Source organism: Ambystoma mexicanum, chromosome 9 (genome assembly GCF_040938575.1).
Source record: "Ambystoma mexicanum isolate Mex_15411 chromosome 9, UKY_AmexF1_1, whole genome shotgun sequence".
Classification (NCBI taxonomy): domain Eukaryota; kingdom Metazoa; phylum Chordata; class Amphibia; order Caudata; family Ambystomatidae; genus Ambystoma; species Ambystoma mexicanum.
Window position 1 is genome coordinate 28,666,894 of NC_090931.1, and position 72,089 is coordinate 28,738,982.

The window sequence follows — 72,089 nt, forward strand, 5'->3', positions numbered from 1 at the left end:
GGTCGGATTTAAAAGACCCAAAATAAAAAACACAAGAACCTATACCATATTCTGAACTACCACAAGCATGGTCACATAGCACAGGGGTTTTATACCCTCCTTATGTTAGTAGATTAAGGTCACTGCAGGGACAAAACTAAACCCACCTGGAAAATATGATATGATAGGTTATTTATAACATTTCTAAGTGCGGACCTGGGGATCGAACCTGTGTTGCTCCATGTCGTCTTCCAAGATGAGCAAGTTGCCACTGAGCTATCCTCCCGAGACAGGAACACAAGAAAAGTAGATGGAAATGATTGTAGACTAGTATTTATACAATTACCATTATTAGCGAAATGGGAGGACAACCACAATATATACCGTGCCACAAATGGATAAAGATAATTTAAAATGTAAATTATGTAGTTTGACTGCAGTTGCGGGATAATGGATTTATGGGTTGGAAAGAGTGACACCAGGGATGACTTTAGCAGTGGGCGACGTAAAAAGCCTACTAGCAGTTATTCGAGGGGAGAGAGTTGATGATGTTTGGAGACGAGCAGGATATGCAAGTGTGACAGCGCAAAAGACGACACATGACGCAGCACCATTTAATAATTGTAGAGCAGACATATGGATGGCGCTTAGAGTACAATATCCTCACACATCAGACATGGGTGCGTTTATGACAAGGAAAATGGGTGAGGGCAAAGATCCTGTTGTTTTCATTCAGGCGATTCAAGAATGTTAGTGTCTTGAGACAAGGAAACCGTGGGATAAAACAGTACCATTATTTTATCATATTTTATGTCAGAGAATGCCCTAGCCACTGCAATGGCAGATGAAAAAATAGGTAGGGATGAAAGCAGGAGGAAGCAAAGTTAATTCAGAAAAAGATGTCAATATTTGCCCAAGAAGGAGCAGTATTGTTGAGTGGTGAAGGTGTGGCCACACAAGAGTTATAGCCTGCACAGCCAAGCAATGTAGGGTACCCAATCGATCAAGGTGGGTAAAATGTTTGGCCATGAGGTAGAGTAAGTGGACCTAGAGGATGAGGAGGTGGATTTCAAAACCCTCAAGGGGAGGAGGATTTAATGTAGGACAGCCGCAACAGTGCTGGAATTGTGGGAGGACAGGACATATGGCCCGAACATAGAGAAATAGAGGGGGCATGCAGAAGAACTGGCAAGCTCCAAGAGGGGGGACGGGCTATTCCCCACAGTATGGTACCAAACCACCAGAGTATTATGCCCTAGATCACACACAGTATCAGACACGCACGTGGCAAATACATCAAACGTAGCAGATCCCGCTGCTGCCACAATTGCCACAAGGGCAACCACAGCAAGCACTTAGGCAAACACAGAAAGTACAGCCACAACAACAAGAGTACACTCTGATGCAGCAAGGAATGGTGCCACAATGGAAGGTGACTACATGAACTCCACAAACACCCACACCCAGGATAGGGAGTGTGACAGTAGTGGGAGGGATTCCTTTTACAGGTGCAGGGATAAATTCATACTCACAATAGGAGAACACATAGACTGACTTATATGTTCAGTACTATCTGTGACACCAGACTCACAAGAGGAACCGAGGATCAGGGTAATGATAGGAAGAAAGATATTTTCGTTCCTTGTAGATACACGAGCAACCCGCTCCTGTGTTTGAGAGGGAAAGTACCCAATGTCTGGGATCACCTTGAATGCACAGGGCTTCTCTGGGGATACAAGTTTGGTTCCTTTTACTGATGAATTACCAATTTCAATAGGAGAACACCACGTGTTAATGCCCCTATTGTATTCTCGGCAGACACCAGTTAACATATTGGGATGTGACTTGATAATAAAGATTAATATGACGATATTTTTACTGACAAAGGGATAGTGTGTTCCTCTCAGGTATACACTATATAAATGTAACAGAATTCATTGCAGGGTTCCTCTAAACCCAGAAGTATTTTTGTATGGAGTAAATATTTTGTTGGCATGGCTTCCTGGTTTAATAGTGAATTGTTTGGAATACCTGACAAATGTTTGTTTAGGCCAGAAATACCTATGGATGACAGGTTATTCCCATAGAACTAGAGGCAGTAGTGGCAAAAGAGGAAAGGGTGGTTTTCATGGGACGAATAATGAGGGAAGAGCATGGAGAACAGTAATAGCCCTTGATCGAGGATATAGACTAACAGACTTATCAGATGAGGAGCTGTTCAGAAATGAGAATTCAGACAGTGAATTAATATTTTTCATAAGTCTTACTTATTGGATTAAAGTTGAGAATGGGGAAATAACACAGAGAATGGCATTGGTAAAAAGAAACCACCATTCTTCCAGGATGATTTAGGAAAGGTGCCAAGCATCTTATGGACCAGCAATCCCTATGATGAAGGGTCTATTGAGCAGAGCAGGAACTGTTCAAATAAAGCTTAAGCCAGGAGCAATTTTGCCACAAAATAAGAGAACCCCATGTCCAGAGAAGCAGATGAAGATATATTTGAAACCATTTCTGCTTTAATGCAGCAAGGCATATTGATACCATCAGGTTCTCCATGTAACCTGGCTGTGTACCCTGTTAAAAAATGAACAGGTGGGTTGTGGAGATTTATTCAGGATCCACATCCCCTAAATGGTATTGTCGAAGCAGACTTTACACTGGTTCTGAATCCAGCTATGATATTATGAAATATCCCAGCTAAAGCCAAATAGTTTACAGTAATAGATTTAAAGAATGCTTTCTTTTCAATTCCCCTTCATGACGACTCACACGATTTGACTTCATTTTTGTATAGAAACCAGTGCTGGAAACATACAAGATTACCTCAGGGGTACTGTGAGTGCCCATTTATCTTTGAGAGGGTTCTTCAGATGGATCTAGGTAACATACAACTTGAGAGCACAATAATACACTATGTAGATGTGTGGAGTATTTTCATCCACGCCAATGCACCACACTGCACCCCTTTGCCAATCGGGAAGAAAACTGCCAAAAATGGAGGCAATATCCCCTGCGCGCGCCAAATATGCAAAATTGTGCAGGGTTTACAAACCACCAAAAGAGCTGCACGCCCTGCCACATACACAGGCAAAGTGGTGTAAAAGCAGGAATCACTGCTGTCATCTGTCATCTGTCACCTGAAACAAGGCCACAGAAGGGCCTAATCTGAAAATGCCCTTAAAAATTCAGTCATTTTCCCTGAGAATTATGGAAAGGAAAGTGTGCTGAAATCATGGATTCTCCAGGCAGCCAGAGGAATCCAGGTCTCCCTGCCTGGCAGCTGCTTAAGGAAATTAGCTGTCAACCCCATTTAAATGTATTTTCTTTTTCCTGAAAAATTGCAAAATCCACTATTTAAAGCATGTTTGTGAAGGAATAATTATTTTAAAATGTTTAAATCTTTTATAAACTGTGCTTATATTTTATATTTGAAATGAAAAGACTTTAATGTCAAGAAGCCCAGTCTGGGACCAATCCACTATTTAATTCTGATCTGACAGCCTGGAGTGGGAAATCAGACATCTCCATTTGACACTTCCTTGAGAACAGGAAGGCTAATGGCTGTTATTGGTTCCCGCATAATGCCAGGAAACAACACAATGGGGCCGCATTAGACATTCGTCTGCTGGCTGACTGTTAGGGAGAATTCTCATAAATGGTTTATTTCCTTTACCTACTGAGTCCCTCAGCAGCTTTGCTGGTTTTCTAGGATTTATTTATTTCACCTGGTAAGAATGTGAGCCTTTTTACCCACTCTTACATGTGTTTTGCTATGTGTGTTTTTAGTTTTTGTGTGATCTTGGGCACTGCAGCCTATCCTACTCCAGGGCACCATAATTTTCATGTGTGTTATACAGCACCTTCAGTGCAGGGTCACAGGGTTGTCTTTTAGACTTCTCACCGACTCCATTTTCTGGGGCTGACTACAGTCTCCCAGAAAAGGGTAAAGTTGCCATTAACTTTACCTTAGTCACTTTAAACCACAGAACCATTACACCCCATTTCCATGGAGTATTGGAAAGGGTTAATTCTTATCCCTTTTTGTTTGTACATCTTGGGGCATTGTTTCACTCCCTTTACATTAAGACTTGGCTGGTGGCAGTGGTATCTACCCTAACTTTTCTACCGGGATTAGCTTACATAAACGTGATAATGTTTTAGGCTATTATATTAGCCTCAAACATAAACCTGCTTGACCAAATACATTTAATTTGGCTCCGGCCGGGTTTATTCACCATTTCTTTTTGTTAAAGTCTTTCTTGTGTTTTACTCTGTGCGCCAAATCAGGTTTGGTCCCTTTGTTCATCGCTTTTTTGTGGGCTTCCACACGGAAGCCCTGCTTTAGACACCTGAGAGTCTGGGTAGGCAGGATGTGCGAGAGGGGTTTTAGGACCCCTGCCATGCGTTCCCTTGGTAACGCAAGTCGCACTCCTGTCTGATTGGTTAAGTGGACTGGCCTTCCCAGGCCAGCCATCCTGCTGTGTTATTGACAACCAGGCTGAATGAATGTGGTAAAACTGCATAACAAGCAGGTCTCTGGGACTGGAAGAGCAGAGTCACCACTGGAACGAAAGAACCAACAAGGAACTAGAAGAGGAGGAGCCCTACAACGAATGAACCGCCCGGTGAAGCCCTGCTGCAGGTCTGAATCTCCAGAATCCGACGACAGAGAAGATCCTCCAGGAAACTTCTTCCCTTGAGCTGGTGGGACCAACCAGTTCACCCAAACTACAAGCCAGGACCCCTCCTCTGGTTGAGTTCGCTGTACAGAGCTACAGTGGGCCGGATAGCCAGGAAGGTAGGACCCTGCTTGGGTTTTAAGGAGCGCACCTTTTATTCGTTGCTTTGCTCTGCTGCTGTTTTCTTCCCTGGGTAGTGCAGGACCCTCCAGTCCAGGAACCGTGAGCCTGCAGGAACTACCAGGAACTCCGTTTTGAGGTACTGTGCAAATCCGGTTGTGCGTTTCGTTCAGCCTCGGTGAAAGTGTTTGAAATCTTTCTCCAATCCAAGGGCTTGTCCTTCTCTTCTCTTTGAACTAACTTTTCTAGCAACCAACCTCGTCCGGAAACCATGCCACGAACCTTACCGCGAACTACCCTGAACTGTATTATCTTGAGCAAAAGATTGTTGAACCATTGACTTTGGCCGTAAGCCTTTTCTATCTGATTTTATAATTGTAGTCTCTCTTGTTCGCTTGCCCTGAGTACTTACCTGTTGGTGTGGATCCATTTCTGTTAACCTTTGTCTTTCCCTCCCTTTTAAATTGCTGGAGTGCCATTTTGCTCCCACTTCATTTTGTGAGCTTAACCTGTCTGGAATTTAAGGGAAGTGGTGTCGTGTATTAAGAGAGTGATTTTTAGACTGCTTATAATAGTGTGATGTTATACAACTGAAGAGTGAAATAAATGTATATTCTTTTACTTGAAAACCTTGAGTCAGTGTTTGCCTGAATCATAGTAATTGCTGTCCTTTGTGTAACTTATTTGATACTGCTCACTTACTCTTGAGATAAGTCTGGCTGCTCCGCTACTGCTGCCACTTTAACTGTGGAGTATAGGCTTGTACCAAAGGTGAAATTGTACTGTCACTTGTAGTCTTAATTGTGTGTTTTGTGTTCCCAAAGGGTACTGCATATAATTCTGCGTAACACTGGTATACAGCGGTGAGGATCAAATTACACTTAGAGTGCTGCTATTACCTTGGATTGCTCATTTGTATTTAAACAACACTTTGCAGGGGGAATCTTAAACTAAACGCTATCTGTATGCAAAACAAACTGCTCTTTTTCCCCTGTGTTTTCTATTTTGCCTCCTTATAAGTGAATTCAATTGCTTTGCTTATCTTTCTGAATTGTATTGTCACCCTTTGGGTGATTGCTGCCCCATATATATATCTATAGTAAACCTATGTGTGACTTGAATATTAAATAAATAAATACATCTTTACCTTTACAAACTAGCCTGATTCCTGGTTCAGTGTGACGTGGGGGGTAGGTTGAGAAGGGTGTGATATGAGTGGTATATCATTCAGAATACTGAACCTATAGACACAAATAAAATAAGGGTTTCATTTGCGCACTACATGCTGAGCGAGACCTGGGTGTGTGCCTGATTGAAATCCCTTACAGATGACATATTAGTGCAAAATGAGACAGAAGATAGGTGCAGAGAAGATTCAGTTTGACTAATGACAATACTAGCAGTATACAAGGTAGACAAAGAGAAACTACAATACTGCCAGAAAGAGGTCCTGTACATAAGACCGCTAAGCTCTCAAGGAGGGAGGAAAGTGACACCTGAGAGAGCAGAAGCAGTCATGAAGACTCCAAAACTTAAGACAGTGAGGGAACTGCAACACATGTTAGGCCTATGTAATTATTGTAGGTTCTGGGTTTTTGATTAAAGTACATATATCCAACTAATTTTAAAAGGACTCAAGGAGGCACAGATAGGTAAAAGTGAGATAACATGGACAGATGAGATGACTGAAGGATTTGAAGAATTAAAAAGGGCGATTTGTACAGCCCCTGTGTTAAGGATTCTGGACTATAATGAGGAGTTTTAGTTATTCTCACATTTAAATGGAGAAGTGATGAGAGCAGTCCTCACGCAGAAGACATCATTAGGACATGAACATAAAACATTGGCTTATTATAGTGGGATTTTGGACCCAGTGATGAGAGGGCATTACCATTGCGAACAAGTGTTAGCTGCTGCTGCTGCTTTCACGATCGAAAAAGCTTCGGGTATTACAATGGGGTGCTCAATGACGTTTTTCGTTGAGCATTCCCCATTCACCATTTTGGAGAAACCCAAAAGCACATTGACTACACAAAGAGCGTCAGGGTATGAAGTGATTATTTCAAACCCAGCGATCAAAACCATTAGATGTAGAGTAGTGAATCCAGTGGTTTACAAAGGTGGGCACCCAACATTTGTTGACATATTCTAAACTAGTAAAATATGTCGACAGAAAAAAGACATTTACACATGTATGTGAAGAACCTTGGATCATTGGGGAGGAAGTGCCTGGAACTGACATTCCCTCCTATGCACGCTGTACCTGAGGTGATGTATAACCTTCTGCACTGGAGTATGTATCAAAACATACAAATACATTTATTCATTGTATTTTACACATTGGTGCATAGCAAAAATCATAACACAATAACGACAAATATAGTGTTGAACAAAGGCATACAAGAGTAAATCAAAAGCATTGTAGTAGGCACACTGTATATTAAGTATATTAAGTGCTAGTGTGGTTTTTCAAAAGGTTGAGACGATGCAGGAAGTGGCTCCATCTGTGGGCCACTGCCTGTCTAGCCTAACTGCAGATTCAGTCCCAGTGCAGGTCTGCATCAAGAAAAAAGAGAGTTGAATAAATTCAATTGTTTGGGGTGCAGTAATGTTTAATGCACACCACTGGCACTGTGCAACGGTGAGTCTGCCAGTCCATCAATCCGGTTTGACGTTATGACAATTGTCTCTTGCGAGACTGTGACCTTCTTCAGGACCCAAGTCAATTTCTTTGAGGGGGACTCTGCATGCAAACATAAACTAGAATGGTCATGTTGGCAAAGGTAAGGGGAAAGCAATATAAAGCCAAGAGCGGGGAGGTCGAGAGGATCATGGTGGGTCAGTCAGGATGGAGAGTTTACTAACCTCTACAGTTGTTGCAGAAGGGGCAGTTGGCTGGGCCTCTGGGGGTAGATGGTGCACTGTACTATGGAGGCTCCTGTATGTCTTCAGAAAGGAAAAAGAGAGGAGGGCGTTAATCTATGAGTGTATCAAATGAGACTGATTTTGGGCACTGCCACTGTTCTCTGATGCCAGATATCCTATATGCAGAGCAGCGATATCTAATTTATAATGGTCATGCTTACCCATGCTAGGTAAATGATTGAGGTGCTCTTGCTTGTTTCCTGAAGATAGTGGTCTCTTCCTTTATGTTCTTTCCAGGCTGTTAGCTGGTACTGTTGGGTGGCTGCCCGGTAAGAATGGTTTTGAGAGCTAATCCCGAAGTCAAGAGCACTGGAGGCAGATAAGATGCAGGTCTCACATAGAGTCAGTCAACGATATTTATGGAGTATGCAGTGACGGTATCTGTGGGGAAACGAGAGACACAAGGAAAGGAATATGTGGTGAGTGACCTCCTGTAGCAGCACGCACTCCGGTAGGTATGGCTGGAGGAGGACAGATTTCCACTGTCTGGGTGGTGAAAGCAGTCTTACCGTGAGTAGCTGGCTGTTGGAGAAAGCAGCGTCTCGGTCCGCATCTCGTGGCTTGTGCAGGCACCGATGGGAGAGGAGCTGTCAGACGGCTCTAATCACACAGATAAATCTTGTGTGTCAGCCGTTGCTGAGTTAACGTGGGCTTGTGGGGTAGGTTGGGCATATAGGCAGCGTGCTTACCTCATGGCGCTGTGGCTGTGGAAGTGGTTGTAGCTGCGGGTGTTGCTAGGCAACCCATGGGAGCCTCTGGGTGTGCTCAATGTTGTGAGGGACGAGACGAACAAAGAGAGAGGAAAAGTCGTGGCATAGTAAATGGATCCAGGCTAAAGGGAAAAAAAGGAATGACATTTTAAAAAGGTTCATGGATTGTATTTTCCTCGAGGTCCATAGAGCCTCTGGTACAGCGTGGGTGAGGTGATGGCCTGCTGCACAGAAAGGTATGCTGCTAGGGCCTGATTGATCTGCATCTGCATGGGGAATGTGTAGTCTATATTATTGGGACCTCCTGTGAGCAGGGGGAGACTGACATGTATTCAGTGCCAGCCTGGAGGAGGGTCGAAGGCATGGATAGCTGATGGATGGCACTGGGTGACCGTTTAGGTAGAAATCCAACCTCTAAGGAGATATTAGTGTTGCCCCGGCATGTGTAGCAGCAATACTGTATGTGCCATGTTGGTGCCTACCCGATAGTGTTCTATGAATGGATGTAAAGTCTCTCCTCTTACTACCTGTACCTGAAGTAGTGAATCCACCGACATCCATAGTCGAACCAGTAGGGAAGGAGGACAATGTACATTACTTCACAACGTGAATTTTATGACGATATTCCCCATGTTTGAGAAAATGCTATGGGATGGGGGGAAATTCTATTTATTGATGGTTCTTCAAAATTCGATCAAACAACAGGAGAAAGACATATAGGATCATCAGTAGTGAAGTTAAAACAGAATGGTGACTTTGAAGAAGTGACAAGTGCAGGATTTCCTTCACATTGTTCAGCACAGGATGCAGAATTAATGGCGCTTAATGCGGCACGTCAGAGATATGAGGGTGAGGAAGTGACAGTGTGCTCTGACTCCGCCTATGTGACATCAACCGTACACACAGGATTATCACATTGGAAAAGGCGGGGTTTCCTCCATGCAGATGGCACTCTAGTGCATCATGTGTCCCAATTGAGCAAAATCATTAAAGTACTAAACCTCTCATAGGCTATCGCCATGGTGAGGTGCGCAGCCCATACTAAGAGGGCTGACATGATTTCTTGTGGTAACAAAGCCTCAGACGTTGAAGCCAAAAGAGCAGTGTATTTTCCCAATGTTTCAGATTGTGAAGTAGAAAGTGTTAAGCAAATGTCAGCGCGATGTATGGTGGTGAAGGAAGGTTTTAATATGTTATCCATTGTGCAGGTAATTCAGTTGCAAGGTCGAGCTCCACAGGAAGAGCAGGATTTATGGAGGAAATAGGGGTGTTCTTTATCCCCCACAGAGGCTCCGTGGAGATGGGGCAGCACTGGAGAGCCAGTTATGCCTTGAGCATCATTGAGAAATGTGGTGGATGCATCAGGTAATATTATCCCCATAAGTAATGTCACCATACATATAGTCACCGGGACACAGCATAGGCGACATTATTTATGGGGAGAATATATATGGGTAAATGGGAGCAGGGGTTGCAGGGGTGTCCCCCGCTCCATTTAAAAAAAATGTGGGGTTTGCAGAGGTGTCCCCCACAGGCTCCATGTAGCAATATTGCCACAAAAAAAGGCGCCATTCTGTATGGCAACATTTTTGCAGGGATATTATCACATAGAATCATGCTGGATGAGCTTCACTAACATGCCATGATAGCAGAAGACTAGTTTTCACCAAACTTGTTAGAGCACATTGCATGGTTTATTGTGAACTGGATTGTCTGCCAAAAGTTCACATCAGGGCAGAACTTGCAAACAGTGCAAGGAGCAATACCAAGACCCAATGGTCCTTTTCAGCATCTGCATATAGATTATGTGGATATGTTGAAAACACACAATGGCTAGAGATACATGTTAGTGGTAGTATGTCCCTTTTCCAGATGGATTGAGGCAGATTCATGCACTCACCTTGATGCCGCATGTGCTGGCAAGTTTCTCATATGTGAGGTGTTTTCTAGATGGGGTGTGTGCAAAGTCCTGCGGCCTGATAATGGGCCGTGTAACAAAAACACATTAGGGGATTATTATTTGACAAATGTGACCGCTGTTTTTTTAAAATTTCCTAATGGATCAAAAATCCGAGGAACGGGTCAGAGAAGATTGACAAAGAGAGCAGCCAAATAGTTGATCATGTAGACTTGCGGAACCCACCTATTTTGTACCTTGGTGACTAAGTGCTTGTAAAGAATTTTGTTTGCACTTGGAACAAGCCCCACTTTGGAGGACCGTACCTAGTAGAGGGGGTAACTCCCACAGCTGTGAAGATCAAAGGAAGAAGGGCTTGGCTGCACCTGAATGATATAAAGCTTTACAAAGGAAAGACCCAGACTCCTCCTGCACTGATTGAAAGTGAAGCAAGAGAAGACGTTCTGTGCATACAGACTAGATCGGCTACCAAGAGCAAATAAAGAATAGATGAAGTAATCACAGTTTGAGCTGTTGATTATTCCCAAGTTTAAAGGGAAACAAACTCACTTTGCAGTGTTCTCAGAACTATTCCTGTTAGGCTAAAGGGACAATGTTTTGAATATAGAACACAAAGACCGCACATGACACTTTATGTTGCCTAAGGTTGCACATATTTCTGCATGCTGTTTTTGTATGCATAATTCCATCTTATCCCACTCTAGTGAAGCGACACGTTGATTTTGTCCCATTTTTGGGAAATCATAAAAACAGTCCTATTATTTGCAGGATCATCATTGCAATAATATTAAAGTTCTTGTTATAAAAAGTGTAGTTTATGAAAGTGACAGAAGCTGAACGATTGAATTAAAGAAAATGGGAATCTTCCACTATGTGTGATACTCATTGCTAGCAAGAAGGCTGCTTACTGTGCAAAACACTATTCGGCACATGAATACGTCTGCAACACTTCTTGTAGTCACATTGTGTACAATGTGTGGTCTTTATTTCTGTATGCTCACAGCATTTTGTGAGATAATTTGCTGTAATATAAGAGGAGTACCCAACAATGAGACACCTCTTCCTATTCCTAACAAAAGAACGAGTGACGCTTTCCCTCATATGTCCAGGCAACTTAATTGAATTAAGAGGGAGTCTGGAGGCAACTATCAGGATATAAATACATACGTTGATAATTCAGCCTATATGAAAAATAACATGTTGTATCAACACCGGAGTGAGGTGGGGAGGAAAATGTCAACCAGAACATTTATTGCAAGAGAAATACCTATCCATGATGCAAAGTGCCCCGGTCATCTAGTGTCACGGTTCGCTCTCTTCGCTCCCGTTCTCGCTCCCTTCGTTCCCGTCCCCACCACTTGGGGGCATGTTCTGGGGTTTATTCCTTACTGGACATTTCCTTCGAACCCTATGCTACAGTGTTCTGATGAATTGGGAGCGTTAAAACCTTATTTTCCCAGTTACTTCCCTTCCGGATCCATTCCTGGTTTTTGGCAGCCAGCATGCTATTTAAATCAAATGACTATGTTTCCCAGAATGCCTTGGCTCACTGTTTCACCTCCTGCTTCCCAGAATGCCTGGCTCACTGCTTCATCTCCTCCCTGGCATCCGGCATGCTACTTAAATCAAATGACTATGCTTCCCAGAATGCCTTGGCTCACTGCTTCACCTCCTGCTTCCCAGAATGCCTGGCTCACTGCATCATCTCCTCCCTTGCAGCACAACGCTGGGAGGAGGATAGGCAACACCTGTGGCTGCAGGTGCAGCAGGCGGCACGCCTGAGGGGTGTGCTCGTTAAGCAGCTTTAAAAGCCTCAGTTTGCTTTAGTCCGGCGCTGGTCATTATAGCAGTGTTCCTGTTGTGACTAGTCCCTGTTTCCTGTACTTAGTTTCTGTGCCTTGTACCTAGTTCCAGTTCCCTGTTCATAGATATTGAGCCAAGTATCTATTTCCAGTTCCTTGTTCCTAGTTTCTGTGCCTTGTACCTAGTTCCAGTTCCTTGTTCATAGATATTGTGCCTAGTATCTAGTTCCAGTTCCTTGTTCCTAGTTCCATGCCTTGTACCTAGTTCCTGTTCCTTGTTCATAGATATTGTGCCTAGTATCTAGTTCCAGTTCCTTGTTCCTAGTTCCATGCCTTGTACCTAGTTCCAGTTCCTTGTTCATAGATATTGAGCCAAGTATCTATTTCCAGTTCCTTGTTCCTAGTTTCTGTGCCTTGTACCTAGTTCCAGTTCCTTGTTCATAGATATTGTGCCAAGTATCTAGTTCCAGTTCCTTGTTCCTAGTTCCATGCCTTGTACCTAGTTCCTGTTCCTAGCTTTGTGCCCAGTTACTAGTTCCTGTATCTTGTTCCTCTGTCCTGGATTTCGGATTTATGCGCTTATTTGATTTATGCTTTCTGAATTTCCCTTTCTGTCTTTCTCTGTCTGCAGACAGCCTTTCTCTGTACTCTACTATTTGATGCAGCCCAGTGTGCCGGTGTTTTCTGTCCCTTTATGCTGCCCTGGTTACTGAAAAGCATGATGTATTAATATTTACTTTTGTAGAATTAGTTACTGCCTTTTCTCCTTGGATTGGGTGGGAAAGGTTTCCTTTTGTGATATCATTTTCCCTGCTCCTGATCCTACTTTATTGAGATTCCACTCCATGTTTTCCTTTGCACTTCTGCATTCATTTTCCATTGATTATTAGGTGTGGGTTTGTTGTTACAAGTTCCAGAGTGTTCCCCTTTTAGTTTTCCTTACAATTTATTATCACAATTCAGACTTGCCTTTTACTAGGGTTTATGTATTTTGTTATCTTTAACCCTTTGCTTTTACAGCCTTCTGGGTCCCTGTTTGATCTACAGGGTTCGTGAAATTACTGACATTCAAGTGGTCTTTCCGGTCCTCGTGAGTACTGTTTATAATTTCCTTATTCAGTATTCTACAGATTGTCAGTTCACAGAATCTGTCCTTGCTTGCCCGCTATGTGGGTTTAGCGCTGTCAGTATCTGTAAGAGCATAGTGGGTAAAGAGTTTGCCGACTTTCCTTTCAGTCATAAGGAGGTCCTAAGTGTTTACCCCACATCCCTTTTCCTATATTGGTAATACTGTTTTACCTTATTGACGTTCCTGGGTTTTACATATATACACAAGACTTGGGTATTATATACACGTTGTTAGATTCAGAGTTGTTCACAGTGCAACTGTGTGCATTTTCCCTTTTGCCATAGTATGCCTTCTTCCTTTCTTAACATCTAGCAGCATGCATGACAAAAGGACAATATGAAGGGAAATGGGCAACCCTACAATGGATGTGGAAGATAATGTTCCCATATGAAGATGCTTACATGAAAACACAGAAGATGATAAAAGACCCCGATAGGAAGAGCAGAAAGATCTGGTACTCATTGAGTGGTCCGAGTGGAGGAGAGATGAGGATTGGAGAACAAAGAGACTGAATTGTGCAGACACATGGGAAAAAACAGGATTTCCAGGATGCTGGGAGAGACCTCGGCTACACCAGTACAGGATGTTGGGATGCAGTGCACACTTAGGGATGACAGCACCAGTGAAGATAGTGCAAGTAGTAAATGATGAGTGCCACAAGGAATGGGCCAAATATGCAAAGTTACTAACATGGGCTGAGGATGAAGCAGGACTTGTATCCATATTACTGATGAAGAATGCAACACTGTTTCAGAAACAAGGGTCAGAAAACGTTGGAGAAAGTAAAGGATGCAAACAAATAATTGATGCACCAGGAATGGCAGGAGGAAGTGCTCTGTTCTGCATTGGTGATCCCCCAAAGTGATCTCCACATTGCCGACTTTCCAAGAATGTATGCACACCAAAGGAAGAAGAGGTTGCTTAACCTCACCCGACAGAAGAGAGAGAACTATTTTTCTGCAAAACCAATAGAAGCTTAGCACGACATCCCAGATTAATACACATTATTCTATAGGACAGCAGTGATATTTACAGCCGTATTCCTGCCAGGACCTCAAGCTGCAGCAAATGTAAGTGGTTGCAAATCACAAGGTAGGAGCTCTTACAAACGATTAACACAACAATGAAAGGATTTAATGCGATTAGAGAAAAATTGAGGGCCATCAGACACATGACCCTCTAGAACAGGTATGTACTGGACTTATTTACAGCAATGGAAAGAGGCATGTGCACCAAGATTGGGCCTTCTTGCGGCACCTACACACCTGCTCATGATGGAGAGAATGGAACCTTGACAGAGGAAATAACTATACTGTCGACTCTGCATACGAAGATGGTGGAAGAAGTAGATGAGACCGAAGATGATGATTGGTTTTCATCCTGGTCTTGTGGGTTCCAACTTGTATATGTCTTCAAATTTTTGGGAGCAATACTAGTGTTAGTGTTGCTGGCATTATGTCTTATAAGAATAATCATAGGGCAATGCAACAAGACAGTGAAGAAAGCCTCTGAAATGAAGACAATGATTGATATGAATGCTGTAACTGACTCTCACACACAGACTGAAAACACAACCTGTGAGCACCTGAAATGAAGTACTCTGAAACCCCAGGAATGAAGTTTCAGTATCCTATGGCACTGATGTACACCTTTTATGCACCTGATGTATTTATTGACCAACAATAATAGACAACAGAATAATATGACTTTGCTGCTGTCGAGTCTAGCCAGGCTCTACTGATTTATATGAACTCTGATTAATAACATCAGTCTGTGAGCTACAGACTATGGACATGTCTAATTCTTTCAATTCACACTGGGAATACATATGAAGTCAGCGGAGTGAAATAGTTTATTGCATATCTATATAGCGTACAATTGTATTCTTTGTGGAAGTGTATATATCCAAATACATATGACTATGTTAAATAGCGATGTTATGTTTAACACTTTATTCATCCTGTTGATCACGATTTCCTTTATCAATTGAAATGTTAGGTGGTTGGTACAAATTTGACACAAACTTATGCAAAGTTATAGAGGGGGTCCCAAAATATATTTCTTTCCTGTAGATTGAATGGAGAAAAAACATTGCGCACGCCCACAGCCCAAACCGCTGGACGGATATGCACCAAATTTGCGGCAGGAGTGGCGGCTTGGTTCCGAAAGCACGCTTTTGTAAATTTGGTGGAAATCGTCCAGTAGCTTTTTTTAAATGACCAAAAAGTAGGTCCCAAAAAATGTGTGATATCTATGTCCGCTCCGCGGACACTCTTCCCTGTGTGCTACGCGGACAGGAATCCGATTGGCTTAGGAGGCAATGTGGTGTCCGCGGACATCGGACGCAACCACTGATTGGGTGGTAAAAAGCGTGAAGTTCGTCAAATTTTTGGAAATGCCTGCCATCTTGGATTCGCGGACAGCAACCAGTGATGAAGATGCGATGGGATATGGCTGCTTAAAGCAAAAAACAAGTGTGTTTCACAGCGAAAGACCGGGAGAAGTTTGCGGACACCTCAGCATTAGAGGGTTGGTGAAAATCAGTTGGAAATTCTAATTGAAAATGGCGCTCATTGATGCACTACTGCTCCAACGTTCACTCATGGACAGAAAACCAACATTTTCACAAATGTGAACATGGACTTTTAACGGAGGAGCAGGATTGCAAGAAGAAGTGGTGGGTTCCATCTTCACCTGCACACAAAGCTCTTGAGAAGATCGTGTTTGATAAAACTCTATCAAGAGATCTGAAGGGACTCACAGAATTCTGTCACACAGGAGATTTGGAAGTGTTCCACAATATGTGCCTAAAGTACTGGCCCAAGGGATTGTATTTCGGTATAGAGGGTATGGAATCTCGCACACTACTTGCGTTATTAGTGTATAACGAGAACGTAGGCAGACAACAATCTAGAACTGCTGGCAAATTTGGGATGCATTGATATGAAATGGCCTTTGGAAAAAGAACCAAAAAGTGGGTGGTCAAGCCAATATATCAGGGAATGGATTTCGATTTCATGAAAGATCTGATGTTGAGTGTGTTGGACATGCATAATCATGGAATCGTTTGTGGTTTGGTTCTTAGGACACATACATTGCCACACAACATTGCAAATGTGCTCTGTCCACCGAAAGCAGAACTCGTGGAACAGTTAGCATCCCGATATAAATGATTATAAGCTATTTGTATGTTCAACAATTTTGATACATTGTACATGACCAATGGAAAACATATGTAACTTGAATTTCAAAGCTATCAAAAGTATAAATTGTGGAAGCAAAACCAACACACTGTTTGAAATAGGTGGATAAATGAAGGAGGGCGAGGCACGCACTCCAGGTCCTGGTCAATTAAACCTGTTGCAAAAAATATATATCTGGGTTAAATCCCAAAATGGACAACTATTCACCAGGGTTAAATCCCATCTGCTGCAAATCCCAAAGATGAACAAATATTAACAGGGTTAGATCCCTTCTGCTGCAATTCAGTTGCTCAGTATTAACAGGGTTAGATCCCATCAGCTGCAGTTCTGTTGCCTGTAGTTGTTCTCCTCCAAGCAATTCTAGGCTAATGTTACGTTAAAATGATGTCTATGTGTTATTCGATTTCTTTAGTCAACTTCTGTATCGGCCTCCCATTGCGAGCTAAACACACTGCATAGCACTAACCTCTCAATCACATAGTTGACTCCAACATTGCATGTTGTTTTCCTTGTGTTTACATTGTTTCTAGTTTGTGTTCACCCTTAGTTTTCACACGATGCATAAGTAATGGATCGATTAGGATAGAATTAAGAACGGCTACTGAGACACATTTCTGTTATGTTTTCTACGCAGCCACATACTTCCCTACTGCGAACGTCATAATTTCCAGATACCAATTGATGGCTTCTTCGGCCGGCAGTTGATAACACACCTCAATGGTTGGATGAGCATAACGCTGTTTTGGGATATTCGCGCCGGGCCCATATGCCCTTTCGCGGTACCGGCAATAAGGAGTACCTTGACATCGTTTACAGTGGTGTAGCAACAAGCTGATGCTGAAGCCTTGTGAATCACAGTGCCTCCATCCATTGAGCTTATACCCAAAGGAACACTGTGTGACTCACGATAAACATTTCTGTATCGAGAACAAAGAAAGCAAAAAATAATTTGGTTGAATATGGAAATCGGCGGATGTTCTCGGAGCGTTTATTGTGAAATAAAAGCACATTCTAAATTGCAGAGTATTGCTGTTTCCTTTAAAGATAGTGTTTTGTATTCAGAATTGGGATGTACTGTGAAAGGATGTGTGTTGATATTCTGGGTTTTGCGTCAACTGACGTCTGGACGTAGGTGATGATTGGCAGAGTTTGGCTACAATGCACAGTAGCGTCATTGATATGGGCGAAGAATATCGCTAGAAATGGTGAGGTCAGCTTCAGGGGTGGGGACTATGATTTAGTGCAGAAAGGACACTTGAGCTTAGGGTGATTCGGCAACAAATAAGATTAGCGCAAAATGGCTGTGCCTTGCTACCTGATTTTGCATATGTAAAGTGAGGAAAACCACAGTAAGGTGCATAGGAAAATAGGAAAGGTTTTTACTATCGATCAACATATGCTTAAATACACGTGCCCGAACGCTTGGGACAATAATATTTTTGAGCGCACTACTCCTTAAATGAAACTGCATGAAATTTTGCAATTTTATTCTCGACCTAATTCTGAAAGAGTTTGCAAAGTTTGGTGGGATTCTGTCAAGAGGGGGCAAAATTAGAGGGGGGGGTCCAAAAATAATATAAAGGCTTATAAATGTTGTGCCATTTGAGAAATCTACCCAAACATTTGTAAAAAGATCAAAGAACTAGATATAAATGTTTTCGGAAAGTCAGAATGGATTTTGTCATGTGGGGGCTAGGTTATATGACTATTGTATGTGCATAAATTTGACACTTTTGAAAAAATAAAACATGGGCGGATTTCAAGTAAACTCGTGTGAGGAGCATTGGCAAGGACCTGAAAGTATGGTTTTGCAAATTTGCCCGGTTTTATTTTTTGACAAGTGTCATAATGTCGGTACAAAAATAGTGATATACCTTTGGTGACTGAGGTGTAGCCTATGGCCATGGGCAGTGGCCAGATTGTCCTGGTCATGGAATAAGGTCATGATCCAGACAATCTGGCTACTGGCCATAACCACGAGGGACAACACATGGGGTTAAAGTGGCCATGTCCACCTGGGACTGACTTTGCGGTAAAGTTTTCGAAATTGGGATAGGTTTGAAAGGGAAGAAAAATGTGCTTGTGGTAATATGGTCATAGGGTTCTCTTTTCGCCTTCTGCAGGCTGCCATGGAAAGCGAAAAGGGGCCCTGCACGGAACCTCGCCTTCCCTGTCCATGGTGGCCATCTTGCAAAAGGATTTTCCTTACTATATCGGGGTGCCATTATTTTTAGAACGCCGGTGTTAATGGCCTTCATCCCCCATTGCAGGGGCTGGAATGGGGGGGATAATGGCCCAGAGACTTCATTATCCACCTTTGCTTCGCTTGTGCTGATAACTTGGGCTGCCAGCCTGGGAGTTACCATTCCTGTCCCTGAAATGGGGGCTAAACGCCACAATATTGCCATTAGCTTAACACAAAATGCAAATGGAAATGTTGGAAATCTTATTGAGTCTATGTACTTTACTGAGAAATATAAAGTAGATGGAGTCTATACATTTTTTTTTTAGCTCTATTTATTAACTGTGAAAGGTGGGTCATATGGGAACATTTCTTTTATTGTTTTTGGATGTATTTTTTTTTTGGCAGGAGAGCTTAGAACGAAAGGTGGGCAGGGAAATGAGGGAAGAGGTACCAAACACTAATATAGAGGGGCAGGTGGACGGGAAAATGTTGCGCATGTGTTATTTCTAAGGTAGGAGGCAGTGTTTATCATACTCCTTGATTACAACATCGGTGGTGTCTCTTGGGGAGCAGCTGATTCCATTTTAAGATAAATAGCAGTTTTGCTAAAAGCATGTACTTTGTACTAGATTGTTAATGGATGAGTAGGAATAGGTATTGGAGCTGTGCAAGTGACATTTTTAAGTTGAAAGTTCCTAGATCAGAAGCAAATGCAGTTCCGAACTGTCCGCGAAGTATGGGTTTTATCCTGAAGTGCGGACGGGTTCTCGGACACGTCATCATTCCGCGCACCAGCATATGGTCATGTGGCACTGTCTGGAAGTTTCGCAATGAAGTCAGATGTTCGTAGATGTCTATGGATGCAAAACTAGTTGAAATTGCTGCAAAAAGTGTATAGCAGTGTTAAGAATTATTCTAGAAGGTGTGAAATGGAAAGGTTTTAAGGTGACATTATGTACAATGGATAAAAAATAGTGCTATATTGGGTAAGTGTGATATTAGTAAGTTGTAGGAAAATAGCAGGCACTGGTAAAAACCTATGAAATTCAATGAAAAATCTTTTTTAAGGGGACGTTATGGTTAAGTTGCACTAATAATAACCTATGAAATTCAATGAAAAAAATGTGTTAAAGGGACTTTATGGTTAAGTTGTGCTACTAAAAACCTATCACATTCAGCGAATAAACGTTGTTAAAGTGACATTATGGTTACAAGTAAAACCGAAAACCCCCTGAAATTCGCCAGTTATGGTAAGCTAAGCAGCCATAACTCGCGCCACCACCGTGCACTGCTAAGACTAACACCCAGGACATCCTTTAGTTTTTTTTACATCATATTTATTGTGTCACACATGATGCTTTGTCCACATACATACACCGAGGCTACATAGCATAAGGTTTTACGATATATCCAATTTTCTAATCTTAGCAGTGCCAATCCAACTTCATTTAGAATCCCTTTCATCGACGCTGAGTGTTAACCTCCATACCTATATGCTCCAGATAAGTTGCTGATGGCGGCCATGCTATGAAGGTATTTTACACTCTTGAGTGTCCCATGAATCACCGCTCTCCCAGGTGCCCTGAAACTCTGACGCTGCCTCAGAGTTCCGGGATCCAGAGTCCTGCTCTAAGAACCAAATAGCCCCATGAGCAATGCCATGTAGAGTGCGTGTCCCTTTCTATGTAGTCCAAAGAGCAGCGAATGTACACCCATGAAAAGGAGGGTTAGGGTTAGGTTAAGGGTTAGGGTTAAGTTAAGGGATAGGGTTAGGATAAGGGTTAGGGTTACGGTTAGGTTAAGGGTTAGGGTTAGCATCAATGATAGGGTTAGCATTAGGTTTAATGCCAGGTATACTTGTGGGGCTGGGTTTGTGCGGCGGGCAGGGTTAGGGTTAGGGTTAGGTTAAGGGCTAGAGTTAAATTAAGGGTTAGGGTTAGGTTAAGGGCTAGGGTTAGCATCAATATTAGGGTTAGCATTAGGCTTCATGCCAGGTATACTTCTAAGGCAGGGTTTGTACAGCGGGCAGGGTTAGGGTTAGGGTTAGGTTAAGGGCTAGAGTTGAGTTAAGGGTTAGGGTTAGGTTAAGGGTTAGGGTTAGGTTAAGGGTTAGGGTTAGCATCAATGTTAGGGTTAGCATTAGGCTTCATGCCAGGTATACTTTTGAGGTTGGGTTTGTGCAGAGGGTAGGGTTAGGGTTAGGTTAAGGGTTAGGGTTAGTGTTAAGTTAAGGGTTAGGTTAAGGATTAGGGTTAGGGTTAGGTTAAGGGTTAGGGTTAAGTTAAGGGATGGGGTTAGGTTAAGGGTTAGGTTAAGGGTTAGGGTTAGGTTAAGGGTTAGGGTTAAGTTAAGGGATAGGGTTAGGTTAAGGGTTAGGGTTACGGTTAGCTTAAGGGTTAGGGTTACCATCAATATTAGGGTTAGCATTAGGCTTCATGCCAGGTATACTTCTGAGGCAGGGTTTGTGCAGCGGGCGGGGTTAGGGTTAGGGTTAGGTTAAGGGCTAGAGTTAAGTTAAGGGTTAGGGTTAGGTTAAGGGTTAGGGTTAGGTTAAGGGTTAGGGTTAGCATCAATGTTAGGGTTAGCATTAGGCTTCATGCCAGGTAAACTTTTGAGGCTGGGTTTTTGCAGCGGGTAGGGTTAGGGTTAGGTTAAGGGTTAGGTTTAGTGTTAAGTTAAGGGTTAGGGTTAGGTTAAGGATTATGGTTAGGGTTAGGTTAAGGGTTAGGGTTAAGTTAAGGGATAGGGTTAGGTTAAGGGTTAGGTTAAGGGTTAGGGTTAGGTTAAGCGTTAAGTTAAGGGATAGGGTTAGGTTAAGGGTTAGGTTAAGGGTTAGCATCAATGTTAGGATTAGCATTAGGCTTCATGCCAGGTATACTTCTGAGGCAGGGTTTGTGCAGCGGGCAGGGTTAGGGTTAGGTTAAGGGCTAGAGTTAAGTTAAGGGTTAGGGTTAGGTTAAGGGTTAGGGTTAGGTTAAGGGTTAGGGTTAGCATCAACGTTAGGGTTAGCATTAGGCTTCATGCCAGGTATACTTGTGAGGCTGGTCTTGTGCAGCTGGTAGGGTCCGATTGAGGATTTGGATAGACTCTGAGCTATGGATTAGTTGCTAATCAGTCCATGTGATAACCCTTGTGTTTTCTTTGGGCTGTGGGTTTGGTAGGGTTCCTGAACTCCCAACAGTTGAGTATGTGGGACTCGACCTTCAGCGGCCGGTGGTGTCTGGAGTTGGAGAACTTGCAGGAGTACTCACCAGCAAGGCTATATATATATATATATATATATATATATATTACCGTTTCTCCTGCAACGCCTCAACCGTGAGGTAGAATGCGGAGTGGGATGTCCTCTACCTCCTTACCACTCTATAGTCCTGGTGCTGTTCCTGATCCGGGTACATTACGCTCCCTGACCCTCAGTCCGACTGCACCACCTGGTACCTCCTCCCACTCTGCTAATTTCTGCCCTGGACTGAATTGGCCCACTGGAGCCACCATAATCTGATTTTTTAAGCATGCCTGGTCTGCCCCCAGACCTCTCACTCTCTCTCTCTCGCTCTCTCTCTCCCTTTCTCTCTCTCCCCCATCTCTCTCTCACTCTCTCCCCCTTTCTCTCTCTCTCTCTCTCTCTCTTTCTCTCTTCCGCTCTCTCTCTCTCTCTCTCTCTCTCTCCCCCCCCTTTCTCTCTCCCCCCTCTCTCTCTCTCCCCCTTTTCTGTCCCTCTCTCTATCTCTCTCTCATCCCCTCTCACTCTCTCTCTCTCTTTCTCTCTCTCTCTCTCCCACTCTCTCTCTCTCTCTGTCTCTGTCTCTGATGGCTCCCCAACTATTTTTCTCTTCTTGATAACCCCCTTCTCCAAACTCATCTATTCGCCCACAGCTTTCTTCCTCCTGATAAAAACCTCCCCTTCTTCACTTTTATCAACCTCTTCCACTCTCCAACCTCTCTTCTAATTCTGGTGACACTTCCATGTCCCTCCGTCCTCCTCCAGACTCTCCATCCAACCTCTAGCTGCCGCGACTGGCTCTCCCCTCCATAGTGGCTTTCGTCATTCTTTAACAAACTCTGTCTTCCAACTCTGAAGCAAGCCTCTGAAACTCTGCCAGACTGATCTCTCTGCATTATACAGTGGGTTCTCTCCTCCCCTAAGAGGGCCTTCTTGTATTCAAGGCACCTGTGTGCAGAGGGCTGTGATTGGCTCTATGTTTCAGGGTCACCTGGTTTGGAAGCACGGTGGTCTGAGGTTAACAGAAGGCCTGTCACCTTCTTGGATTTCAGAAGGGCCCTGGGAAGGGGGGGCGCCTCTCTCCATTCCTATAGGAGTTGTGACGTTATTGTTTGTTCAGTTCTGGGTCCCTCGATATTATCACCATGCGATTACCTTCAACTCTCTTCCTAAATACCTTCCTTCTTGAGCTCTTCGCTCATTTGCCTCCAATTTCCTCAGGGTCAGTCGCTTCTCGAAGCAACGAGTTGGGGGTAGATCTCTTTCTTCGGCTGGGTCCTCCTCTGGAACAGCCTCCCTGCCTCCCTGAAACTTGAGGAGAATCATCTCCGGATATGGAAGCACCTCAGGACCTTTCTCTTTGCTTCTGCTTTCGCTCATCCTCTCCCTGCTGATCTCCTGGCTGACACTGAAACTGCCCTGGTTACCTGGCCACCCTCTGATCTCAGGCCCAGGTCCCCTCCCCGCCATTTTCACTCCTGCACTGCCTTCCTGGCAACCCCCGCACTTGGGGACTGTCTCTGTATCCCTATGGTCCCACCTCCAGCACTTGACACTGGACGTCTGCACTTACCCTTGCACTTGCCACCTGCTGGCCCTACTTGTACTTATTGTTTATTATTGTCTTATCCCATGTACTGCACTGACCCCTCCCCCTTTCCCCCGCACTTCTCCTCCATCCCCTACCCTTGCACTTACGCGATCTGAGACCTGGCCTAGTAGGATCGTTATCTGTCTCCCTCTGTTCCCCCTCCCTTGCTGCATTGCGCCTTGAAACACTTGTGTATAGGTGCGTTATAAATGCCATATCATATCATATCATTTCATTCTGAAGTCAGAACATTGCTTGCTGTGCAGTGGAGGCAATTAGCTCTTTTGAATTCCTCCTCGTCGTGGGAAATGTGAAAGTGTGTAACCTCTCCATTGTGAAGAGAAGGATGTGTTGTCATGTCTTTGTGTGTTCCATGGGAACCCTCCTTTGTGGGTCCTGCGTGGAGCGTGCAAGCACGAGTCCCAACGGGAACTGCATCCCCCAGCACCCCCCTCACCCCACCCCCTGGCACTCCCACTACAGGGGGGAATGCATCTCCCTGCGCTCCATGTCTTTCAAGCGTTGTAACCATGTGTCTTTCATGCGAGAAGCTGTAGTTCTGGGGCCGGCCATGAGCTGGAATGGCTCTCTGCCAGAACAGACCTTTTGGGGGGGGGGGTTCTTTACGAGTCCTGTGCACCCTATTGTGTTCCCTGGCAAGGGCAGGAGCCGTGACGGGGTGTGTGCAGATCTGTGACTACCCTCCTCTTAACACTGCCCACCATTTGGTTTTAGCAGTGGTCCTTTGTGTGACTATCTCCTGGACGTATTGGTCTGTCTACATCACAAAATACTTACTCCGGGCCCTGCATTCACCAGCTGAAGGTGGCCCCCGGCCCCGTCCCACTCTGGGTCCCCAAGGTTAGGCGGCGGACTATGCTGCACAAAACCAATCCCACCAGCAGACAACACCCCGCTCCCCCCACACTGCCCTTATGCAGACACGTTGCTTTCTCCGTGTTGACGAGTGTGGAAATGTCCTGGCACATGCACGGCACCCGCTGCAGGGTGTGTTTTCTTTATTTAAATCTGAAATGAGTTTAATAATTACAAGCAATGGGTGCATCGTCATACAGGTAGTGTCGGGAAGGTGGACACAACTATCCCACCGCATGGCCTCAGAAGTCATCGATGGCGATTTCAGACCGTTACATTCTTTGCACGCTTTTGCATTTGAGTAAGGGGTGTGAATGCGCCCCCTTCCAGCCAGGGGAATATGAATTGTGAAAAGCCCTACGATATTCCCAGACTCGTCCTGCCGCATGCGCTGAGCTGCGGGTCAGAAAGCGCCCGAAAGACTGGCCTGTGAGGTCCAGTCCGGGCCCGTGTGCTTCCCAGGAAACATGGCATGTCCCAGACCCGGCCACCTGCTGCTGCCCAGGTCCTTCATCCAAAGTGAAACTTGAGATTTCCACAGCACTGCTTCTACAGCAATCAAGTAGTCAGCAGGGGGCCGGGGGTGAAAAATGACCCGGAAAACCTACTTACAACCCCAACACCAGCCCTGACTTTCTGTCCTCATCATCAGTGCAAGACGTGTCGCTTCAGATCACCCGGCACAGACCTGGTTATTGACACTTGTAATGTCAGCTCGCTTGCCCCAGTACACGAAGCAGCGTCTCGGCGAATGACCTCTGCTGAATATACTCCTTTTGGCCACTGCCGACAGGCCTCTGCACCCCCTACAATGTGTGGCGCTAGACAGCATCAGTACTGCCCATGCACAAGGCCAGGGCATGGTCATGTGTGACCAAGCGTTTGCACCCATGTCCAGGCATGACGCACCTGCGGACTCCATAGTCCCAGAGACACTAGCAGCTGAAAGGGATCTGCTGTGGGATCGAGGATCGGACCTGGCCTCCTCCAGAGTCTTTCTCAAATGGGCCTTTTCATGTTGTTCCATTGCTTTCTTCACCTGTTATGTTATGATATGATATGATATGATATGGCATGATATGGCATGGATACCGTGGCAAGGGAGGGGAACAGAGGAAGGACAGAAAACGATCTTACTAGGCCAGGTGTCATTCAGATCTTGCAAGTGCATGTGAAGGGGAAAGGGCAAAAGTGTGGGGGGGGGAAGGGAGGGTGGACAGTGCAGTGCATGGGATAATAGAATACATAAGATAAATAACAATACGGCCAGCTGGTGGCAAGTGCAAGGTAAGTGCAGACATAAGTGCTGGTAGGGTAATGTAGGGTTACAGAAAACAGTCCCCAGGTGCGGGGGTTGCCCGGGAGGCAGTGCAGGAGTGCAACTGGCGGGGCCTGGGCACGACATCAGAAGGGTGGCCAGGTTACCAGTGCAGTTTCAGTTACAGCCAGGAAATCAGCAGGGCAGAGGGGGAGAGAAAGCAGAAGCAAAGAGAAAGCTTTTACGGTGCTTCCGGAACCGGAGATGATTCTACTCAAGTTTCAGGGAGGCCAGGAGACTGTTCCAGATGGAGGCCACGACCAAGGAAAGAGATCTACCACCAACTCGTTGCTTGGACAAGCGACTGACCCTGAGAGAGTTGGAGGTGGATTAGTGAAGAGCTCGAGAAGGAAGATATTTAGGAAGAGGGAGTTGAAGCTATTGAGGCCCCAGGGCCCAGAAGACAGATGGGAGAACAGCAAACATAGTCAATAATACGGTGTCAAAGCTGCAGACTGCTTGGAGCAGAAATGGGCTTCACGGATTGCTAGCTGGGGGGCTTTTCACAATTCCTATTCAACAGCACATGAACATGTGAGGTAACTCCTCTAATGGTCCAAGTGGCCCCTCGAAATACCGCCGTTTATTTACTTCTCTCTCTGCAGTCACATTTTTTAATGACTACACAATGTAATGAAACCTCTTCTTTTTTTAAATGTGTGCTACATTCTGGGCCACCTTTTCAATTTTGTTATTATTGTTTCAATGTTGGTTTGCGTTCATGTGGAGTCATGGCAAGCCCCTTACAAACTGCAAAGCACATTACAATGCGATTGTCACTTAGAGTGTCAAGACTGGGTTGGTGTGAAGAAGTCTGGCCACTCGATCTTACAATATTTTACTTAATTAGGCCTTCTCGCTCTCAAAGTTAAGGTGGTGTGGGAGATGTTGTTAGTATTGGAAATACCTAGCTAAAGATGCATGGCTAAAAATGCCTAGCTAAATATGACTGGCTAAAGATGCCTAGCTAAACATGCCTGGCTAAAGATGCTCAGCTAAAGATGCCTGCTAAAGATGTGTAGCTAAAGATGCCTGGCCAAAGATGCCTGGCTAAACATGCCTGGCTAAAGATGCTCAGCTAAAGATGCCTGCTAAAGATGCCTGGCTAAAGATGCCTAGCTGAAGATGCCCGGCTAAGGTTGCCCGGCTAACGGTGCCCAGCTAAAGTAGCCTGCCTAAGGATACCTGGCTAAAGATGCCTAACTAAAGATGTCCAGCTAATGATGTCCAGCTAAAGATGCCCAGCTAAAGATGCCTGGCTAAACCGGGCTAAAGATGCCTGGCTGAAGATGCCAGGCTAACGATGCCTGGCTAAAGATGCTTGGCTAAAGGTGGTCCTGTTCTGTTTCAGATTATTAGGGCAGTGTTGCAGAAAAAGCATGAATTAATTTTGAGCTACTGGAAATTGGTTTGTTGCAAGGTTTTAGAGAATTTGGGCATGTCTGAAACCGAATTAATAGAAAACTCTACCAATGTTAAAAGGAAATGATGGCAGAGGGACTGCATTGATGTTTGGAAGGAAATGGTGGCATATACGCTGTTTTCCTCTTATAGCTTTGACTGCAGACCTTTTAATACCCTCCCGGGATACCTGAGTACATTTCCAAGCAGTCATCACCATGTGCAGTTTTTGTAATCTCGACGTAACCTTTGTCCCACTAAAGAAATGTTATTCGCAAGAAAGGCACTGGGAGTAAAAGATCAAATATGCAGGTTTTGCACGGTTAGGAACAATATAGGGCTCGACTCATGGAAATAGCTGTGTGGAAAATAGGGTACTTGCGCCCACAACTGCGTGCAAAACCAGCTTTGTTGTTTATTGGAACCGAAAGCGCAGGACTTTTCCTGGACTTTCATGGAGTTCACGCTGGTTCGGCACGTCTGTGTGAGCCATTGAGAGCCTTCCGCGAGATTCCATGCAGAGCGTGGGTGTGGCCTGCGCAGAGGGCTGGCAAGGGGGGCAGAACACCAAAAATGGGGAAGAATTGCGAAAAAGTGGAAAAGTGGGCGTTCCGAGGGATGGCCTGACACTTCGGGCTTCACAGTGTGCATAACATCTGCCTGCAGAGAGCTGTGAGGGGGCAGCCAGAATGTTATGAATTAGTGGGGGAGGGGTGGGCTTAAGGAACCTTAGATGTGCTGCCAGTTCGGTGGAAAGGGGTTCATCGAGATGGTCTGTCTTCAATGGAGCAGGATATCATTTTGCCTCTACTATCAGGAACTCTGCGCAAAATCCATGTTTGGAATTGACGCTACGAATAGAGTCTGTTGTAGCCCCGGATAGAAGCTCAGCGACTGCAACCAGAAGGCTAGCTGACCCCGCGTTCCGACAGTCCCGGTTATAGCCTAGCCCCGGATCATTTCCAGACCTAGCAACACCCCTGTCTAGGACTTTACACTCTATCAGGTAGCACTGTATCTGGGTCACTTCTTGCTGGAACTCACCACAGGCCTCAGCCAGTTCACCTTGACTGCACATAACCGGGGTCACACAAACTCACTGCAGGCCTCAGCTAGTTCTCCTTGACTGCACATAACCGGGGTCACAGAAACTCACCGCAGGCCTCAGCTAGTTCTCCTTGACTGCACATAACAGGTGCCACAGAAACTCACGGCAGGCCTCAGCCAGTTCTCCTTGACTGCACATAACCGGGGTCACAGAAACTCACCGCAGGCCTCAGCCAGTTCTCCTTGACTGCACATAACCGGGGTCACAGAAACTCACCGCAGGCCTCAGCCAGTTCTCCTTGACTGCACATAACCGGGGTAACAGAAACTCACTGCAGGCCTCAGCCAGTTCACCGCAGGCCTCAGCCAGTTCACCTTGACTGCACATAACCGGGGTCTCAGGCCTCAGCCAGTTCACCTTGACTGCACATAACAGGTGCCACAGAAACTCACCGCAGGCCTCAGCCAGTTCACCTTGACTGCACATAACCGGGGTCACAGAAACTTACCGCAGGACTCAGCCAGTTCACCTTGACTGCACATAACCGGGGTCACAGAAACTCACCGCAGGCCTCAGCCAGTTCACCTTGACTGCACATAACCGGGGTCACAAAAACTCACCGCAGGACTCAGCCAGTTCACCTTGACTGCACATAACCGGGGTCACAGAAACTCACCGCAGGCCTCAGCCAGTTCACTTTGATTTTACATAACCGGGGTCACAGAAACTCACCGCAGGCCTCAGCCAGTTCTCCTTGATTTTACATAACCGTGGTCACAGAAACTCACCGCAGGCCTCAGCCAGTTCTCCTTGACTGCACATAACCGGGGTCACAGAAACTCACTGCAGGCCTCAGCCAGTTCACCGCAGGCCTCAGCCAGTTCACCTTGACTGCACATAACCGGGGTCTCAGGCCTCAGCCAGTTCACCTTGACTGCACATAACAGGTGCCACAGAAACTCACCGCAGGCCTCAGCCAGTTCACCTTGACTGCACATAACCGGGGTCACAGAAACTTACCGCAGGACTCAGCCAGTTCACCTTGACTGCACATAACCGGGGTCACAGAAACTCACCGCAGGCCTCAGCCAGTTCTCCTTGACTGCACATAACCGGGGTCACAGAAACTCACCGCAGGCCTCAGCCAGTTCTCCTTGACTGCACATAACCGGGGTCACAGAAACTCACCGCAGGCCTCAGCCAGTTCTCCTTGACTGCACATAACCGGGGTCACAGAAACTCACTGCAGGCCTCAGCCAGTTCACCGCAGGCCTCAGCCAGTTCACCTTGACTGCACATAACCGGGGTCTCAGGCCTCAGCCAGTTCACCTTGACTGCACATAACAGGTGCCACAGAAACTCACCGCAGGCCTCAGCCAGTTCACCTTGACTGCACATAACCGGGGTCACAGAAACTTACCGCAGGACTCAGCCAGTTCACCTTGACTGCACATAACCGGGGTCATAGAAACTCACTGCAGGCCTCAGCCAGTTCACCGCAGGCCTCAGCCAGTTCACCTTGACTGCACATAACCGGGGTCTCAGAAACTCACCGCAGGCCTCAGCCAGTTCTCCTTGACTGCACATAACCGGGGTCACAGAAACTCACTGCAGGCCTCAGCCAGTTCTCCTTGACTGCACATAACCGGGGTCACAGAAACTCACTGCAGGCCTCAGCCAGTTCACCGCAGGCCTCAGCCAGTTCCCCTTGACTGCACATAACCGGGGTCTCAGGCCTCAGCCAGTTCACCATGACTGCACATAACAGGTGCCACAGAAACTCACCGCAGGCCTCAGCCAGTTCACCTTGACTGCACATAACCGGGGTCACAGAAACTTACCGCAGGACTCAGCCAGTTCACCTTGACTGCACATATCCGGGGTCACAGAAACTCACTGCAGGCCTCAGCCAGTTCACCGCAGGCCTCAGCCAGTTCACCTTGACTGCACATAACCGGGGTCTCAGAAACTCACCGCAGGCCTCAGCCAGTTCTCCTTGACTGCACATAACCGGGGTCACAGAAACTCACCGCAGGCCTCAGCCAGTTCTCCTTGACTGCACATAACCGGGGTCACAGAAACTCACCGCAGGCCTCAGCCAGTTCACCTTGACTGCACATAACAGGTGCCACAGAAACTCACCGCAGGCCTCAGCCAGTTCACCTTGACTGCACATAACCGGGGTCACAGAAACTTACCGCAGGACTCAGCCAGTTCACCTTGACTGCACATAACCGGGGTCACAGAAACTCACCGCAGGCCTCAGCCAGTTCTCCTTGACTGCACATAACCGGGGTCACAGAAACTCACCGCAGGCCTCAGCCAGTTCTCCTTGACTGCACATAACCGGGGTCACAGAAACTCACTGCAGGCCTCAGCCAGTTCACCGCAGGCCTCAGCCAGTTCACCTTGACTGCACATAACCGGGGTCTCAGGCCTCAGCCAGTTCACCTTGACTGCACATAACAGGTGCCACAGAAACTCACCGCAGGCCTCAGCCAGTTCACCTTGACTGCACATAACCGGGGTCACAGAAACTTACCGCAGGACTCAGCCAGTTCACCTTGACTGCACATAACCGGGGTCATAGAAACTCACTGCAGGCCTCAGCCAGTTCACCGCAGGCCTCAGCCAGTTCACCTTGACTGCACATAACCGGGGTTTCAGAAACTCACCGCAGGCCTCAGCCAGTTCTCCTTGACTGCACATAACCGGGGTCACAGAAACTCACTGCAGGCCTCAGCCAGTTCTCCTTGACTGCACATAACCGGGGTCACAGAAACTCACTGCAGGCCTCAGCCAGTTCACCGCAGGCCTCAGCCAGTTCCCCTTGACTGCACATAACCGGGGTCTCAGGCCTCAGCCAGTTCACCATGACTGCACATAACAGGTGCCACAGAAACTCACCGCAGGCCTCAGCCAGTTCACCTTGACTGCACATAACCGGGGTCACAGAAACTTACCGCAGGACTCAGCCAGTTCACCTTGACTGCACATATCCGGGGTCACAGAAACTCACTGCAGGCCTCAGCCAGTTCACCGCAGGCCTCAGCCAGTTCACCTTGACTGCACATAACCGGGGTCTCAGAAACTCACCGCAGGCCTCAGCCAGTTCTCCTTGACTGCACATAACCGGGGTCACAGAAACTCACCGCAGGCCTCAGCCAGTTCTCCTTGACTGCACATAACCGGGGTCACAGAAACTCACCGCAGGCCTCAGCCAGTTCACCGCAGGCCTCAGCCATTTCACCGCAGGCCTCAGACAGTTCTCCTTGACTGCACATAACCGGGGTCACAGAAACTCACCGCAGGCCTCAGCCAGTTCACCTTGACTGCACAAAACGGGTGCCACAGAGACTCACCGCAGGCCTCAGTCAGTTCACCGCAGGCCTCCACCACCATTCTCGGCATTATAGTGTTTACCAGCTATATTCATAGGGGTGGAGCGCTGTGTTTATATCTGTAGCCAAACAATGTTTTAAAGAAACTGTTCTGCAAAACGTTGTGCACGCCCTGAAATGTAAAATAACAGTTATAATAAGGTCACCACTTTCAGGAGGAATTCGAGCACGATTGGCTTCGCAGATGTGCTCCTATCTACGGGCCTGGACTGTGGGGGGAACGTTCTTCCACCTCCTGTGCTGCCATGGCTCGGGGGGTGCATTGAGAGTGCCATGAAGATGCCCGCTGGCGTGATGCTCATACTATGCGTCCCCTCAGAGTGGCACACACCATTAGACCGGACTTCTAACGCGCAGAACTGGCACACTGACCTGGAATGAAACCAATGAAGAACATTAAAATGCCAAACACAGCGGCTCACATTCATTTAGTCTTGTGCTTCTATCCTATTAGGGTGCGGGAGTAGTAAAAAGAAAAGGATACTGCATGGCCAGCAGAATGCACTGTATATGAACACATGACGTCGGTGAAGCCATTCAAGCTCTGCTTCCCCATTGGCTGAGGGGTTTGCCAATCACTCTCCTCTTCCTAGTCTCGTGCTGGCGCACGGGGCAGGTCTTCTAGGACATCCAGCAGATGTGACTGAGCAGCCGGAAGCCTGACCTCCTATGTGCTCGAATGATGTCTATGTCACACCCTCCTCCCGCTCCACAGGGTGCGTCCATGTGTGTTGGGCCCTATACCCCCAGCTGCGCGTTCAATGACAGGCGCCCTCTAGTGGCAGGCGGCCAATCAGCTTCCCAGAAGACTGTGCAGCGTATATCCCGGATAAACTGACTGGTGAACGGGATGATTTAAAAGAGCGGTATGTCCAAATGTTGGGCTCACTTTCCTGTTTGTGTGCCTAGATGCGTGAACGGTATCATGTGGTTTTAACGCCAGCAATTACTTCAAATTTACTTCAATTGAAATAGATGGTTGTGGTTGTGGGTAGTGGCCCTTCTTAAGAAACCCTCTTCCGACCCCTCCTGCCCAGCTAACTATCGCCCTATCTCTATCACTCCCTTCCTGGGCAAGCTCCTGGAGAAACTTGCCATCTCCCAGCTTAATCTCCATGCTGAATCTGTTGGTAGCCTTCATGATCATCAGTCTGGCTTCAGAGCTGCCAGAAGCACGGAAACTGCTCTCCTGAACATCCGTGAGGACCTCCTCTCGAACCTTGACTCTAACATTCCATGTGTTCTCATTTTGCTTGATCTCTCTTCTGCCTTTGATACTGTCAACCATACCATCCTGCTCAGCCGTCTCCGTGATAACCTGGGTATCACTGGTCGGGCTCTGGCTTGGCTGACCTCTTTCCTCTCAAATCGACCCTCCCAGGTCCAACTGGGGTCTTTCCTGTCTGACATATTTTTCTCTACCTGTGGTGTCCCCCAGGGTTCTAACCTCTCTCCCTGGCTGTTCAACCAGTATCTGGCACTTCTCGCCCACCGCATCGCTGCTCTCTGCCCCAACTTTCAGTGCTATGCGGATGATACCCAGCTCATTTTCAGGCTACCCTCGGCCTCCTCTTCTCCTTCCCTCATCTCTGACTGTCTTTCTGCTATCCAGGAATGGTGTGCCGCCAACGACCTCTGCCTTAATGCCAGTAAGACCGAGATTCTACTCATCGGCACACCCACACCCTCCTTCCCTGCAGCTCTCTGGCCAGCCTCTCTTGGCCCTCTTCCTGCTCCTACCTGCAAGGCAAAAAACCTCGGGGTCATCTTCGACTCCACACTCTCCTTCTCTCCTCACATTTCTGACGTTTCTAAGAAGTCACACTACCAGCTTCACCTCCTCAGAGGTATCCTTCCTTTCCTCTCCTTCCCCCAGAAGCTCACTGTCTCCAGAGCCCTGGTTCTCTCGAAGCTGGACTACTGTAACAGCCTCTATCTAAATCTTCCTGCCTCTACTCTCCGCCCTCTGCAACTCATCCAGAACAGGACTGTGAGACTTGTCCTTGGCCTCAAGCCCAGGGACCGTATCTCTCCAGGACTGAAATCGCTACACTGGCTACCTGTGGCTGCGAGGATTAAGTTCAAAACCCTCTGCATTGTCCACAAGACCTTCTGGGGCCTGGGGCAAAATTACCTTCAACTCTCCCTTCCTAAATATCTTCCTTCTCGAGCCCTTCGCTCATCCGCCTCCAACTCCCTCAGGGTCAGCCGCTTCTCGAAGCAACGAGCTGGGGGTAGATCTCTCTCCGCGGCGGGGGCCTCCCTCTGGAACAGCCTTCCTGCCTCTCTGAAACTTGAGGAGAACCATCTCCGGTTCCAGAAGCACCTCAAAACCTTCCTCTTTACTTCTGGTTTCTCTCTCCCTCTCCCCTGCTAAATCACTGAACCTGCACTGAATCAGCAACTGGGCCACTCACCAATCTCGTGTCCTGGCCCAGCCACTCTCCCCTGCACTGCCTACCTGCACTACGGGCTTGTCTCTGTCCCTACAGCCCCCCTTCCCAGCACTTGTCTGCACTTATCTTGCACTTGCCACCAGCTGGCCCTTATTATTTATCTTGTATTTTACTAATCACTTTGTACTGCACTTTCCCCTCTCCCTTTCCCCCTTGCACTTTTCCCGTCCCCTCTACCCATGCACTTGCGCGATCTGAATGACACCTGGCCTAGTAGGATCGTTGTCTGTCTCCCCTTGTTCCCCCCTCCCTGCCTCATCGCGCCTTGAAACACTTGTGTATAGGCGCGTTACAAATGCCATATCATATCATATCATCATATCATATCATATCATTAAGGCGTTAAAAGGCGGCGGGGAGGAGTTTGGGATAGGGGTATTAGTGAAGGGGAGTCATGGTCGGGACCCCTCCCCAAATAAGAATACACAATTGAAGTACACATTCAAAGTTATTACTTGGAAATAAATTACATGGATCTAATTTGCTTCGGCAAAATGACATGGGACGCGTGAAGTGCTTTGAGTATGGCTGCGATCACGCGAGCAGTGCAAGGCATGGCGAAAGCTGAAACTGATCAATGCACCGGGTGAATATATATTGGTTCATAATATAGCCCCACAGCTGCTTCCCGCAAAGCTTCATCTAATGAACCCGGGTGTGAACAGCTGTTGGGCGCCTGTTCTCTGGGTTTAGAGCACCGCATTAGCTGCAGTACCGAGCTGCAGCTGGACTCAGTACCGAGAATGAGTTACATTACTTTGTCCTCCTATAAACTCAGAGCTCTGTGCCTGCTTCTGTGGGGGGTGCAATTTCTGGGGAATTGTATCGAGTAAATGATGACGCCTTGCCATTGGACTACACATTCAGGGTTAATGAACAGGGCCAAGATAAAAGAGCGTCATTGTCCATCACAGCCCTCAAAGTAGATCTTGCAGAAAGTGGCCCCCAAGAGGGCTGCAGTGGTCCACGTGACTCCTGCTGACACACCGGCTATCTTCAGTAGTGGCCCATCCTGGGGTATATAGAGGGCTGCAGGGGGTCCACATGACTCCCGCTGACACACCCGCCATCTTCAGTAGTGGCCCACCACGTGGTATATAGAGGGCTGCAGGTGGTCCACGGGACTCCCGCTGACACACCCGCTATCTTCAGTAGTGGCCCAGCCCGAAGCTTATAGAGGGCTGCAGGGGGTCCACGTGACTCCCACTGACACACCCTCTATCTTCAGTAGTGGCCCGCCCCGGGGTATATCGAGGGCTGCAGGGGGTCCAAGTGACTTCCGCGGACACACCCACTATCTTCAGTAGTGGCCCAACCCTGTGGTATATAGAGGGCTGCAGGGGGTCCATGCGACTCCCTCTTACACACCCGCTATCTTCAGTAGTGGTCCACCCGGGGGTATATAGAGGGCTGCAGGGGGCCCCCGTGACTCCTGCTGACACACCCGCAATCTTCAGTAGTGGCCCACCCGGGTGTATATAGAGGGCTGCAGAGGGCCCACGTAACTCCCCCTGACACACACCGCTATCTTCAGTAGTGGCCCACCCGGGGGTATATTGAGGGCTGCAGGGGGCCCACGTGACTCCCACTGACACACCCGCTAACATCAGTAGTGGCCCAGCCCGGGGGTATATAGAGGACTGCAGGGGGCCCACGATACTCCCGCTGACACACCTGCTATCTTCAATAGTGGCCAGGCCCGGGGCATATAGAGGGCTGTAGGGGGTCCACGCGACTCCCGCTGTCACACCCGCTATCTTCAGTAGTGGCCCACCTGGGGGTATATAGAGGGCTGCAAAGGGCCCACGTGACTCCCGCTGACACACTCGCTATCTTCAGTAGTGGCCCACCGGGGGGTATATAGAGGGCTGCAGCGGCCCACGTGACTCCCACTGACACACCCACTATCTTCAGTAGTGGCCCACCTGGGGGTATATAGCGGGCAGCAGGGGGTCCACGTGACTCCCGCTGACACACCCGCTATCTTCAGTAGTGGCCCACCTGGGGGTATATAGCGGGCAGCAGGGGGTCCACGTGACTCCCGCTGACACACCCGCTATCTTCAGTAGTGGCCCACCTGGGGGTATATAGCGGGCAGCAGGGGGTCCACGTGACTCCCGCTGACCCCCGATATCTTCAGTAGTGTCCCACCCCGTGGTATATAGAGGGCTGCAGGGGGTCCATGCGACTCCCACTGACACACCCGCTATCTTCACTAGTGGCCCACCCTGTGGTATATAGAAGGCTGCAGGGGGTCCACGTGACTCCCGCTGACACACCCGCTATCTTCAGTAGTGGCCCAGGTCTGGGCATATAGAGGGCTGAAGGTGGGTCCACGTGACTCCCGCTGACACACCCACTATCTTCAGCAGTGGCCCACCCCGAGGTGTATAGAGGACTTCAGGGGGCCCACGTGACTCCCGCTGACAGTCCCGCTATCTTCAGTAGTGGCCCACCCGGGGGTATATAGAGGGCTGCAGGGGGTCCACGTGACTCCCGCTGACACACCCGTTATCTTCAGTAGTGGCCCGCCCCGGGGTATATAGAGGGCTGCAGGGGGTCCACGTGACTCCTGCTGACACACCCGCTATCTTCAGTAGTGGCCCACCCTGTGGTATATAGCGGGCTGCAGGGGGTCCACGTGACTCCCGCTGGCACACCCTCTATCTTCAGTAGTGGCCCAGCCCGGAGCTTATAGAGGGCTGCAGGGGTCCACGTGACTCCCACTGACACACCCGCTATCATCAGTAGTGGCCCATCCCGGGGCATATAGAGGGCTGCAGGGGGTCTTCGCGACTTCCGCTGACACACCGCTATCTTCAGTAGTGGCCCACCCGGGGGTATATAGAGGGCTGCAGGGGGCCCATGTGACTCCCGCTGGCACACCCTCTATCTTCAGTAGTGACCCGCCCTGGGGTATATAGAAGGCTGCAGGGGGCCCACGTGACTCCCGCTGACACACCCGCTATCATCAGTAGTGGCCCACCCGGGAGTATATAGAGGGCTGCAGGGGGCCCACGTGAATCCTGCTGACACACCCGCTATCTTCAGTAGTGGTCCACCCTGGGGTATATAGAGGGCTGCAGGGGGTCCACGTGACTCCCACTCACACACCCTCAGTCTTAGATTCTGCAACCATCACTCAAAAAGAGTCATCATGCGACCTTTGACCCTGATAACATCACAAGAGGTGGAAAAACAGTGGCATCGCTAGGGTGGGCAGGGGGGTCAGTGCCCCCCCTCTGAAATCCTGTGTCCCCCTTTGTGCCCCCCCTACCTAAGGTGAGCAGTGACTGTGTTCTCTGTTCCTGGTGTTAATTGTGACACTGGCCGAAGCCAATGTCTGCAGATCACACGCAAATACTCCTTTCGTCTCAAAGCGAGCAGTGATCGAGCAGCTTGCAGCCCCTCCCATCAGAATGCAGCCCTCCATAGTGTGCAGAGCTGCTTGCAGCCCCTCCCATCAGAATGTAGCCCCTCCATAGTGTGCAGAGCAGCTTGCAGCCCCTCCCATCAGAATGCAGCCCTCCATAGTGTGCAGAGCAGCTTGCAGCCCCTCCCATCAGAATGTAGCCCTCCACAGTGTGCAGAGCAGCTTGCAGCCCCTCCCATCAGAATGTAGCCCCTCCAAAGTGTGCAGAGCAGCTTGCAGCCCCTCCCATCAGAATGTAGCCCCTCCATAGTGTGCAGAGCAGCTTGCAGCCCCTCCCATCAGAATGCAGCCCTCCAAAGTTTGCAGAGCAGCTTGCAGCCCCTCCCATCAGAATGCAGCCCTCCATAGTGTGCAGAGCTGCTTGCAGCCCCTCCCATCAGAATGTAGCCCCTCCATAGTGTGCAGAGCAGCTTGCAGCCCCTCCCATCAGAATGTAGCCCCTCCATAGTGTGCAGAGCAGCTTGCAGCCCCTCCCATCAGAATGCAGCCCTCCATAGTTTGCAGAGCAGCTTGCAGCCCCTCCCATCAGAATGCAGCCCTCCATAGTGTGCAGAGCAGCTTGCAGCCCCTCCCATCAGAATGTAGCCCTCCACAGTGTGCAGAGCAGCTTGCAGCCCCTCCCATCAGAATGTAGCCCCTCCAAAGTGTGCAGAGCAGCTTGCAGCCCCTCCCATCAGAATGTAGCCCCTCCATAGTGTGCAGAGCACCTTGCAGCCCCTCCCATCAGAATGCAGCCCTCCAAAGTTTGCAGAGCAGCTTGCAGCCCCTCCCATCAGAATGCAGCCCTCCATAGCGTGCAGAGCAGCTTGCAGCCCCTCCCATCAGAATGCAGCCCTCCATAGTGTGCAGGGCAGCTTGCAGCCCCTCCCATCAGAATGCAGCCCCTCCATAGTTCCCTCCCATCAGAATGCAACCCTCCATAGTGTGCAGGGCAGCTTGCAGCCCCTCCCATCAGAATGCAGCCCCTCCATAGTTCCCTCCCACCAGAATGCAACCCTCCATAGTGTGCAGCCACGAAATTGCCAATGATGGCCCATTAGTCACTGAATGGTTTCATGCCTGCATTCTGATGGGAGGGGAGGTAGAGTGGGTAGTTGGTGTGCACAAAAGCCTCTCTGCTGGAGTGCTTGTGATGTCACACATTACCTTTCACAAGTGCCCCACCACTTTTGTCTGTGCCCCCTCACTTTTGTCTATGGCCCCCTCTGTGCCACTCCTAAATTTGATTTCTGGCGATGCCACTGTGTACAAAAAAGCGGCAATAACTTTAACAACAGACAAGGTGAACATCACACTGCCAGATGCACAACCGTGCACTGGAGCATCAAGCAGTGTACATGGGCCACGCATTACTATTTAATGACCCCTCACCCCCACACCCTGGCTGGCCATTAACCCCTTCCTGCACAACGGGTGCTGTAACCCAGCTCCCTTCACAATGGGCATGTGAGCGAGCAAAATAAAGTCATTGAAAACATGTGAGCCAAATGTTACCGCTCTCCTCCAGGCCACAATAACAACATGATTTAAGAAAGGCTCCGACAGTTAAGGAGTGAGCAACACAGACAGAAAGTCTGATATAAAAGTAGCATTCAGTTAAACCTAAAACAGTGAAATGCATCAGAATCAAAGAGGACCCGTGAGCCTCAGATGCCATCTCTGGAAATCAGTAGAATAAAGCCCCACCCCCATCAACAGCCCAACTTCATTCCCTATTACTTGGTGAAATGGCCAACCCACTCTAAATCCAGTATCACCCCAATGCCTCGCTTGCCTGCGGGAGTTTCTCACCGTTTTTGGTCAGTATTTCCCTCAGGATCGGTTAAAGAAATAAATTCATGGCAGAGCCTCCGGGGACACCCTTCTTTGATAATGAAGACATCGTCAAATGAAGCCCTTCTTTGGTGTCCTTCGATTTAAAGGAAAAGATGGACTCCATGAAATGAGTGTAGAACAGTGGCAGATTTAAGGCAAAGGGCCCCGTGGGTAAAAATGAAAGAGGGCCCCTAAGTGGGCGGGTCCTGGAGGCGGGGCCCCAAAGTGGGTGGAGTTGTGCAAAGATGAACTTTAGGGACACATGATTCATTTTATTTAAATTGTGATTTTTAAGGCCCGAGCGCAGACATCCAGCCCTGAACTAATATTACAACAAGCAGAATTCAGGTCTGCTTAAATCTGCATTATCTCTTAACTGTAATACATTAAACACTTGCTAGAGCAGAGGAGTGTGCATTTTTGGAGAGGGGATATGGTGAGAAGTAAACTGCCCAGCCAGAGCACCCTGGACCGAGCTGCAGTGAACAACTGGGAAGTGATTAACACAGAGTAATAGTGGGCGTTGTGCACTGCGCGGCTGGCGTTTAAAGCCCATTAATAGATTCATTGCCTCCATTACAGTGCGCTGTGGCCATTTGCTGAAATTCGGGTCTGACTGCAACGTGTGTCTCAGAGAGAGACTGGGAAGGGAAGGGGTGGGGCAGGGCACAGGGGCCCGCTCGCCATTTGTCTGTCTGCCGACCATTAAGTCCGCCACTGGTGTAGAAGCATGTGTAGATGCCTGGAAACACGGGCGGGGTCCTGGATGAGTGAAATCACGGAGCGATCAATGGCTGCACCCACTCCTGCCACTGTCCAGCTATTGGCTGGTCTGATTCGGAGAGAAGTAGTCCTGACGATGAGCATCAGAACATCACCTGGATGCAGGGAGGAGAAGAGCTTTTATCAGTGGAGGGGTGCAGAAGTGCCAGTCTGATGCAGAGCTGGTATATTTGTTGACAAATACTTTTATTAAAGATAAAGAAAATGAGGAACCTATCTGGCCCTATTTCTAAGATGGGATTTCCTATCTCAACAAAAAGAGTAAGAATTCTGTCAGGAAGTCTGAAAAATAAAATGTCGACGCCCTGTGTCACAACCTATTTCTGTCCCTTGCACACTAAAATAATTAAGGAAAACTGTGGCCTTCTGAATCCAGAAGACGGCTTCTCCTGTTCAGGGCTCCAAGGAAAATGTTCAGTTCTTAATGTTCAAATCTTGACAAGAAAACACAATTCCCAAGTATCCGGAGAGTCCCTTCACCTCTTATTTTCTCACCCTACTAATGTCTTAACAAGCCTGGTTCCTGCATGGCCTCTTGTTTGAAATGGTTGTACTATCACAAATCAATTATCAGACAACAAATCCGTTTCAATCACCTGCCAGATTTGACTCTGGCTCTTTCTTTCTTCACCTGCAGCTGCGTCTCACAAGAAAACAATCATCAAAACCAAAGTCTACAAAATGCATCATCAAGTCTAGTTTATGCTCCTGCCAGACTTGACTGTAGGTTTTTTTGCTCCAAAAATAATGTGTTTCACAATGGGCACTCACCCCTTTATTTTTACTAGTTTCCTCCTTCTTTTTTTATGGGTCCCAGACCCCTCTGGGAAGCCTCTGGGCCTTCTCAATTTGTTCTGCATCTTCTTTTCCTTTCAGGTGTGTGCCTGACCCTTTTCAATTTTCTCGGGACTTCCCCAACTTCTTCTGTGGGTCGCAGACCCCTTTGGCATACCTTGGGGTCTCTAAGACCCGCTCCGTAGCTTTTCCCTCATTCATGTGTCTTCGAATCGCAGTACCTTACGCACGCGCTTCCTTAGACTGTAATGGGTCCTTGACCCTCCTGTATTCTTCTCATGAAGCTTCCCCCGTTTCACATGGGTTCCAGACCCCTCTCTCTGGTCTGCTGTCCCTTCTTGCCAGGCCTGGTTTACTAACCCGCCACAAACTATTTCTCATATATACACTTTGTATTTGTTCCAAAGGGCTGGGGTGAGAGAGCATGGGTTCCTCTTCTTTCCCTGACTGCCTCATTTGTTCTTTGTGATCCCTGCCACCCCTTACACTAACCCAGGTACCTTTTGTGAAATTCCTGTCTGCCTTGGTTGTCTTTGTGGGAACATATCTGCTTGCTGTGGGCTTCCACGCACCTTCCGGCTCTCAGCATCTCCCTGCCATGCTTCCAGGTCTGGTCTCTCTCGGTTTGCGCCTCCTGCCTCCGTCACATGGTCCATCTCCCGGTTGCTCCTGGACCTCCGATTCTCTATCCAGGACAGCTGTGCACATCTCCTATGTTCGGCAAGGCTCTGCCAGTCTCCCCTGCTCTTAGCAGTAAGCCAGTCACCAGCTGTCGGGTTCCTTCAGTAAGGATCTGCCTTCAAGTACAGTCCCTCTTCCATTTTTATAATTGGGATTGAGTTTGATTGACTATAACACGTATGTTGGTTCCACTGTGGACTTTTTCCTCTTTGCCCAATCTTCTTTGTGTCAGTATTAAGATGGACTCCAACTGGGTAGTTCTTACCCTTTCTCGTCACAGTATGTTCAATGTGCCAGAAAAAAACACAGATGACTCCAGGACTCGGCGCCAATGGAAAACATTTTGTTTAATAGCATAAACTGTATAAGTCGTAGCTATATATGAGAAGAGTAGCCCTCTACTTAATTACGCATTTCGGCTTCCACAAGCCTTTGTCAAATCAGGGCTATAGTAATTGGACCCAACATATTATTGTATTAAAGTATTGACATTCATAGCACAATTCAAAGTCACATATAGCATATTGAAATAAAAAATTACAAACATGTCCACATTTGGTTAGACAGAGAAACAAGGGTTGGTGAAGGGGAGGATGGAGCGGGTTCAAGAAAACACAATATTGCCATCAAATAGACACACACAATCATAACAAAGGAACCCCAGAGAAAAACAGGAAATGCAAATGTAACAATCATACCAAAAAGGGACGGGGATATTGGGAAACATATATGTAAGGGGAAGAAAAATAGATAAACATGCCCATCAGTTCAGTTGTCACAAAAAAAGAAATTGCTGAGTGAAATACTGTAACGTATTTGAAAGTACGCTTACCCAACATTATTGCGAAATACGCTTACCCAACATTATTGCGAAATACGCTTACCCAACATTATTGTGAAATAATCCATATGACTGTTGTCCGAAATACAGTAATAGGGACACATCCCAAAGGCAGACAGTCTAGAATTAAAGAATTGGAATAACCCCAAGTTAGTCTAACAATATAATGCTCGGTCGGTCACCTGTAGTGAGAATGGGGCAACCCATATCTATTGTGGAGTGGAAACCCATACAGGTCACGGTCACAATACCTTAAAGCGTTGTGGGGTATCTGCTGATAATATAGTGGCATAGCAATAGCTATACCTTGAGCGGTATCACAATGTATCAAGTATTTGAGTTAACCGTAATCCATGAGATCTTATGCTAATTTCGGTTCGAGTTATCTTGGCATTTCTGCCCAAGTCTTTACAAATACAAACGCTCGCATAAGCGAGTGTACGGGATGAAACGTATATTCAAATTAGCCAAGATATTATCGAGTTCGTGCTAGTGTGTCAATTACAAACACTCGCATACGCGAGTAAACACGGTTAAACGACTTACTCTGCCGCTCTGGTTTCTCTCGCATCGGCTGCACAATAGGTGAAGGAAGCCGGCGCCATTTTAGAGAAAGCTAATGAAGCGTTTAGATTTCCATGGCAACGCATTGACTCGTTGCCATGGAAGTCTCCCTCCTATGCACTCGCAATGTCTGTGATCAACGGTGGCCGCTATAGCCGCCATAGTGAAATGTTGTAAAGTATATTACAATGGCAACGCATCGCGCGTTGCCACGGGGCCCGCTGAGCCACATCACTGCTTATTGCATTATGAAATTAGGATTGAGCCTGCAATTTGGCTGACAACTTGCTACTTCTATGTGAATTATTAGCATATATTTATACTGAATAACTATTTCCAAATGGTAAATTGTAAGACGCATGATAATTAACTCCATATCTACAAATAATTGCGTAGAGTCCCAAGGTGTTATGACACAAGTTGAATGACAATGAATTTCACCTGTTTAGGTGTATGCCATACCCCACAGAACTTATGTTGGGTTAAAATATGGCCCAACCCTACACAAAGTCCCTGTGAGTGGCCGGTTCCCATATGTTTCCCACCACCCCACAAAATCCACAGAAAAATATTACCGCAAACATGTGAGTACATTCAGTCAGCAAATTAGCTATTGTAGAAAAGAACAGTTATCCAACCAATTTTACAGAAACCAAAAATACCCTATAGGAATGACGCCATCTCCTTATCGTTATTAAGACCAGTAACAGCAGAGTTAAAGAAACAAATGGTACATGCTTCAGACTGCCTCAAGGCCTTCAGTCTGTCTCCTCCTCGTTTGCTCAGTGTGACTTGTTTGAGATCTATAAATCTAATGTCAGATTTATCATGCATCTGATGACAGCTTTGCCAATGTTCGGCTAAGGGCAGAGAAATATCTTGGCCGCCAATCTTGGCCAGATGCTCACGACTACGTATTCTCAGTTCCCTTTTGGTGCTACGAATATAAATCTTGTTACACACACAAATGATGCAATAAACAACAAATTTATGTTCAAAGTGGTTGGGGTTTCCTATCTTACCGCAATAGATGGACTTGTGGCGGATTATAGAAGGGGAAGTGGGGTGAGAGGAGTGAGAGGACAGAGAAGGAGGAGGCGCATACCATGTTTTCCCAGGGTAGTCATCACTGGTCCCATGGAGGGTTTCCTCCCCATGAGACTCACACGCTGAGTACTACCCCTCAGGGGAACTATTGGGTAGCAGCCTCGCCTCCTGGCCTCATGGGAAGGGGCTTCCGCCAAGGGAGCAGTAGCAATACCCTGGGATTCATCACACATGAAACTAGAAATCGCAATTACTGATGCAGTTTCCAAAGAGCCCTACCTGGTCTCTGGGTCTCCTATCCAGAGATACGTTTGGTGCCGATTCCTAGGTGATATCTCTTCTTGCAAATGAGAGAATTGTGGTCAACCTCAAAAAATCTATTTTGACGTCTTCTCAACAAAAAAAAGATCCCATAGCGCTCCTGATTGATTCACTGCATGCAGAGTTAGTTCTCCCCTGGGCAAAATTGAAGAGTATAAAAAAAGGAGAGGGTATTTCACTATAAACAGAGACGCCTTTACTCTGAAGTCCTCTAACTAGAAGTCTAGGAATCCTTGCACCCTCTACATAGATGGGTTTTCTGGGACCGCTCAAGAGCAGAGCATCTCAAAGTCTAAAGTCGCTTTATTCCCAGGAAGGCCTTATTCATTTGGACTGTCATCTTTCTGAATGTTAAGGAAGACCCCAGAAGTCATGGCAATCTTTTGCTGCCCCCCAAACATAGTCAAAGATTCACATGGCATCAGCTTCGATGGGAAACTCCCAACGTTTCCCTGAGAAGCAAGTGGGCAGAAAAGAAGTACCAACTCAATATAAACAGTATTCTGGCAGGTCCTACGCCTGAGAGTTCAGCCAACCATTTATTCATTCATATGTGTAATTATATATTTATTATTGCGTTCTGTGAAATGCACCATGCATACAAAACACTTTAGAGTGCTTGTGTGTGTGGGGGGAGTGCTTTGTGATTGTAATTGTGACCTGGGGAAGGTGTACAAGACACAAAGGAAAGACATGGGGACTGGCAGTAACCATCACCCGCTACATTCCGGTGGGTCCAGTGCTGAAGAGTAAGTGCATTGGTAAGTGCATTAGTAAGTGCATTGGTAAGTGCATGGCGAGGTTGAAAGCCGGTGGGCTAAATTCTCTGCCTGGGATTTCCAGACCACAACCTCATCCTGTTTGTCCCTCAAACTGTAAGAAAGGAGCAAGGGTTTCTGGATGACTTGATGAGGACAAGAGCGAAGTTGGGAAGGCTTTGCTGAAGGGAAATGTAATTAAGCATTTCTAATTTGTTATAAGAGCGTACGTGTTTTGGGGAGATCATTCCAGAGTCTGGGCCTGTCACCCCAAACTTTTTCCCGCTACCCTATGTGTATTTGTATTTATATTTTATTGATTTATAAAGCGCCTTACGCCAAAGCGCTGTACAAAGAACAACATGATACATAAAACATGAACGATAAACTGTTGAAGCATAACAATATGAATCAATCAAACAACAAAACAATGGAAAGAGCAATTAACTGAAAGAGGGGGGAGGGAGAAGGGACAGGTTGGGGGTGGAGTGAAGGAGGAGGAGGGCAAGAGGGGGAAAGGGAGGGAAGAAAAGGGAGGTAGAGGAGGGGAGGGAGAGAGTCGGGGAAAGAGAGAAGAAGGGGAGAAGTAGAAGGGGGTAGGGGATTCAAGGAGGAGGATGGAGAAGAAGAGATTTCAGGGAAGTGCGGAATGAAGGGAAGGTGGGGGAAGAACGGATGGCAAGAGGAAGGGAGTTCCAGTGTAAAGGAGCTAAGAGCTGGAAGGAGCGAAAACGGGAGGAGGCACAGGGAGGAGGAGGTGAAGTGAGAAGGAAATGGTCAGCTGATCGGAGGGAACGGGAGGGAGAGTAGAAGGAGAGAAGGGAGGAGAGATAGGGGGGCAAGACCATGAAGAGATTTGAAGACAAGACAGAGAAATTGAAATTTAAGTTGTGAGTGAAAAGGGAGCCAGCCAAGGTAGGAGAGAGAGGAAGAGATGGAATCACGGGAGTTAAGGAGACAAAGGGTGCGTACAGCAGAGTAGTAGATAGATTTAAGAGGGGCAAGGTGAGAATTAGGGAGTCCAAAGAGTAAGGAAGAGCAGTAGAAGAGGTGGGAGAAGATAAGGGAGGAGATTAAGAGTTTAGTAGCGTGGAAAGTGAGAGAGGGGCGGATTTTGCGAATATTGAAGAGGTGGAAGTGGCAGGAGCGAGAAGTGAGGGAGATGTCTTGGGAGAAGGAGAGAGAGGAGTCGAAGAGAACGCCTAGGTTGCGAGCCTGAGAAGAGATAACGAGATTGGAGGGAGGGAAGTGAATGAAAGGGGGAGGAGAGGAAGGGGAAGAGAGTTAGAGGGAAAAAATAAGACTTCTGTTTTGTCGGTGTTAAGAGAGCGAAATCGGGAAGACATCCAGTTCTTGATGACAGTGAGGCAGGAAGAAAGCTGTAGGTGGAGGTCAGTTGAGAAGGAGTAGAAGGAGAGAAAGAGTTGAGTGTCGTCGGCATAGAAGTGGTGAGAGATGCCAAACGAGGAGATAACAGGGGCAATGAGGGAGGTGTATAGAGAGAAGAGAAAAGGGCCTAGAACAGAGCCTTGGGGTACGCCATAATCAAGAGGATAGTTAGGAGAGGACCGGCCACCCCAGGAGACTGTAAAGGAGCGAAGGAGAGGTAAGAGGATAACCAGTTGAGCACGGAGCCTATGAAGCCAAAGAAGGAGAGAGTGTGAAGTAGGAGGGGGTGATCAACAGTGTCAAAGGCTGCAGAGAGATCAAGGAGAATAAGGATAGAGGATTGTTTAGCATGGCGGGCAGTAAGAAGGGAGTTCAAAATGTGTGCTTTGTTAAGTGAAATGGGAACTGTTAGGTATCACTGGGAATGAATGACATGTCAGCAGCCAGCAGTATACGTCCTCTGGGGCGTATGCCCTTTGTGGTTAGCAAGGACAGCTGCTACCCAGGCCTGATATCTCCCGGAGGTCACCGCAGATTGGAAGACAGGAGGGTTTGGAGGTTGGACCAGTCAGTTTCCTCCAGCTGCACACATTTAGAGATCTTCATGTGTCGATTAGTTAACCTCCCAGTTACAATCTCTGCTTCCATGGTTAGCGGAGACCGGAGGAGGTTGGACCAGTCAGTTTCCTCCAGCTTCACACATTTAGAGATCTTCATGTGTCGATTAGTTCACCTCCCAGTTCCAATCTCTGCTTCCATGGTTAGAGGAGACCGGAGGAGGTTGGACCAGTCAGTTTCCTCCAGCTTCACACATTTAGAGATTTTCATGTGTCGATTAGTTCACCTCCCAGTTACAATCTCTGCTTCCATGGTTAGAGGAGACCGGAGGAGGTTGGACCAGTCAGTTTCCTCCAGCTTCACACATTTAGAGATCTTCATGTGTCGATTAGTTCACCTCCCGGTTACAATCTCTGCTTCCATGGTTAGCGGAGACCGGAGGAGGTTGGACCAGTCAGTTTCCTCCAGCTTCACACATTTAGAGATCTTCATGTGTCGATTAGTTCACCTCCCAGTTCCAATCTCTGCTTCCATGGTTAGAGGAGACCGGAGGAGGTTGGACCAGTCAGTTTCCTCCAGCTGCACACCTTTAGAGATCTTCATGTGTCGATTAGTTCACCTCCCAGTTACAATATTTGCTTCCATGGTTAGAGGAGACCGGAGGAGGTTGGAACAGTCAGTTTTCTCCAGCTGCACACATTTAGAGATCTTCATGTGTCGATTAGTTCACCTCCTAGTTACAATCTCTGCTTCCATGGTTAGAGGAGACCGGAGGAGGTTGGACCAGTCAGTTTCCTCCAGCTTCACACATTTAGAGATCTTCAGGTGTCGATTAGTTCACCTCCCAGTTACAATATTTGCTTCCATGGTTAGAGGAGACCGGAGGAGGTTGGACCAGTCAGTTTCCTCCAGCTGCACACATTTAGAGATCTTCATGTGTCGATTAGTTCACCTCCTAGTTACAATCTCTGCTTCCATGGTTAGAGGAGACCGGAGGAGGTTGGAGCAGTCAGTTTCCTCCAGCTTCACACATTTAGAGATCTTCATGTGTCGATTAGTTCACCTCCCAGTTACAATATTTGCTTCCATGGTTAGAGGAGACCGGAGGAGGTTGGACCAGTCAGTTTCCTCCAGCTGCACACATTTAGAGATCTTCATGTGTCGATTAGTTCACCTCCTAGTTACAATCTCTGCTTCCATGGTTAGAGGAGACCGGAGGAGGTTGGACCAGTCAGTTTCCTCCAGCTTCACACATTTAGAGATTTTCATGTGTCGATTAGTTCACCTCCCAGTTACAATCTCTGCTTCCATGGTTAGAGGAGACCGGAGGAGGTTGGACCAGTCAGTTTCCTCCAGCTGCACACATTTAGAGATCTTCATGTGTCGATTAGTTTACCTCCCATTTATAATCTCTGCTTCCATGGTTAGCGGAGACCGTATCCGAAGTTGTTGGCTTTTGATCACCTTCTTCAGAACTGGTTCAACGTCGAAGGGTCCAGTACTCCTCCATTTCAACTTAATTCAAGGATTTTGCTCCAGCTCAGTAAGGGAGCCTGCCACAATATCTTGTTGGCCCTGTGCTGACTCTCTCAGGCTTTCCACAACTGCCAGTGCATTTCCCAAACAGATTCAAATTTCCCTCTGCTTTTGAGGAACATCTGAGGTAATTTGCTCAACATGTTTGTTCAAGGTCATGTCTCGTTTCAGGCCTAGAGAAATGTAGGACAGCCCAGAACCCCCTGATGTCCTGTCAGTGTCTAAACCTCTTCTCACCAAGCAAGAGGAAAGCGGTACTGCTTCTGGGGTCTGACCCTTTCAACCCAGACTTTGCTGGTTCTGGGGTCTGACCCTTTCACCCCAGATTGTGCTGGTTCCAATTCCAACCCTTGGCTGGTCCAATGCTTATTTGAAGTGTCCTTGAAGGAGATCAGCTGGCAGAGCCGCGCTCAAGAAACTGTCACAATGAACCACGAAAAAGGCCAGAAAAAAAGTGTAAATCAGAATATTCCTGTAGAGGAGGTACCAAGCTCGATTCACACTCCAACTGCCATTTTGAAGTACCAGGAACGTTCACGCCGAAATATGTGATGTATGATGAGCAAATAAACCAGCATAGAGCTGCAGTTGGGCACTGTCCAGTACCTATCAGAAGAACAGCACCTGGACAGTAAGGTACCTATTGAGAAAACCATATTGAAAAATGAGACAGAATGAAGATTGTCAGAATGCAATACCTGAGAAGCTAAAAATATACTAAAGGAAGCCGGATGGTGACGTCAAACGAACCTGGACTGACTATAACTGTAACGAAGCAATGTCCACACTTGCTTTAGTTGCTTCTTTATAAGTTAACTTCCAGCTCTTAGGTTACAAGTTAACAAGACTAGGACATCAGGAATAGGACATAATCACCGACACCCATCACCCAGGGAGGGAGGGACCAACTAACCACAAACAGAACACTCAGCATAGCATTCTCTCACTCATCCAGCAACATTCCACTTGACACTAACATGACATCACTAGGCACACGACAGCTAAAGCAGACTCAGACAAGCACTTCACAACAATAACAACAGAGAATGATGAAAAGAGACAAAACCCCATGGATAAGTGACATCATGAGTCTAAAGTGAAATAATTATGTCAAATGTCAGAAACGTAAGCCATGAGCACGATGAAGATATTCAGTTAGTTTAAACGTGTACATATTCAAGGAACCGCAAGAAGCAAAGAATCGTGAGGCTTGCTTATGCTTAAAATAGATTGCAGCAAGCACCACCTATACATATCTACCTCAAAAGGAACACTTTATATAAGTACACTTCCACTATGCACAAGAGCAGGATCAACTAAAGGTTACTTAAGGTATCAAGAGGAGAGCTTTGCAGTGAACAAATCGAGAATTAAAGACAGAGAGAAACTCAGATGAAGGCAAATCCTGCCAAGAAGCCAAAGTCGTATCGGCTGAAATAGCCCAACACTGGATACAATTTATGAAAAGAAGAACAATGCATCCTGCTCAGAAAGGTCAAGATAAGCCATCAAAGGCTGATGGCTGCATAATTAAATCAAATACACAAATTGCATGAAGAATAAGACCATTTCACAGTGTCAGACTCACGTGACCAGACAAGCGAGAAGGGATGAAACTTTCACACCTACGCTTGGACTTGTGCCACGTACAGATGTCTTAACTTTTCCAGACCAAGAAGCAGTCTCGAGGCCAACCAGAAAGAAATAATTGACACATGACCACTGAGGTGATGATTGATTGTAGCAATAATTGGAGGGGAGCTGGGGGTGCAGACGAACTCCCTGCACCTGGCCGGCTATTCTGCACGCTGCTAAGGAAGTGGAAAAGTATGAGTGGGGTTGTTGCCAACCCAATCATAGTGGACCAAGTAATCTAGGGTCCTATAGTTAGTAGAACCAATGAGACATCGTACTTTTAGTGGCGTTTACAGTAGCCATTTTGAAGGAAGAGCTTAGATGCCCCACCTGACAGTGTTTATCCAATCCCCACTTCCCATTACCATATACAGATATAGCACCTATATAAAGTTACCTTCCCAGAACAAATAGAGTTGCATGCCAAAGTTTTTGAGAGTTACACTTCAGTGATGAAGAGATTTTAGTATAAATGATGTGTTTTTTCTGAAATTAATTGGAGTTGAAGCGAGAAGGAAGATCGAGCGATTGCTGATATTGATGAACTCCTCGTTTTTTGTACTTGTCATTAAACGGACTCCCTTTGCGAAACTATCCAGTTGTCATTATTGATTTGATGCAAGAGTATTAAACTGCATCCCCATCCATCTCAAGGGTGTTGCTGCTCATCTTAAAGTGCTGTTTGGAAACCCCCAACTCTATGGGCCGGCTGGGGTCCTACTGCCCACTTAGTTGCAGAGATAGATGGTTATCGATTATCGATTAGATAAGACACCCATTGGCCGTCAACATAAGTAACTCTAGGTCCTCTGCAGGTATCAGGTAATAATATTGCCATATATATGGTCACCGTAAATAATATTGCCGGGAAAATGTCTGTCGCCACAAAAAACTGCCATTTTGCGGCGATATTTTTGCATGGCGAGATTTTTTGTGGCAACATTATTACATGGAACCCCTCTGCAATATCACAAGTCCTTTCCCATCCGACTAAGTAGACCGAGAGGCTCCCCGTAGATAGGGGATAGTCTAAGTGAAAATCTTGCAGGTTGAGGTCTGAAGGAACCTGTGCTTTTCCCCACAAAACCCTTCCCACTCCTATGAGCAGCTGATCGAGTGAACAGCATGGAGAGGCAGTAACAAAGGCGGTGATCCCGAGCATCCAGAGAGGAAGAAAATGCGAACGGTGAGTGAAAAAGACTAAATACTTTGGCAAAAAGTTGCATGCCTTAGAACAAGTAAGGGAAGGTAACAGAGGGAGGTGGGGCAAAAATAATGTCAGAGTAAGAGTATAATGTATATATAAGGGGAAAGAAATATTGACCGAGGGTCAAGCAATAGAAGAGGATACTGGGAGGATACCCAAGTGAGAGAGGATACTGGGAGGATACCCGAGCTAAAGAGGATACCGGGAGGATAATCTAGCTAAAGAGAGATACCGGGAGTATACCCAAGCTAGAGGATACGCCCAGATACCTACGCTTTAATATAGCGCTAAAAGACGCCTGCATTCAAAGTCCTGAAAAAATAGGACTCTGTAGGAGACCAAAATGATTAAAAAGACGTTTTGAAAGGGATGGGCTTACATTCCATGTCGGAATAGTGATTGGGGCATGAGATTTATGTAGCCGGCCGGAGTCAGTCTAGTCTGTCACGTCTGTCTTGTGTTTTTCTTTTTTCTGACATCACAAGGTAAGAACATTTTTGCGGGAATTAGCATGAAAATTGTGCGATTGTATAGTCAGGATGTTGTATGATATGAAGTGATGGTTGTTGTTTGAAAAATTAAAAAGAAAGTTTTTGTGTAAAAATGGGATTGGAGCTTGCGACAATTGGTGCTCGCTGATATTGTTGATTTTGTTTAAGAAACATAAAGCATAACAAAGTGTTAAATGAGGAGAAGGTAAACAGATTTAAGCATGGAAGACGTTACACCGTTAGTACACTTTTGCCAACAGTTGCCAAAACATGCACCTAAGCTGAAAAGGTACAGTGCAGAATGGGTTAAAGGAACCACCCACAAAATGTTTATGCCATGGCCCCAGGGCGGATCGCTATCTAAAACAATCCTGCAACACATGACATATTTGCACGCCACCTACACTGGCAAAAAATTAGATAAACGCCTAGCTAGTTTAGATCTTTGGAAGACGTACCAAGAGGAAAAGCAGGAGGAGCTACCGTTAGATTGGATACTTAACATATGCACAGAGGGGAGTGAAACGCCTTCTGCGCCACCTGCCCCATCTGAAACAAAAAGCGAAGTCAGTGAAGACGAAGGATTATATCTGTTGAGGGAACGTAAAGCTGCCACGGGATATAGCAACCCGTCCTATGAGTCACCTACGCAAAGTAGTGATGAAAGCCCAGAGAAGGATAGAGACAGAGATATCACCTCCAAGGTCCCGAGGGACAAGGAGAGACGTGAAAAAGGAAAAAGGAGACCAGGCACAAGCAAGTGCATCTCTAGATACAGATAGAGAGGGAAAGAGATGGAAAGGAGATGAGGACAGAACTGATGAGATGGCAGTCACACGGAACTAATGGATGGGGGTTCAGATTCTATTGAAACTTGACGGTAAAGGCATTGAGAACATGAGGCAAAAGGGAGATCCAGATGATTCAAAAAGGAAGGAGAAGGAAAAGGAAAAAGGATTGAGAGATGAAAGAATCAGGAAAAAAGATAAAAAGAGACGAGAGCAGTTGTATCACGAAGACCAAGAAAGGAAACGCGATCATAAGCAGAGAACAGCTAATGATCAGGAAAGACAAGAACAAAGGAGAATAGAAGAAGAAGAACAAAAAGAGAATAAAGAGACAAAGGGATGAGGAAATACGAAGGGCAAATGAACATAGAAATGCAAAGAAACAGGAAGAAGACAGGTTCAGAGAAGAAGCGAGGAAGCGTAGAGAGTTTGATGATGACATAGAACGCAAGTGAAGACAGAGAGCACGAAATCTTGAATATCTGGAGAGAGAGGTTAAAAAACCTGATCGAGTAGTAGACTGGGAAGACATAGAAGAATTCTTTCCTGAATACGATTCAGTACCAGGCACATCTAGGGCAAATATGGAAGATAACTTCGACACCAGAAGCATTGGAGAGACGATTGATAGAATGGATGACGAAATGGGACTAGAACAAGTATCCCAAGGGAAAAGGGATGACGTGCATCTGGAAAGTACTCAGTTGTACGACACTGAGGACGCCTCCCAAAGTAGCAGAAATAGAGAGCTGTCCCTAGGTAGGTTGACACTAAATAGGAACGAGGAAGATGAGAGGAGTTGTATGAGTTGGGTACAGACAATATCAGATGCGGAAAGAGAGGACTATGAGGAAAAGGAAGATGAGAGAAGACGCAAAAAACATTTCTCCGTAGGAAAAGGAATATGATGGTCAGATTCTAGGTGATCTGCACCTAAGGCATCAGCATCAGCCACACAATCAGACCGACATGAAGGAGTATCTTAGGGTCAGAGGGGGGTGTCTCCACCACCTTATGTGAGCAGACCAACGACATTGCCAGGTAGACGGCGATGCAGGAATATTACCCCTGCAGTAGAAAGGAAAATGATGAGAGAAGAAAAAAAGTTCCATGTGTTACAATTCCCGTTGCTCGAAAAGGGAGGAACGAGGCCACAGTATATACTCAGGCCACACATGGATCGAGAAATTCTGAAAAATAAGCTTCCAATGTCAACACCGGGATCCGGAAAATGGATACTTGAGTTAGAAAAAATGATGGGAGGGAGCCCGTTAGCTATAGGGGATGTTAAGTGTCTTTTAATTGCCAACATTAGTGCAGAAAAAATTGTCAAAATATGCCATTGAAGGGGCAATGATAACTAGCACAGACGGATCAAACATGCAGCAGGCCAATAATCAAGGGCAGGGTGATCAAGGCAATAACAGGTTCTACCCAAGTGGGAGAGGCTTTAGAGGAAGAGGATGGCAGAGTAATAAGGGAGGTTTCCAGAGTTATCAGGGTGGTTTCCAAAACATGCAAAACGGCAATCAGGACATGTCAAATTGGCAAATAATCAGACCACCGCCAATATGTTGGACGTGTGGGATGACAGGGCATGTAGCACGCACATGCAGAAGTCAAGGCATGCTGCAAAACGACCAATGAACAAGAGGAGGGATGGTGAATCCACCTGTATTTTGCAGCAGGGTGGAAATGGAGTTACACAAAATCACACAGTGCAGCAGCAAGTGACGGGAGCACAACAAAGCTTGCAACCGCAGAATATGACAAATTTCCCACAAGGACCGTCAACAGTCGCTGATGCAACTGTTACAGACAACAAGTACAGACAGGTACTGAATTCTGGAATGAGAAATGACACTGATGATGGAGGAAGTCCATTACCTCAGTCTGGGACAAAGTTATATATGGACTAGGACAGCTCACTGGGAAACCTGATGTGTTCTATCCCATCAGTGACACTGAACCCTCACTAGGAACCAAGGGTAGATGTTGTTATAGGGGATAAAGAAAATTCCTCTTAGTTGACACAGGTGCAACGCGCTCGTGTATACGTGAAGGCAAGTTTTCCTTGTCCGGCGATGCCATAAATACTCAGGGCTTCACAGGAGCAACAAGTTGTGTTCCTTTTACAAAAAAACTTAAAGTTTCTATAGGAGAATGTGACATGAACATGCCACTACTGTATTCATGGCAGACCCCAGGAAATATATTGGGATGAGGCATAATGACAAAGTTAAACATGACAATCTCCTTCATGGGGAAGGGCATAGTATGTTCAACTCCAGGTATGCATTATTTGAACATATGCAAAAAGATTAGAGTATATGCAGGACAAACGGATATGACAGCTGTTCCATTGGAACCAGAAATATTCATGTTTGGAGTGCGAATACTAATGGCAGGGCTACCAGGCCTTGCAGACAAAACCATGAGGACCCCTGATGAGTTTCTATTCAGGCCAAGAATACCTATGCATAAGGAAAAGGGACGAGTGTTTCCCTTGGTAATACACAAAGCTATAGTAAGAGGAAAAAAAGCTTTGATTGATGGTTGTGATGATGAAGGCAGACAATGGTGCGCAGTGATCGCCATTGAGGAAGGATACAGATTGACTGATGTCACTGATGACAATCTATTCGAAGAGCAAACAGGTGTAGATGAAACAATAGTTGAGGTTAATCTCGTTTATTGGGTGAAAATGATCAAAAGACAGGTGCCCAGAGAATGATGCTGGCACAAAACCGTCCTGAATATTTTGATGACGATATGGCAAAGGTGCCTGTCTCAGTGTGGACTACAGGCCCGCATGACATAGGCTTCTTGAAAGTAGTCAGAGAAGTAAAGATTAAATTGAAACCAGGAGCAATTTTACCAAAAGCACAACAGTATCTCATGTCTAGGGTAGCAGATGAAGGGATTTTCAAGACAATTTCTTCCATGATGGAGCAGGGTATTTTGGTCGTGTCAGAGTCTTCATGCAATACCGCAGTGTACCCTATCAAAAAATCAAAGGGAGGGTCTTGGCGTTTAATCCAGGATTTAAGGCCAATAAATGATATTGTAGAGGCCAAGTTCCCTCTAGTCCTTAACCCGTCCACAATCCTATGTAATATACCCATTGAGGCAAAATATTTCACAGTGATTTACTAGAAAAATGCATTTTTCTCAATCCCATTGCACAAAGACTCACAAGATTTGACATCCTTCACGTTCAGGCAAATGTGTCTGAAAAGCACAAGGTTACCTCAGGGGTACTGTGAGTCTCCTTCGGTTTTCAACAGAGTTCTACAGATGGACTTAAGTAATATCGCATTAGGAAGTGCTGTCTTGCAATATGTGGACGACATCTTAATTTGCAGAATGACAGAGGAAACATGCAGACACGATTCTATTCAGCTATTGACTATATTGTCTGAGAAGGGATATAAAGATGACAAATAGAAGTTACAATATTGTCAGCAAGAAGTGCTGTACATAGGCCAGCTAATCTCACATGAGGGGAAAAGTGTTACCCCTGAAAGGGGTGAGGCCATATTAAACACAGACAAGCCACACACAATAAAACAGATGCAGAGTTTTCTAGGATTATGCAACTATGCCAGGGCATGGGTCTTTGACTACAGCTCTTATACCAAGCCCTTGTTACAACCCCTAAAGAAAGCACAGGTGACGAAAGAAAAAATGGAATGGACCGAAACAATGGAAGAAGGGTTTGTTGAACTCAAAAGGGCCATTTGTACAGCACCAGTTATAGCAATTCCCAATTATGTAGAGGAATTCTACCTGTTTTCACACATGAATGGCAGTGTTATGAGATCAGCACCCACACAGAGAACCACGTTGGGGTACAAGCCCCTGGCATAGTACAGTGGGAATTTGGACCCAGTGATGAGAGGTCACTTCCTGTGTGAACAAAGTTTAGCAGCCTCAGCGTTCGCCATAGAGAAGGCTACAACCATTGTGATGGGATGCTCCTTGACGTTGTTCGTCGAGCACGCATTATTTGCCATTCTAGATAAACCAAAAGACACATTGTCATCTCAGAGAGCTTCTGCTTATGAAGTGATCATATCAAATCCATTGATTAAGATCATTTGATGTAAGATAGTGAACCCAGCTATGTTTAAGCAGAGCCAGTCACTGACGGAGAGCCAATCCATGACTGCGCAAACTATGAAGAATTCTATGATGAGATTCCCAGAGTGAAAGAAAATGCATTGGCAGAAGGAGAAATTGACTTCATTGGCGGTTCTTCGAGAACCGATCAAAATTACGGGCAGAGATATACAGGCACCGCTGTGGTGAAGCACACGGCAAATGGAGAATTGCGAGTACTCATTAGTGCACGATTACCATCACATTATTCAACACAAGCTGCACAATTATTGGCGTTGATACTCGCTATCGAGAATCACGCAGACCTGGAAGTGACGGTGTACAGTGCCTCCACCTATGTGACATCGACAGTGCATGCAGGCCTAGTGCACTGGAAAAGGAGGGGCTACCTCCGAGTGGACGGCACGCCAGTGCAGCACACAGCCTTATTGGATCAGCTCATTAAGGCACGACAGCTCCCAGTGGGCATAGCAGTCGTGAAATGTGCCGCCCACGATAAAGGGACAGATTTGATCTCATGAGGAAATCAAGCAGCAGACACGGAAGCCAAACATGTGGCGACCAAGGACGAAATAATAATGAATGTGGAAATAACTGATGGGCATAGGAGAATGATTGTTGCACGAAGCGAACCTGAAGGTTATAGTAACATGGGGCAAACTCAGTTAATGGAACTCCAAGGGGAGGCACCACAGGAGGAGAAAAATCTTTGGAAGCAGCGAAGGTGTTCCTTAAACCCCTTTGAGAGCTTGTGGCAACAAGACAGCACTGGTAAACCGGTGATGCCTATAACCCTATCGAAAATAGCATTGGAACAGTTGCATTATACAGCACACATGATAAAAGAGAATCTAGCAGCGACGATTGCTGAAGACTGGTTTATACCGAACTTAGCAGAGCTTGTTGCATTTTTTATGGTGAACTGTATAATCTGCCAAAAATTCAAGGCTGGGCATACACTACGAGTAATTAGAGGAGTCATCCCAAGGCCCAATGGACCTTTTCAGCACGTGCATGTAGATTATGCCGGTATGTAACGGGTATAGGTATCTAATTGTTGTGGTGTGTCCATTCTCTAGATGGTATAAGCAGGTCCATGTACACACCCAGACTCTACCTTTGTGGCCAAATTTCTGGTGAGGGAGGCATTAGCCAGATGGGGAGTATTTGAGGTCATGAGGTCAGATAATGGTCCTCACTTTGTTAATGCAGTATACGAACAGATTAGCTTGCTGGTTGGTATAAAGCACAAGTTTTCTTTGGCCTATCATCCTAAGGTAATGGGATATGCAAGAAGCTCAACGGCTTGTTAAAGGAAAGGATAGCGAAGCTTACTCTAAAGAAGGGATGGCTGCACTGCCTTCCACTGGCACTGTATGTGCTCAGAAACCAGCCTGTTTCGGACCACCATGTTACGCCACATGAAATAGCGACAAGAAGGATGCACACTCCATTGACACCCCGAGAGCTAGATGTGATGCCAGCCGACAGGGGAAGTTTTAGGACCAGAAATACAAAATTACTTGAATTGCATGACATCTTGTCTTACTGTCATTTCAGGACAGCTGCAGTGACAACAAAAAGGATGCAGGGCAGCACATAACACAGAAGGAGATACTAAAACAGACCCAATTTAAAGTTTACATCTACCACAACTGTTCTCTGGGGACACGGTCCTGCCTGGTGAGAAACCACATGAGAAAAAAGTGGGATGAGCCAAGGTTCAACGGACCATTCAGAGTCTGCAATCAATCTATAGGGAAGAAGAGCTTGGTTATTCCTGGATGACATCAAGCCATATGACAGAGAAGGCCCCTTGCCCACACCCCAAAGCATAGAGACTACAGACGATGGGGAAGAACCACAGCACATGCAGATGAGATCCATGTCAAGGAAGAAGGACGCATGACCAGCAAAGTAAAGGCAAAGAGCTTTTGTGCAAAGTTGTGGCTTAATTTGGACATTTCCTCTGAGCAAAAAAGGGGATAATGAGATTAAAAAAACAGACACTCTGTGCATCCTAGTTGCAGGGTGAAGAAGAAAATTGCACGTATTAGCCACAACATATGTTATTGACTTTGAACTTTGGACTGAGGCACACTGAAGCCTTGATGAAAAAAGGACATCGCAAATTTTGATCGAGGACATATAAGTTGGAAGAGAATACAGTATCCAGACTCTTTTCATACAGGAGCCTTATTTGGACTCACTTATGGTGTCCCATAGCAGTGACATCACTAAAGGTGTTTTAATCTTCAAGACCCTGAAAATGAAAAAAACAATAAGAAGGCTGCTCATTGTGATTACCGAGCAGTTTCTTTTGCTTCAGGAATACAGCGAGGACAAAACAAATGTCCACGGCAGAAGAAACAGCGAATAAGCTTGTCAGCGTGATATTCTTTTGCTTAATTGAAGACTGTCCAGATCTTGGGCCTCATTACGAGTAGCCCGGTAAAAATGGGTTCATTACCAGCATGCCGGTAAGACGGGGTCCGTGCTCGTAGGAACCCGCTAATAGCGGGTGATTACGAGTGTGCGAGCATGCACGAACCCCCCATGCCGGTAATGGTAATACTGGTATGCCGCTAAAAGCCTTCCAACCCCCCGATAGCAGCATCACGGGACCCGCCAATACCGGCACCGCCTCAGAGCAACCCCTAAATACCGGCCCGGTAATAGCACCATGCTAATACCGGGTTCGCAAAACCGGACCCGGAAATTACGTCATCGCGCAGGAACGGGAAATGGGCCGGCGGCCATCTTTAAAGACACAATCCATTGCCATCTTCCCCAACCACCAGTCTTTCCTTGTCGTGCTGCATCAGAAAACCCTGCGGATGTCCAAGGCTACCCAGAAGATGACCCCCGGAAGCGGAAACAGCATTTCTCTGACGCTGAGCTCAACATGCTGGCGGACACTCTGGCCCAGCATGCAGACATATTCAAGTCAAAGTCAAATGACATAAAGCATGCTGCCCAGATGAAGGTTGCCCAGAGGGTGTCGGCCATGGGGACCACCCCACGCACTGTGCATGACTGCAGAAAGAGGTGGGACGACCTCCGCTTTAGGGTGAGGAACATCCTGGCAGTCAACAGGAGGGTGTCCATGGCGACAGGCTGGGGGCCACACTCACCAGCAAAGCTGATGCCCTGGGAGGAGACTGACAGCTCATTCATTGATCCTGAGTCAATAGAGGGATTCGGAGAGATGGAGATGGGCGCCACATCATCCCCAGAAGGAGGAGAGTGACCCTGCACATCCTTGTAGGGGAAGCCATGACGTAGCACAAGTGACGTGGAAGTGAGACTAGGCAAGCCAATGCATGTCCCAGACTCACATCAACATATCCAGTCAACAATGCGTGCCACACCCTGCCACACACAAATGCATGCTGAGTGCCAATCCCAATCCCAACACGGGCAACATAACATGACCGTGCCCATGTAACTCAACACACAGACCCCATATCAATGGCATGCCACCTGCCATGCATTGATGGCCTACATGCCCCCTCAGAACATCAATTGCTACACCCCTGTAATAAATGGATGCATGAATGTATGAATATATCACAGTGCAATAGTATGTCGCTGGCATGTGACACCATCACTGATGACCTGCATCTCTTCTAACCCCCAGGCACCGATGAGGAAGATGCCAGTCAGGAGAGGGGCGCAAGTGCATCAACATCACGCCATGGGACAAGGGCCATCGCCACCACCACCCCCCAGCCAGAGAAACAGGCCAGACCAACACGCAGTGTGCCAGACCGGTTTGAAACCCAGCAAAAAACACCTGCTGCCAGTGTGGGCCACACACATCAAGACCAGCAGCAGCCACCCACAACGGTGGGAGGGGGATTTGTTCCTGCACCACCGACCACCGTGGACGTTGCAGATGCAAATGTGGACACCGAGGGTGTCACAGTCGTGTCCACTACACCCACCCCAAGCCCCCTGACCACCTCCCCTCCCCATATGGAGGCCGACAGCTGTGCGATCCCTTCCCCCTACGACTCCGACCTCAGAGATTCCGACATGTGCCTCTTCGAGGAGGACAGCATCCTGGATGTGGGCCCCACGCAAGCGCCATCCACCACCCCGGCTACCACCACCCCGGCTACCTCCACCCTGGCTACCACCACCCCGGCTACCACCCCCCCCGGCCACCAGCATTCCAGCTACCACCGACACCTTTGAGGCTCGCCTGTCAAGGGTGGAGGCACGGCAGGAGTCAATGCTTGATCGAATTTGGCAGTATATTGCCGATGGGGAGGACACCAGGAGGGCCATTGCTACTGCCATTGGGGAGACCACAGCAGCCATTGCTGTGAACACTGCTGCCATTAACGCATCTGCAGTCGTCATGAGGGACTGTCTGGGGGCAGTAACGCAAGTGCTAACGTCCATCCTGCTCCATATGCAGCGGCCACGCCTTGGAGCAGGCATGGAACCTGCCTCTGACACGTCCTCTGCTACAACACCTTCAACCTCAGCCTATACCAGCCCTGTGCGGATGACCTGGAGGAGTGCACGGCACTCGGAGATGCCACCCCCGGATACCAAAAAGGCCAAGAAGTAGATTGGCCGAACAATGGCTGTTGGACACATGGTTGTTGATGAAGGGAACAATCATCAGTGTACATTTGGGGACATTTGGGGTTTGTAGGGTGGGTTAGGGAGTTCACTGGGGGTTATTGGGGTTTGTAGGGTGGGTTGGGAGTTCACTGAGGGTTATTGGGGTTTGTAGGGTGGGTTAGGGAGTTCACTGGGGGTTGTGGGGGGAGTGTTCACATTGTTGCCTGTTTGAAAAATACACCCGTTGTGTGCCAAAAGTTCAATGGCTGGACATTCTTCAGTTTGTGCATGTACATTTAATGTGTGATGGTGTTCAGTGGCCAACTCCCAACAATACAAGTGTGCATGTACACATGGAGTCAGTGTGTCACTGACACATGTCTATCATACCGTGATTACCGGCTTCGCGATGCCGGTATGTGCATGTCTGCGTGGGTTGGGATGTCCCCCTATTACCGGCATGCCGGTATTTGCTCCCCTAAGGGGCGCCCATGCCGCTATTAGTGTCGTCGTTATTTAGGGTGCCGCTAATACAGGGTTGCCGGGTCAGAATACACCGGAGCGGTAAACGATGCCGGTATTACTGCCGGTGGCAGTACCTGACTGATTTGCATATGGCTGGACCCCTTTTGCAATGGCGCAGACGGACCTAAAAACGGTGGTGTGGAAGGTTGCCCAGAGCAATGCCAGTGGTTCAGATTCATTCAAAACCTTCCACCCATCACTTTTGTGCTTACTGTTTGTCCCACTATGTGAGAGAGGGTATGCCCAGACGTGGGTCCCTTGCTTGCTGCGACATAGGGAACCAAGCTGAACCTCACTGAGGAGGCCCAACAAGGCCGAAACATGTCTGGGATTGCATGTGTTTCCATGCAGAGGAGACCTGGCCTAGCAGTTCGGGCTGGGCTGCTACCATTGGTGGCAGTACCTGACTGATTGTATATGGCTGGACCCCTTTTGCAATGGCGCAGACGGGCTAAAAAACTGTGGTGTGGAAGGTTGCCCAGAGCAATGCCAGTGGTTCAAATTCATTCAAAACCTTCCACCCAACACTTTTGTGCTTACGGTATTACCATACCGGCATCGTTTCTGCCTTAATGCCAACCTTGTAATTTGGCCCCTTGTTGGGAGACACACCGACGTCTTGATGTTTCTTCGAGATCCAGCAAACACAGAATGTTTGAGTATAATCCTGAACAGAATCATAATTTAGATTGCTCTTCAAGCTCAGCGAAATCACAGAGGCTGCTCATCGTGATTGCCGAGCAGTTCCTTTTACAGGGAAAACAAGACAAATGTTCCTGTCGCCAGAAGATGGCAGACTAGCAAGCAATGTTTTTTTCTGCCTGATTGAGGACTTTCCAGAACTTGTGGGGAGGCCTGCCAGTGTTGACGTCCTCACTTTCATCAGAGACCCAGCGAACTCTACACAGATAAGCATGCTCCTTCATGGTACTGTAATGCAGGTTGAACTTTCTAATCATCATCAGAATTTCCGGTGAAGACTGTAAGACTTTCCACCAAGGTACAGATCGAGAAAGTGTTGCCAGTAAGCTTCACTCCTGTTTATGCTGACAAGGACACGACATGTCTTCTGGAGTGAGACAGATAAGAGGCATTGACTGGGAGCTTGTTTATTTTGAACACACAAACCAGAGACTTGCTGAACTTATTACCCTATTTTGACATTTTTATACAGAAACGGGAACTGTGTCCAGAGACAAGAGATGATCTATTATTAAGGCAAAGAAGGACAATTGTTCCAGTACCTGCAACCTACGAGCAGAGACAGCAGAATCCAGAGATAATATTGCCTAGAATGTATTAAAAGAGTTTGTTTTCTTTCCTCAAATGGTCGAGATGGACAACCAAAGTAGTAATGTTGTCATCCCTCAGGAGGAGAGACGCTCACATTGTCCCGGAACTAAGTGTTGTAGGTTAACCTATAGAGGAATCATGTACCTATGCATTGTAGTCATGATTGTTTTACTGACACTGATGATTCGAACTGCATTTTTTATTGGTGCACAAAGTGTTCCGATTCCAGTGCCCCTAATGATGTACGCATGAAACCCACGAAGGCACCCAGACCTTTTACAGTCATTCCAGTCCCTAGATGGTCTGACAGTGGAGTGAGTGAACTTGAATTGGATGTGATTAGCAATCACACACACACACACGTGTGGTAACAAGCAAATTGAAAAGCCGGAGACAGGGTTGGCAGAGTAAGCATGAGAAAAGGTTAATGAAAGACACACACACGCAAACAATGAGTGCACATACACCAGGTCTAATGTCAATAACTGCAGAACCACAATCTAAAGAATGAGAGAAGGTTGGACAACCAACGATGAGAAGTTCAAACACAAGTGAAGTGAAAAGACAAATGGAGAAAGCTGAACTTTTGAAGAGACAAAAGACCTTAGAGAATAAGCAAATGAAGACAACACCTGCAAGCACACCTGATCCTGCGAGGTATGAGATCATGGCAGGGCCCGGAGAGAAGACAAGAGCAGAAATCATACGAGACCTTTTCATGCCTGGTTGGTATCTTGAAAGGATGAAGCAAATTGCGCAAATTCCTACAACAAAAAAGTCAACATAAGGGAACACGCGGATCACTGATGGAGATACCTGAAAATCCTCCATTAAGAAGAAGCTACATGGATGCTATTAAAGATGTGATTATAGCAAACTACATGAAAACCTTGAGAATCAAGAGAAGCATACAAGAAGATAATAACGAACTAAATGACTTCCTGGACAGCACCGCACTTGGGAAATAACATCTGGTACCAACATATGAAAGAAGTTGGAAGGCTAAATTCAGAGGAGGAATGCTTTGTTTGTGCACTCCTACCTTACAGCATGGGGAAATCAAAGATCTTTGTAGCTGTTGAAATAGATGTAAGACACCACACTGTTTATCACACATAGCAATGTGCAAGACCAGAAGCCAGTTCATGGGAAGTGATGCTTCATTGAAATGGGCAACTGGAGCAATGGATCCAAATGAAGACAATTATGTCCAGGACATAAAGACAAGAAACAATGGAAAACAAAGAACATTGTGATCCGATATGAGAAGCCAGGAGTTAAAGGAGCAGAGATGGGAAGAGAGACAAACCAAAAACTGAACGTTCAAGGAAATACTCCAGAAGAAGCTCGAAGTTGGAAGAACAGAGGTCAAATGCAAATCTGGGGAACAGTGTTTTCACCAGACGGATCGGAAAAAGGAGTAGTGATCTGCAGAGGATGGATGGTCATCAGTTGTTACCAGCCTACCATTGACATAGTACGAATTGGATGCAAGCCACTATGGCCAAGACTTGCAAAACTATTGACATGGGTCGAGGGCAGACGAAGACCCTTACAGATAGTGCCATTGGAGAGTCGAAAATTCTGCTTCAGGAATAATGGCATAAGAAAACTGGTAGAAAATCAGAGCTGTGGGTGAGTTTTTGACGCTCCAGGAATGGTACATGGTACTGCAGTGATCATGGATCATTATTGGGCATGTGGATCCAAAGCATATATCAGGCTGCCAAAGAACTGGGGAGGTATATGCACAATAGTGAATGTCAATGTTCCAGCATTGGTATTTCCAAAAAGTGATCTGAATATTGACAGTTTCCCAAAAGCAGATGCTTAACTGATGCAAAAGAGATCTGTGGAACTGATGAGCCGAATGAAGAGAGAGAATTACTTCTCTGCCAAATTAGAAGAATCTTTTCATGCAATCCCGTATGAACACAGGCTGTTCAGCTTGACCTCATCAGTGTTCACAACAATTCTGATGCCAACAGTTCAGGTTGGAGCAAATACTAAATGGTTGCAGATAACCAGATGGGAGTTACTGCAGAACATCGACCCGACCATAAAAGGATTCAATGCAATCAAGGAAGAGTTAAGAGCAATTTGATTAATGACTCTCCAGAACTGATATGTCCTTGACATGATCACAGCTATGGATGGATGTGTTTGTGCAAAAATCGGAGAATCATGTTGCACATTTATACCTTCTCACGATGACGAAAATGGAACCTTAACAGAGGCCATATGTCTGCTGACACAACTACAGAATCAGATGATAGATGAAGTTGATGAAGTCAACGATGACAGTTGGTTTGGATCACTATTCTCATGGGTTCCACAATGGATGGCAGATGCATTCAAGTTCCTAGGAGCCCTGCTAGTGATGATATTGCTTGGAGTCTGTGTTATCAAGATAATAATCTCTCAGCGCCAGAAAACTGCGAAAAAGGCCATAGGGATGAAGATCATGATTGATGTCAAGTCAGACTGGAAGCCCAAAAACCTGACTGATGAACAAATAAGAGACTTTGTGAAAGCCAGCATTTATGCACGAGAAGGAACAAAGTTTCTATATTCAACGAAACATAGAAATTATGTGGGAAGATGGATCTATTGTAGTCCAAGTGGACAATGTCAATTAATGACTTGGAACAAAGATGAGCATGTGAGAACAGCAGGAAGCTTGAAGGGAGTCATAAAAATATGGACCCCAAAGATATATTTCTTCAACCCTCTATGTGTGGATCCAGAGGATGAAGTAAACATGGATCCAAAGGATGAAGTAAAGGTGGATACCAAGGAAGAAGTGAGGGGGGAGTGTAGAGGAGGTGCCAAGCTTGATTCACACTCCAACCACCCATTTTGAAGTACCAGGAATGTTCCCGCTGAAATATGTGACGTATGACGAGCAAATAAATCAGCAGAGAGCCGCAGTTGGGCTCTGTCCCGTACCCATCAGAAGAACAGCACCTCTTGAAGTAAGTCCCAAACACCTATAAAAACCTAGACAGGAAGGTACCCATTGAGAAAACCATATCGACAAATGAGACAGAATGAAGATTGTCAGAATGCAATACCTGAAGAAGCTAAAACGATACTGAAGCAAGACGAATGGTGACGTCACAAGAACCTGGACTGACTCACATATAGAAGATATGACGACATGCGAATGATGAAAAGAGACGAAAGACCATGCATACGTGATATCCTGAGCCTAAAGTGAAATAATCGATGTCAAAGATGTCAGAAATTATGCCACATGCGTGATGAAGATATTCAGTTAGTTTAAAAGTATACGTATGTAAGGAACCGCAAGAAGCACAGAAATTGTGAGGCCGTTATTTTTAGCTTTTTAAACTTTTTTTTTGTTATAATGCAGACAGTGTCCCCCTGCATTCCCCCTACCATAACTTATACCCTTACCCCACTTCCAACCTATTATTTACCATACATATACCAAAATACCTATTATTTTCAGACAAATAAATTAGGTAATTTCTCTTCTTTTTTTTGTATTAGGTTATTTGCACGGATTCAGGTGCCAGCAAGACCCTGATGACCACAGGGCCCTGGGCAATGGCACAGACTGCCCATGCCCGGGGACAGCCCTGTAGCAGAATCAGGCACGACTCATGGGTGCCCATCATGTGTCTGACTTTACCTAGCTCTGTCAGTCTTTCAGAGGGTTAATAATGTCTCTTTCGATTAGCTGTCACTCAAATGTGCTTTCTGTAAGAGCCTATGGCTTAAGAGAACTCAGCTCCTTTGCCGCTGCATCAGCACCCATGGCCAAAGAGAACTCAGCTCCTTTGCTGCTGCATCAGCACCCATGGCCAAAGAGAACTCAGCTCCTCTGCCTCTGTATCAGTGGCCATGGCCAAAGAGAACTCAGCTCCTTTGCCGCTGTATCAGAACTCATGGCCGAAGATAACTCAGCTCTTTTGCCACTGCTTCAGCACCCATGGCCAAAGTGAACTCAGCTCCTTTGCCGCTGCATCAGCACCCATGGCCAAAGAGAACTCAGCACCTCTGCCTCTGTATCAGCAGCCATGGCCAAAGAGAACTCAGCTCCTCTGCCGCTGTAGCAGAACTCATGGCTAAAGAGAACTCAGCTCCTTTGCCTCTGTATCAGCAGCCATGGCCAAAGAGAACTCAGCTCCTATGCCGCTGTATCAGCACCCATGACCAAAAAGGACTCAGCTCCTCTGCCGCTGTATCAGAACTCATGGCCGGATAGAACTCAGCTTCTTTGTCGCTGCATCAGCACCCATGGCCAAAGAGAACTCAGCTCCTTTGCCGCTGCATCAGCACCCATGGCCAAAGAGCACTCAGCTCCTCTGCCTCTGTATCAGCAGCCATGGTCGAAGAGAACTCAGCTCCTTTGCCACTGCATCAGCACCCATGGCCAAAGATAACTCAGCTCTTCTGCCTCTGTATCAGCAGCCATGGCCAAAGAGAACTCAGCTCCTCTGCTGCTGTAGCAGAACTCATGGCTAAAGAGAACTCAGCTCCTCTGCCGCTGTATCAGAACTCCTGGCCAAAGAGAACTCAGCTCCCCAGCCGCTGTATCAGAACTCATGACTGAAGAGAACTCAGCTCCTTTGCCACTGCATCAGCACCCATGGCTAAAGAGAACTCAGCTCCTCTGCCGTTGTATCAGAACTCATGGCTAAAGAGAACTCAGCTCTTCTGCCGCTGTATCAGAACTCCTGGCCAAAGAGAACTCAGCTCCTCTGCCCCTGTATCAGCACCCAGGGCCAAAGAAAACTCAGCTCCCCTGCTGCTGTATCAGAACTCATGGCCAAAGAGAACTGAGCTCCTCTGCCGCTGTATCAGAACTCAGGGCCGAAGAGAACTCAGCTCCTTTGCCGCTGTATCAGAACTCATGGCCGAAGATAACTCAGCTCTTTTGCCACTGCATCAGCAACCATTGCCAAAGATAACTCAGCTCCTTTGCCTCTGTATCAGCAGCCATGGCCAAAGAGAACTCAGCTCCTATGCCGCTGTATCAGCACCCATGACCAAAGAGGACTCAGCTCCTCTGCCGCTGTATCAGAACTCATGGCCGAAGAGAACTCAGCTCCTTTGTCGCTGCATCAGCACCCATGGCCAAAGAGAACTCAGCTCCTTTGCCGCTGCATCAGCACCCATGGCCAAAGAGAACTCAGCTCCTCTGCCTCTGTATCAGCAGCCATGGCCAAAGAGAACTCAGCTCCTCTGCCGCTGTAGCAGAACTCATGGCTAAAGAGAACTCAGCTCCTTTGCCTCTGTATCAGCAGCCATGGCCAAAGAGAACTCAGCTCCTATGCCGCTGTATCAGCACCCATGACCAAAAAGGACTCAGCTCCTCTGCCGCTGTATCAGAACTCATGGCCGGAGAGAACTCAGCTCCTTTGTCGCTGCATCAGCACCCATGGCCAAAGATAACTCAGCTCCTTTGCCGCTGCATCAGCACCCATGGCCAAAGAGCACTCAGCTCCTCTGCCTCTGTATCAGCAGCCATGGTCGAAGAGAACTCAGCTCCTTTGCCACTGCATCAGCACCCATGGCCAAAGATAACTCAGCTCCTCTGCCTCTGTATCAGCAGCCATGGCCAAAGAGAACTCAGCTCCTCTGCTGCTGTAGCAGAACTCATGGCTAAAGAGAACTCAGCTCCTCTGCCGCTGTATCAGAACTCGTGGCCAAAGAGAACTCAGCTCCCCAGCCGCTGTATCAGAACTCATGACTGAAGAGAACTCAGCTCCTTTGCCACTGCATCAGAACTCCTGGCCAAAGAGAACTCAGCTCCCCAGCCGCTGTATCAGAACTCATGGCTAAAGAGAACTCATCTCCTCTGCCGCTGTATCAGAACTCATGGCTAAAGAGAACTCAGCTCCTCTGCTGCTGTATCAGCACCCATGACCAAAGAGGACTCAGCTCCTCTGCCGCTGTATCAGAACTCATGGCCGAAGATAACTCAGCTCTTTTGCCACTGCATCAGCACCCATGGCCAAAGAGAACTCAGCTCCTTTGCCGCTGCATCAGCACCCATGGCCAAAGAGAACTCAGCTCCTCTGCCCCTGTATCAGCACCCAGGGCCAAAGGGAACTCAGCTCCCCTGCTGCTGTATCAGAACTCATGGCCAAAGAGAACTGAGCTCCTCTGCCGCTGTATCAGAACTCAGGGCCGAAGAGAACTCAGCTCCTTTGCCGCTGTATCAGAACTCATGGCCGAAGATAACTCAGCTCTTTTGCCACTGCATCAGCAACCATTGCCAAAGATAACTCAGCTCCTTTGCCTCTGTATCAGCAGCCATGGCCAAAGAGAACTCAGCTCCTATGCCGCTGTATCAGCACCCATGACCAAAGAGGACTCAGCTCCTCTGCCGCTGTATCAGAACTCATGGCCGAAGAGAACTCAGCTCCTTTGTCGCTGCATCAGCACCCATGGCCAAAGAGAACTCAGCTCCTTTGCCGCTGCATCAGCACCCATGGCCAAAGAGAACTCAGCTCCTCTGCCTCTGTATCAGCAGCCATGGCCAAAGAGAACTCAGCTCCTCTGCCGCTGTAGCAGAACTCATGGCTAAAGAGAACTCAGCTCCTTTGCCTCTGTATCAGCAGCCATGGCCAAAGAGAACTCAGCTCCTATGCCGCTGTATCAGCACCCATGACCAAAAAGGACTCAGCTCCTCTGCCGCTGTATCAGAACTCATGGCCGGAGAGAACTCAGCTCCTTTGTCGCTGCATCAGCACCCATGGCCAAAGATAACTCAGCTCCTTTGCCGCTGCATCAGCACCCATGGCCAAAGAGCACTCAGCTCCTCTGCCTCTGTATCAGCAGCCATGGTCGAAGAGAACTCAGCTCCTTTGCCACTGCATCAGCACCCATGGCCAAAGATAACTCAGCTCCTCTGCCTCTGTATCAGCAGCCATGGCCAAAGAGAACTCAGCTCCTCTGCTGCTGTAGCAGAACTCATGGCTAAAGAGAACTCAGCTCCTCTGCCGCTGTATCAGAACTCGTGGCCAAAGAGAACTCAGCTCCCCAGCCGCTGTATCAGAACTCATGACTGAAGAGAACTCAGCTCCTTTGCCACTGCATCAGAACTCCTGGCCAAAGAGAACTCAGCTCCCCAGCCGCTGTATCAGAACTCATGGCTAAAGAGAACTCATCTCCTCTGCCGCTGTATCAGAACTCATGGCTAAAGAGAACTCAGCTCCTCTGCTGCTGTATCAGCACCCATGACCAAAGAGGACTCTGCCGCTGTATCAGAACTCATGGCCAAAGAGAACTCAGCGCCCCTGCCGCTGCAGCAGAATTCATGGCTAAAGAGAACTCAGCAACTTTGCCGCTGTATCATAACTCATGGCCGAAAATAACTCAGCTCCTTTGCTGCTGCACCAGCACCCATTGCCAAAGAGAACTGAGCTCATCTGTTGCTGTATCAGCAGCCATGGCCAAAGAGAACTCAGCTCCGCTGCCGCTGCAGCAGAATTCATGGCTAAAGAGAACTCAGCAACTTTGCCGCTGTATCATAACTCATGGCCGAAAATAACTCGGCTCCTTTGCTGCTGCACCAGCACCCATTGCCAAAGAGAACTGAGCTCCTCTGCCGCTGTATCAGAATTTATGAGCGAAGAGAAATAAGCTTCTCTGCTGATGTATCAGAACTCAGGGCCGAAGAGAACTCAGCTCCTCTGCCGCTATAGCAGAATCCATGGCCGAAGAGAACTCTGATCCTTTGCTGCTGTATCATAACTCATGGCCGAAAATAACTCACCTCCTTTGCCGCTGTGTAAGCACCCATTGCCAAAGAGAACTCAGCTCAACTGTTGCTGTATCAGCAGCCATGGCCAAAGAGAACTCAGCTCAACTGTTGCTGTATCAGCAGCCATGGCCAAAGAGAAATCAGCTCCTCTGCCGCTGTATCAGAACTCAGGGCCAAAGAGAACTCAGCTCCTCTGCCACTGTATCAGAACTCATGGCCAAAGAGAACTAAGATCCTCTGCCTCTGTATCAGAACTCATGGCTGGAGAGAACTCACACCCTGGATCAAAACCCAGGCTGGAAAGAAATCATCCGCTCTCCAGCTGCCAAAGAGAACTCACCCATACCGATCAACACCCATGCCGGAGAGAACTCACCACCTCTCTCGCAGGATCAACACCCAGGCCAAATAGAACTCACCTCCCTGATCATCAGCCATGCCAGAGAGATAACTCATCCCATCTTCTGCTGGATCAACAACCAGCACAAAGAGAACTCACCCCCATGATCAACACGCATGGCCGAAGATAATTCCTGTGGTATCCTGCTGGATCAACACCTAGGCCGGAGAGAACTCAACCCGGCCCCCCCCACACTCCGCTCGATGAGCACACCACCCAGGCAGGGGAGTTGCTAGGTCTGGAAAAGACCCGGGGCTAAGCTGATGTTGGAACTGTTGGGACTGGGGGCTAGCTAGTCTTTTGGCTGTAGCTACTGAGATTCTATCCGGGGCTACAACCAAAAGATCAGGGGCTATAGCCCCCTTACCCCCCCCCCCCCTAGCAACGCCCCTGCACCCAGGCCAGAGAGAGTATGCATCCCCTCTCCTGCTGGATCAACATCCAGGCCAAAGAGAACTCACCCCCCCCCTGATAAACACCCATGGCCGAAGAGAACTCATGCCATATCCTGCTGGATCACCCAGGCTGGAGAGAGAACTCATCCCTTCTCCCTCTGGATGAACAGAACTCATGCCATGTATGTACCCCCCCCCCCCCTGGCTGAAGGGAACCGACCCTGCCTGTCCTTGTAGTAACAACCATGGCCTTAGAGAACCTCCGGCTCTCCCTCAGACTCAGCACCCACCGCACGTCCCCATCACACAGATTCGACTTGATCGCCCAATTCTGCAGATTTCCTCTGAAAGTCAAACAGTGGAAAACTCTGCGCGCATCTTATCTCCCTCCGCACACTCGCGCCTGACGCGCCCAGGCCCTCATTT